This window comes from Triticum aestivum, chromosome 5B (assembly GCF_018294505.1).
Source record: "Triticum aestivum cultivar Chinese Spring chromosome 5B, IWGSC CS RefSeq v2.1, whole genome shotgun sequence".
Lineage (NCBI taxonomy): Eukaryota > Viridiplantae > Streptophyta > Magnoliopsida > Poales > Poaceae > Triticum > Triticum aestivum.
In genome coordinates, this window is record NC_057807.1 from 462,508,867 (window position 1) to 462,580,955 (window position 72,089).

The 72,089-nt window shown below is 45.2% G+C and overlaps 2 protein-coding genes and 1 long non-coding RNA gene across 5 annotated transcripts; 2 read left to right on the forward strand and 1 right to left on the reverse strand.

Moving 5' to 3' along the window:
• The first annotated feature begins 409 nt into the window (after nt 1-409).
• Nucleotides 410-3,357, forward strand: LOC123116444 (uncharacterized). The gene is made up of 3 exons (XM_044537400.1): nt 410-1,244; nt 1,476-1,539; nt 3,017-3,357. The coding sequence occupies exons 1-3, from the start codon at nt 431-433 to the stop codon at nt 3,231-3,233; spliced, it is 1,095 nt and encodes a 364-aa protein (XP_044393335.1). The 5' UTR covers nt 410-430; the 3' UTR covers nt 3,234-3,357.
• Nucleotides 3,358-4,550: 1,193 nt separating this feature from the next.
• LOC123112481 (uncharacterized) lies at nt 4,551-8,305 on the forward strand. The gene is made up of 2 exons (XR_006455505.1): nt 4,551-5,245; nt 7,850-8,305. It is a non-coding gene; the product is annotated as an uncharacterized lncRNA (long non-coding RNA).
• A 2,723-nt stretch (nt 8,306-11,028) lies between these two features.
• Nucleotides 11,029-27,671, reverse strand: LOC123112482 (uncharacterized). 3 transcript variants are annotated; one of them, XM_044533470.1, is made up of 22 exons: nt 27,283-27,671; nt 25,739-26,120; nt 25,126-25,242; nt 24,890-24,972; nt 23,683-23,829; nt 23,456-23,604; nt 23,242-23,372; nt 23,027-23,149; nt 20,985-21,058; nt 19,570-20,154; nt 19,299-19,410; nt 19,072-19,209; nt 17,480-17,776; nt 17,124-17,394; nt 15,880-17,039; nt 15,399-15,798; nt 14,395-15,314; nt 14,217-14,282; nt 13,985-14,110; nt 13,188-13,432; nt 11,583-13,092; nt 11,029-11,381 (listed from the first exon to the last, which is right to left on the reverse strand). In XM_044533470.1, exons 1-21 carry the CDS (start codon nt 27,417-27,419, stop codon nt 11,598-11,600), a joined length of 7,158 nt encoding a protein of 2,385 aa, XP_044389405.1. In that variant the 5' UTR covers nt 27,420-27,671; the 3' UTR covers nt 11,029-11,381; nt 11,583-11,597. The 3 variants fall into 3 exon arrangements, with proteins under 3 accessions (XP_044389405.1, XP_044389406.1, XP_044389408.1); XM_044533471.1 differs by having other exon boundaries at nt 11,029-11,429; XM_044533473.1 differs by lacking the exon at nt 27,283-27,671 and having other exon boundaries at nt 23,679-23,829; nt 25,739-25,972.
• Nucleotides 27,672-72,089: the final 44,418 nt, after the last annotated feature.

Sequence of the window (72,089 nt, forward strand, 5' to 3'; positions counted from 1 at the left end):
CCGGCGAGGACGGTGATCAGGGACGAGGAGGGCAGGCGAGGGAGGGGCGGCGATGAGGGGGAACGCGGGGGCAGCCGGCGAAATGGGGTTCGCGAGAGGAAGACGACGCTCGTTACGCGCTCGCGAAAGGAAGACGAGGACCTGGTTGGATAAGGATCCAACGGCGCGGGACGGGCTGATCTGACGGCTAGGGCTGGACCGGCCGAAACATTCGGCCGGCGCACCGGCGCCTAGCATCACCCATTAGACAAATTGTTACTCTAATTAGAATCAGAGACCGAACATACATGGTACTCAGATTGGAAAAGTCGAATTCTCAAAAAAAAGAAAAGATAGGAAAAGTCGACGAGGGCATCACCACCAATTATAAGCCAGGTAAAAAAAATAAGATCGAGCCGGTCGACACGTACGCGATGGCGTCTCTGGCTGCATGCGCGTACTCGTCTCTTGGACCGGCCGCGAGGGTTTGCACGGCACCGCGGCAGCGGCCGGCCTCCCCCTTCCTCCTGCTAGCCGCCCCTGCGCGCGTACATCTCCGCCGGCCGACCGAACGGCGCCACGTTCCCTGTCGACGTCGCTGTCCGTAGTGCGCCCGCGCGTGCACCGCTGCGATTCTGATCCCGAGCGCGCCAGCGACGATGCCGGCGTCGGCTTGCCTTCGCGCGATCCGACCGTCGATGTCGAGTGCCACTACCATGTGGCGGCCATGGACCTCAGCGACGACACCGACGCCGGCTTGGTCCTGGGCGGCCCGGCCGTCGTGGAGCCCCACGAGCTCGCGGCCAACCAAGACCAGGACGAGCCCCGCTATGTGACGGAGACGGACCTCTTGGATGACCTCGAGGACGACGAAGTCGTGTATCCCTTGGGGCTGAACGGCAGGGAGCTCCGCGAGTTAAGAGACACGGACTTCAGCCGGGACGCGATCGACGAGCGGTTCCGGCGCGAGTCCAAGGAGGCCAAGGCCGCCGTGATTGGCGCCGTCACCGGCGTGGTCCGTCCACTCCGGGAACTCCTCGACGACGTGCGGCGCTTCAAGAGCGTCGTCGACACCCAAGAGTTCCACATCGGCATGCCCTTCGGCGCCATCATGACGTGCATGGGGTTGTACCAACTGTGGAAGCTTAGCCCCTCCACGTGCATCGAGGTCGCCATGTACTACGCCTTCTACAAGCTCAGCGCCATCGCGGCCGACGTCCGGCGGCGTGGCTTCTCTCCCGACTGGATAATCAGGATCAAACTCGGTGAGTCCATCTCCCCCGTCTTGTTTTTTCTTTCAGTTGATAGGCCGTGCTTTCTTTTTATTGAGAACCGGAGACTGAATTAAGGTCTTCAGAGGTCTTCAGAGAATCAATCTCCATAACTAATACTAGCATAATTTAGCTTACAGTTAAAGTACTTCACTGCACGATTCCATGGTTTGGAGTTTCACTTTTACTAACCTTTCCAATTATACATGTTATGTATGTGCACAGGTATAATTATTGCGGTGCTTGTCAAAGATCTTGGCAAAGCCATTGTCCCCCTTGATTATGTCAGGTCCGTAAGAGATAACTTTACAATTCCTTGCTGCCCATGGTGTCTCTCAAAACTATTAGTTACTCAACTACTCAATCTTGATCATTCTTTCCTTTTCAAGGAGATCACATACTTTCTTAATTTAAACATCTTCGGTTTGTTGCTTCTTAAATTGTACCTTATTGAGCTACTTCACCTAACCTCCCCCGCTGTCTTAAATAGACTTTGCTGGCATTTATCACGTGCTTCTGGGACTGATTCTCTTGAGGAATCTTTTTCATTCTTTGGTTATGTCTGAAAAGATAGAAATAGATGGCTACAATTTTGATTATTCACTTAATTTTGTTAGGTCTAGCCGTCTAGGATTCACATATAGCCTGGTAAAAACGTAGCCGGGGTATAGATGAGTAGAAGCCATTCTTTTCCTTACAGCTCAAGCAAATAAAGAAAACGAATTAACTCTCACACATGTTTGAATATAATTTTTACCAATTTTCAAGGTGTGGGGCGAATAAGTCATGTCCCTTTCATAAATAAAACAAGTAAAAGAAGGAGGCCCTAGGAAGGATTGTATCTTACCCCCTGCATACTGCAATGCAAAGAGGCCACATCAAACCCGTACCTCTTGCCACAAGTGGAGAGTACTTCATCACTATGCAGTTTGTCAAACAAAGTTCAAAATTCAAGGAAAAATTGGAGTAATATGAAGATTTGTTTTAGCTATTATGTTATTGGAGATCATGACAGGTGTCTAAATATTACTTCCTTTGACTCCAAAAGGAAGGCCTATAACTTTTGGCTCAAGTCAAACCGTGTAAAATTTGACCAATGTTGTAGAAAAACTAGCAATTACAATATCAAATTAGTATCGTTATAAGTACACCATAAAATACATGTTTATATTGCGAAAATCCTTTTCTAAGCTAGGGCTCATCTGCACCCGTGCTGAATAAAAAAATCAAAATAAATATTAGAAAAAATCAAAAAAAATCCAATTTTTTCCCATGGTAGACAATTTGATGCGTGAGGCCCGCTCCAATTTTCAAATCATTTGGAAAAATGAGCAACTCTCGATAAAAAAGACAAATTCAGGGTTTGTAAAATAGTTTACTATTCATGTACTGTTTTGACCCGATTTGTCTTCTTTGCTGAGAGCTACTCAGATGTCCAAATGAGCTAGAATTTGGAGCGAACCTCGCGGATATCTACTCCGTATTTAGTATTGTGGTTATGGGTAGTTTCTCATATAATTTTTTTCAAACTTTACACCGTTGACTTGAGCCCAAAGTTACAATTCTTCTTTTAGGAGTCAGAGGGAATAACTTATTTAGTAACTATAAGATTCTTAAAGAAATTTTCTGCCCAAAATAAATATTTTGATGAATAGTCACACACAAAGCCTAGTCTGCGTTACATTGCAGCATGCATCCCTGGATCAATGCTTATTCAATTAAAGGTTAATGGCTAACATGCTTGCATCCTATCAACTGTGACGCAGGTGTGTGATCTTCTTCATCTACAGTCTTTCGGTGGCATTTGACGTGCAGGGTGTGAAGAAATTTTACGCAAAAATGTTACTTCCTGTGATCTTCCACATGGCAAAACATCCGATGGAAACGGAACCACAGTGGAAACGAGTCAAACCGACAGGACAGGTCAAGGTTTCTAAATATTCACAAAACAATGTACTATGTTGGGAAGATGATGTTTCATAAGGATGCAAAGTCCAAATTTAAACTCGTATTCAGTTTTTATTTACATATATACCTCATGTGCAGCTCGCTCCTGATGGTGCTACTTAACTTTGTTGGGCCCTGAATTTATGTATAACATGTCTTATGTAAGAACAAGCTTTATGTTCTCGTATTCTCACTTTGTTCGTCATCATTCTTCAATATTTGGTTGTGATTATCCAAGATCTCCAGCCACAAAACCACCACAATCATGTCATCATGAGCGGAAAACCACTACAAAATGTTGCAAAATGCACCGCACTGAAAAATGGCAAAAAACACTGACAGAGGGAGATAAGTGGTTTGATGACATCAGGCTGAGTTGGAAGAAAAAAATGCCTACGTGGCACTTGACTTGGTCTTCTTCTTCCTCATCACCCTCACTCGTTGGCATTTCATCGAACACCACATGAGCAGCCCCTCCACCTCGGATACCAGCCCCTTGGCGCAGCCCGGGACCGGCCCAGCGCGTGGTGTACGCCGGCGCACGCACGGACGCCCACCCAACCGCGTCGAGCCGGGCGAGAAAGTGGTGGAGGACGCTTGGCGGAGAGATCTCATGCGCATGTACGGATGTACCGGTGTGTGGCGTACATCCTCGCGTCGCGTCGAGCAGCCGCTCCGGCGCTGGTGGGTGAGGCCGGCCAGCCCCACCTGCATGCACCTGCCTCTGCGTGGCAAGGGCGAAAGCATGCAGGCGCCTTAGCCAGCGCAGACTGGCTGGGTCATGCAGAGTACTGACTTGATCCTGCACTTCCGAACGGTTGCAAACAAGTCGGATCAATCTACTGGTCCCTGACATCCATGCATGCAACTTACCTGGAATCAATCTGAAGCTTCAAAAGCTTACTTGGTGGTGCCGTTGTCGGAGTTGTGGCTGATGACAATGACGTAGTCGCCCGAGGCGCGGCGTGCTGCTCGACGTGACGTCCAAGACGATGGGCGCCCTCGGGCAGCGAGGCAAGCAGGAGCACGTTGCCGATGCCGACAATGGCACGGTGATGGTGGGGAAAGCCGGGCGCCCACAATGTGTTTGAGAGGGGGAGGAAGAAGAAGACAAGTCAACATGCCCGCATGGCATTTTTTTCTCTTCCAACTCAGCGTGACGGACGGGGCCCGGACAACTGTGTTTGATAGCAAAGTATTGAAAAACTAAAGTAATTTAGCACGTGGGTACCAAATACCACGGTTTTCACATATCAAAGAATTTTGAAGTATTGAGAATAAAGTGGACCTGTTTGGTTTGGGGACGCGGCTTGCCTGCGGCCTTGGCGTGCGACCATCAGTGCGACGCAGCCATCGCGCGGCTGTGCGTGAGCCCCCTCCCGCTGTGGATTTTCTCTTGAAAAAAAAACTGAATACAGATCGTGATACTGATTGCCGTCTGTATGGATACTGATTGCCGTCTGAGCCCCCTCCCTTATCCACATCCCTCTCCTTTCCTTGGTCGGAACTCAAGCTCAGCTGAAGCTTTCCATGTCCTATGCTGCTCCTGCTCCTCGAGCCTTCAAGCACTTCCTGCCCATCGACCGGATGTCGTCGCGCTGCCGTGCAGCTTCTACTCAGGCGTGCGCACTCACGCATCTCACCCCATTCCGGCTCCCGGCTGGCCGCCGCCCGCGTGCGCCTACTGAATCAGCATCCCCGGCTCGGCTGGCCGCCGCCGTGGTCTGCCTGCTGAATCAGCATCCCCGGCTCGGCTGACCGCCGCCGTAGTCCGCCTGCTCGACCTAGTCGCACAGCAGTTCGGTGGGGACGGGATCCTCCGCGGCGCCGTGCCCGCTGATCTGAGATGCGGAGCCTAGCAGGAGCATGTGGGACGGCCACGCAAGAGGTTGGCGTGTCCTTGGCGGGTGCTCGGGCTTATGGAGGAGGGGCCGAGTATAGAGGGGAAGGACGTCGAGAATCAGCATCAGCGCCATCAATTTGGTACTCAGAGTCAGAGAGGAAGAAGAAAGGGACTGCAGCTCATACATGCAGTACGCATAACACAGGTAATTTCCTCCTCTTCTTGTGCCATTCCTGTCTCATGCGTGTTAAATTCAGAGAAGGAGAGCTATTAGCAATTCCATTACTCTCCTTTCATTCAGTTAAGATGTGTGTTAAATTCAGAGAAGGGAGAGCTAATAGCAATTCCGGTACTCTGCTTTCATTCAGTTAAATAAGATTCCTTGCATGCTAAATTTGGGCTGCTTGTCAATCTGTTCTCTGCTCGCTCTATGCCTCTAAGCATGACATTTAGATAGATGGTTCAGTGTACATATATTATGCATAATTGAAATGGATCATTGGGATCCCGGTCATCGTAACTTAAAATGAGAAGGACAGCTTAGAGGCTCATATGAGCACGATGCTTGTGGAAAATTATTCATAGCTAATTCTTTGAATTAGTACGCAATTAAAAAATATATGTGAACTAGTATATTTGATTGGGGACATTTAGTAGCATTCAGTTGATGGTACGTACAAGTTCTAATAAAAATTATTTGCAACTTTGAAGTCAAAACACACATGAGATAAAACTCGCGACGACAAAATAGATCATGTTGGCTTCGGTTGATTGAGGAAGGCTTGGTTTTGTCCTGTCATCATACTAGTGGTAGAGGTTCCAATGGTCCTTTGCACTGAGGGATTCTGCGCCGAGTGTTGCTGCTATAAATAGGTAGGCATGTGATTTGTCGGATGACCCTGGGCAGAAAGGTAGCAATTTCAGTTTCATTGAAGTTGAGAAATTGGAAAACTTGGAAGTATGGAATGTTGTACCCCTGGAATATAGTGTGGGTCTTGGGTCTGTGGTGGCATCAGGATGGTGTGACCAACTGATGGCTGCATTGTAGCATTTACAATAGATGTCGCCTTCAGTAAGGAAGCCTTGATTTTCTCCTGTCATCGAACTATAGTTAGAGGCTCCAATGGCCTCTATCAGGCAGGGATTCAAAGCAGAGTTCTGCTATTGTAAAAAGGTGTACTTGTGGTTTGTCGGATGACCCTGTGCACAAAGTAGCAACTATCAGTTTCAGTGAAGTTTAAAAACTGGAAAACTCGAAAGAGTGGAATCAATTGTCCATCTTTTCAAGATATATTCTCCGGGGATATGCTTGATATTATTAATATCAAGTACTTTTAAGCAATGAGAGCAAAGGATTCCAGAAAACTCAAACCTTTTGCAGCTGCAACTAACCTTTTCTTCTTTTGGAATGAATCTAACAACATGCTCCCGTTGTGTGCCATGAAATTTTACCATATAAATCTTCAACTATGTGTCACTTTCATCACAAAGCAATGTGTCGTAGTTTAGAGTTCGAAGCACTTGATGTTGAAACATCTTGAATATTGCTGGAGTATATGTAGTTGCAGCTTGTGTTAGCATATGGCTTGATTCAGCCTTCAACTTTGGAGTAGTTTGTGTTTCTTTAAAGTCATACTTCACCTCTTCACATCTTTTATCTGAAACTAGCCATTCAAAATGCTCATCTTCATCATTTTCGAGTCAGTCCAAAAAATATTAGTTATCTACTCATCTTCATCAACTTGAATTGAATAGAAGAAGTTGACATCTTCTGAGACCTTCTTCTCCATGTACTCCAATACTCCCCCTGTGTCGCCATGCTTTTGCTTTTATTGTTCTCCTTGAGTACAAATGATTTTTCAAATCTTCACGTATAAAGCCAAGGTTTTCACTTCCACATGCTTCCTTGGCCATCAAATCGAATGTTGCTTTATTTGAAATGCCTACTGACTTTGCAACCTCGACATTTGCTATATGTGCTTCTGTTACTTTTCTCTGGGATCTCAAGTACTGGGCCATGATTCCTTGAGCAAGAGTGCGGATATGTGATGCCTCGAATTCATACACATAATAAAAACCATTTTTAAGGCTTATCTTCATATGAGCATTACAACCACATCGTGTTTCAGGCCTACTGTAACTGAATGTGTCCTCTCTTTTATCTTCGTGCCGGTGGCCTGTGAGTTGTAGTAATTGTCTTAGAGCATAAATAAGTGGTTAGAATCAAAAAAAATAGAAGTAACATGTACCTTGACGAGAGCATGTAAATGTGCGTTGCTGAAATACAGAAGAGTTCTTCACTTTATGGCCACTACTTCTTCTGATGCTGAAACCGATAGTTTCGGCATACTTGTTATAAAATAAATAAGCTTCCTCTTCAGACCAAAATGTCATGCCAAGCTTTGGTACCCTTTCATCACTATGATCTGCCGTGGTTTGTTGTGAATCCTGTATCAATTAGGATTCAATTTAGTTAATCCACAGACATGGCAAATGGCAATCATATTTTCCTACCACAAGTTTTGATCAACCGATTCATGAATCATATTTATCTGTCTTGCAATCATATTCGTCTTGGGAAACATGCAGTGCATTGAGGGATCAATACTGTAGTAGTCTTAAGGTTTAGAGGAGAAATCAAGATGGACTTTGCAATCCTTGTTCTATTTTTATTTCATATCATTATACGGTTTGTGCAAGAACGACTTCTCATCCAATTAAATGTGAAAATCGGGGTACCGTACATGCTCATACTTTGTTTTTCGAAATTCAACAGAACTAACTTCTTGTCGTTGTTTCGCATCTGCAGATTGTGGTCGCTAGTCATGGTTTCCTGTACAAGTTCTAAAACGGTACAATAGGAGAATTTGCCGGTGATTCATCGTGAAGAACAGAGTGTGATTTCTTACTTTTGGTGACTGAGAATCATCAGGAGCATCCTGGTTCCCTGGACCACTTCTTGGAGAAGCCACCGGGGACGTGAGACTCGAAGAAGCCATCAGGGACGGGATTCCTTGGCTGCCCAATTCAAGAGGAGAATTTACCTGTGCTTGCCCTGGTCAAGCCGCCATTGATTGTTCTGCCGAGGTTGTAGGTCTCGCTCGCCTTCAGGAGTATATTTTGGCGCGCTTTTCTGCATATGCGGATCTGTTTCGCGGGCATTTTTTGGATATGTTACACAGGCGATTTGATTTTTGTTTAGTCTTAATGGTGCGAGAGTATTACGGAACGGAATAGGTATAACGGGACGTCCGGTATCACGATCTATATTCTGTTTTTTTTTTAAGAGAAAATCCGCAGCGGGAGGGGGCTCACGCACAGCCGTGCGATGGCTACATCGCACCGATGGTCTCACGCCAAGGCCGCAGGCAAGCAGCGTCGGTTTGGTAGAAACTTGTATGCGCCGTTTGAAGCACTTGTAAACACGCTCATTGCTAGCTAGCTACATGTTGCAAGCTGATGAATGACCGGGCACAAACTAGTATCACCATGCACTAGCAAAACGTCCAATCTGAACGCACCATACAGAAGCTCGATGTTACACTGGTAAAGAGAGTCTGGTAATCTAGGAGATGACTTCAGGAGGGAAAAATGGAAGCAACGGCACGAGGGAAAGCAAGAGGATTCCATGAAGGACAGTGTACTACTAGCCGTTTTCCTCTCCTTTGTCGTTCTTTGATTTGTCCATGGTCACAGACCAAGACGACATGCAGCAGTGAGTCAGTGACCGGTTGGTTGGGAGATAACACTCGTTCTTTTCGTGTTCTCAGTTTTAAAAAAGAGGTCGGGGGTTCTTTTTTATAAGCAGAGAAAATACCATAATTTTGGAAAAACTGCAGTATTAATGCTACAGTTCTTTAGGGTTGTCAAGAAGGTCACAGTAATTAAAACCATGGTATTCCTAAAAACTGTAGTATATTTAAAATACATAAAAAATACTGAGCTACCAAACATGGCCTTAGTGTTTTTTGCAAGTGGTGTTTTTCACTAATGATGATACGATTGTGGTGGTTATATGCACTTTACTTTTAGTGTTACCCCATGGTTCAGGATTCTTTATGTTTTGTTGCACATATCCCAAGAACAAAAACCTAGCTTCTGTGTTCCTGCAACCCGCTCCTAATGGTGCTACTTTTAGAACATTTAACTTTGTTGGGCCCTGAATTTATGTAACACGTTTTATTTTATTTTTAAAACAGAGGCAAAAGATTTGTCTCATCCATTAATTAAGCAGAAGAGAGTTGTCTAGTTAATTAACGAAAAAACAGACTAAAACCGTCACAAACCGCCGAGCGGCACACAAAAGATACTCCACACACACCTCAACAAGGAGGGCCCCATCAAGATACACTCGGACGTCATCGTCATCACTTCTCCCCAAGAGGTGACATCGCCCTCCCTAAACTCTGAGCAAGCGACTTCGACTTCGCCAAAGACGAACCTCGACCCTGCCCTCACCGTAGAGATTGTGTGGAAACACAAGCAGACCCGTGCCAGACCCAGCCACCCGCACCGAAGGCAGCGCAGCTCCTACTCAAATGGATAGCTCCGAAAGAGAACTATGCACGGCTGGCGCCATGGGAGACCACCGAACAGATCATCTGTTGCCTGTCATCGTTGCCGCAGGGGCCCCGCTGCCGCAGCTCCGACTTCACCACAACAAACAACCCGAAGTAATCGCACGGACACGCTGAAGAAGAGCCGGCTACCGCAACCGTTGCCACACCTCTGACTTCGCTCGCCATCGAACACATTTTATGTATGAACAAGGTTTATGTTGGTATTTTCATTTTGTTCGTCATCATTCTTCGATCTTTGGTTGTGGTTATTCTAGATGTCCAGCTTCTTATCCCTTTGGACATCACAACGATATGTTTTCGTTCGCAAAGTGCGGGCACATTATTAGTGGGGCGTTAATTCCTGAAGGAAGTTTTGAGAGGTTAAATTTTCCTTCCGTGTCCTTCAAAAAGGAAAGCACTACGGCAGTACCCCCTTCCGGCTCCGGCGAACAGTCACATAGGTAACCCTCTGTCTCGCCTCACCTGGTCGGCAGGTTTTGATTCCCGTCGACTGGAGGACAACCTTCTGTAAAATTAGCAAATCCAAAAACAAACAAAAAAGGCCAGGGATTCTGGGCGATCAAGGAAGCAAACTTCCAGCTGATTTTAAAGTGTCAAACCGCATGATTCTGCTTCGGTGTCAGATTAACGTTCGTTCTCGAAGAGAAAACATGGTTCATGCGCATGAGGTGTACATGACCAAAATTCAAGTTTTTTTTTTTGAGCAAAACCAAAGTCCAAGTGTACATGAAAAATGGAGATCATTAGTTCATAAGGTAGTGTTACAAAACCATGGCACTCTAGATGGCATTTACGCACAGCACATGGCAGAGATGAATAGGCCGAGCTAGGGAGGTGAGAGTCGGGCGGCTTACTACGGCCTTGAGTTGGCCGGCGACGCCGAGCGCGCTGCATAGACATGAGCCGACTGATGAGTGCCAGCAGCCCCATGGTGGCGCGACGACGCCAGGCTCCAGCGCACAGATCAGGCGGAGTGATTACCTTTCTCGGCTGCTGCATGTAATCTTAGTTAACATATATAAACCTCTATCTGTTTATTTGTTTTTGTTTTTTCGCATCGGCACCGCCCGGAGAGGCAGCCTAGCCAAACATGGGACGGGAGCAAACCGGAGACTCCATCGCACACGCGGAGTAAACGTTACGCCGTTAATCGCACGTGCTGCCGTCATGAACGAACGACGCCAGCGTACTCTGATTTCTTCATTGTTCGCAGATGTGTCGTTACCCAAGCATTGTGGCGAGGTGTGAGTCATCTCGGCACCTATACAGACGGTACGTACGTGCCAATCAGATTACAGCGTTTTAACCGAAGCTGCTAACGTTGCTTCTTCGTGCGCACTGCTTCAGAGCGAAGGCGCGAGGAGCGACAGTGTCCCAGCCAGAAAATGATGCGGTTCAAATGTGAATATGAATACCACCCCAAGCTCCCACGTGATATCCATTCCATCTTTTAATCCCGTCTATGTACAAATATTTACAGCGCCAGAATCAACTTGCACTTCTAAAGCAAGTATCTTCATCACCTCTTCCACCAAATGGGCGGTCCTACCTTGTATTCCAAATGGCTGGTCAGGGGAAATCTCCAAAATACCTACCTACGTCACAAGAACTTGTCTCACAAAATCAGTTGACATGTCAGCTTTAGTAACTAACAATTCAAGCACCGCTACGGGCCTTGGCTGCACACCTCAAGGCAGCCACAGTATTCCGCGGTCAGCGCATCATCATGTTAAAAGCTGCTAAAGGATCATCCACTACCACCTGCACGGATAACAATATTAGCTTCCGGTGAATGGCCAGCATAAACACCTGTAGTAAATGACGATGCCAGTATACACATTAACAGAAGTAAACATGATAGGAGTGCAAGTATGTTTATGGACAGATCTTCCAAGACTCGCAAGCAAAAAAAACAGCTCTGCATTTTGTTTCAGAAAACATAAGGTAGTATGATGAACTTGCCTTTGCTACATGGTCTCATTTTTGTTTCTTCTTAGGCTTCTTTGATGATATAAGAGCTGAGGAAAGTAAAGATTCAACGTCCTCCCTTTGACGCTTCCTCGCTGCAATTTGGTCCTTTTGACTAGTTATAGTTTGCTTAGCAGCTTGGCTTGTCGTGAGGTCCCGTATATGGCTGCTTGTTCCATCAAAATGTGATGAAACTGATGGATCCACCTGATTCGAGTTCCCAGATCTTGGTTGTTCAGTAAACTTCCTTGCCCCCTTGACCTTATTTTTCTTCATATCAGGGATTGTTGGTGGACCAGTACCACTGTTCCTATTTGCTAATTCCGAAACTGCGTCATGTTTAAGCAAGGAACCCTCTTTGTTTGAATTACTGAACCTTGGTGTTTCAGAAAACTTCCTTGCTCCTTTAGCCTTTTGTATCAAATTCTGCATTTCACGGTGTTGTGCTGATGAAGAACCATCATCCTGCTTGGCCGCTGATTTTACAACAGACTCATGTTTTGACGAACCCTTGATGGTTCCCATATCATTGTTTTGGTTGGCAGCCTTTTTGTCGTTATGATGTAACCTCACCTTGGGATTCTCAGATGGACCATGCTTAAATAAGGCCTTATCAGTTACCATATCAGCATTCCCATTAACAGGCTTATTCAATTCCCTTTGTCTTCGGACACGAGAGCCATCATGGGGATCCCCTGTTACCAACCTTTTAGCAAGCTCCAGCTGATTTACATCCTGCACGGACAACTTCTTTTCTGCCCCTTGCTTTCTTATCACCGAATCCTGATCAATATCTTGTTTCAATGAGCCCTTGGTAACTCTCATATCATCATTCTGCGTTCTCGCTTCATTTTCTTGACTCAATTTTCTCAAGGTGGAGGCTTCAGTTTTACGAGTCTTTTGATCCCAGCGTGATGCTTGTTTTGCCTGATCCTCACGTAAACTTTTACCTTTCTTTTCTGTAGCACTGTCAGCAAGTCTCACATGTTCTTTATGGAGTTGTGCATTGACTGTCCACGAATTTGTCATATCAGCCTTTTCATTTTCCTTCTGCTGCTTAAGGTGACTATGGGTAGTACCATGAACATTTTGAAAGATCAGACTATAGGGCTTCTGAACTGAGATGAGCATATTCCGTTCTTTAGCATTCTGTAATAAGGAAGCCCAGTGTGAATTTGTCTGCAATGTTCTTGCGTTACCAACTATCCATAGAGAAAACCTGGCACGTGTTAGCGCAACATTCATACGCCTAACATCTGCAACAAACCCAATGCTACGTGCTTCACCAGTGTGATGCCTGTCACCTGAGGAGTTGGAGGCTCTAACAGTTGACAACACCAAGATGTCAACTTCCCGACCTTGAAATCCATCCACAGTATTGATTTCCATCTCAGCAACAATTTCAGGCCCAAAAAAAGATGTGAACCTTGAACGCAGCAAGGAGAGTTGACTCCTGTACGGAGTTATGATCCCTATCTTTCTACAGGAGAAATCTGCTGGATATCTGTTCACAAAGCAAGTATAGAACCTCAGTTACCTGCAAAATAAGACCCCCTCCAGTAGGCAGTGAAACTGTGAAAGCAAAGACAATACTCTTACCTGTTCTTTAAAAATGACAGTATTTCAAGTGCTGCATCAGCTTCAAATTGATTAGAGAGTGATTGTGCAGCAGCACTTGTTCCAGAACGCTCACGACCATCGGCAATATCAAAGAACATGTATGGACCAAGACAACTGTGATCATGGAAAGGAGCTGATTTCTCAGCCTTCTGAGCACCATCCAGCAGTTTGTTTTCATAGAAATGCAACGACGGGAATCTGCTAATGTCAGGATGCATTCGGTACTGCAGACAATACAAAATAATAGAGGAGAAATTAGCATACGGCCTGCAGTTGATAGCTCTTCTCAGTTTTCACATACAAATTTAGTAATCCATTAAGAATTGCATACTCAAACAAGACACAGGAAATATGTATGGGCTATATTCATAACTTAAGAAAAACCTGCAGAGCTTGTTACTTGCAATCATGTTAATGAGGTTGCTATAGTTTTCACATAAAATTGTATAAGGTTGCTCATCATTGGAACCAGACCATTTTTAGGACATAAAACTAAAAAGATATGGCACATAGAAAACTAAAATCCAAGAATTACAACATAGTTTGGCATGCTCTTTAATAAGTAACATCCAGGAAAGTAGTAAATAGCCTACTTAGTGCCAATGAGGCAAAATGCTGAAGGTATGAATCTCAAGAACAGGACTCCTGAAAATCAACCATTTTAGTGATCCCAACATAGTAGATAAGATCTCTAAAAGGATTTTAACTGATTTTTAGTGGTCTTTCACTCCACTGAGAAGTTTACGGAGAAAGCATATGCAGGAGTTATGACTAACCTGTTTAGTGAGCATAATAACTGGATAACCAGCTCTTTGTAGGCGTTCAAACATGCTGCACTCATAGAGAAACTTGCTAGCCAATCCAGACATCACGGTAGCAGGTAGCTGCTTCGGATCACCAACCTTCAAAAGAGACATTACTAAGTAAGAGATAGCACTGTAATGTTGCTTCAAGGTGTAGCTAAAAAATATTGTATAATCAGAAATATCTTAAAAGAGAGCATGCTACCATTATGCACTTAGTTCCTTTCGACTTGAGTAGCTGAAGTGGAATCAAAGTTGCAGGCTCAAGAGCCTAAATATGAGTAAACCAAAAGAAGCTTAGTGTTTAGCATATAATAAATATTAAATATAAAGCTAGCTTGATTTGAAAGAGGACAGTTAGTATTGAGAGTCTGAGACCCCACCTGTGCAGCTTCATCGATAACAACAACATCAAACAAAGTTTGCTCAGAGAAATTCCCATATTTCTTAGCTGAAGCAGTTTCCGAGCAAACTCCGTAAATATCACCTCCACACCCACTGAGCGTTGTCACAACAATCTCTGCTTCTCCGAGAATTGACTTCCTTACCTTGTGCTTAAGAGACTTGTTTTCATCAGCTATTTTCTTTTCACGTGCATGAGCAGTGGCAAGTTCTGAAGAAACTGCCCTTTTCTGTGTATATAAAATATTGAGCTTTGCACCAATTGCTTCATCAGAAACTTCATCCATCTCATCTTCATCGGGCACAGAAGATCCAGTTTCTGTCTTATCACCCTCCACTAGTTTTCGCCGTGACTCATAATATCTAATTCTGTCTACAACCTTCTCCAACCTAGCCCTGAGTGAACCAGACGATTCGCCATCGGATGAAATTTTGGATTCATCATTAATCTTTAACTCGTCTGACAACCTTTGTTCAACAAGTGTGTCAATAAAGAAAGGAATTGAATTAGGATGAACTGTCTTTGCATTACCAACCCTCACTATATAAGGTCTATACAGCTTTCCTTCAGTATCATACAATCCATTACTGAGTCTTGACACAAGTTCATCAACTGCAGCATTTGACTGCGCACATATTAGAGCCCTTCCTCTTGAAAGGATGCCTTTTGAAAGCCGTTCTGTCCTCGGGTTTTCTCTCTGGGAATCCTTTATCTGTTGTTTAGCCAGGGCTGCATCCTGCCAAGCTCTAGCTACTGCAGCAGTTTGACTAATCTTTGTTCTTGGCTTGGTAAATTCAGCACTAGCCAGCGATTCATTTCTTGGTAAATTGTAAGAGTTGTCGGCATGTAAAGAAAGCAATGCACTCACGATCGCAACAATAGTTTTTGTTTTACCTGTACCTGCAGGAAACGCAAGCATAAAAGATTACCTTTTCTGGTGGCTAAACTTACTAAAAATTGTGAATAGGGATCAAAACGACAAACCTGGAGGGCCCTGAATAAGAGACAGATCACATTTTGTTTTCGAGCTTGCTGACCCAATGGCAATACTTACAGCTTGGAGCTGGCTGTCATTGTAAGAAGACTTCAATACTTTCCGCAGAGGGCGTGCAAGTTTATCAAGATACACTTTTACAGATTCATGGTTGGTTGCAGTACATGAAACAGGATTCAGGATTACTGGAAGCACTGGGATGTCATTTAATGATGAGAGAGCACTGAATTCTCGGAGTTGAGGAGTCATGCTCAAAACCCGATTCAAGAACCATTTACTTCTTTCAACAAGAAGCCGTTTCACTTTATTTAAACGTGGAATCTCATTCGAGAGGTAGAACTTTATTACAATAATTAAAGCCTTATTTTTGTCACTCTCACGCCGATCCACCTAGAGAACAGTAAATACATTAGGAAAGACCTACAAAATTAGGTTATTAGAACATTGAACTTTTGTGCGCAACAGTAATACCTTTCCAAGCACATGGACTTGCTGACCAGAGCTTTTCAGTGGATCCTTGGTAAGCAGTATTAGATCATTCTCTATACACCCTTTAGATTTGACACACACTGTGTTCTCAGCACGCCCACGAACAACAAGAAACTCATCAACTCTTTCAACTGAGAGTATAGAAATAGAGCCGCACATCATATCTTCAGGAGGGGTTTCAACATAAGCATTCTGCAACTGAGCTTTGAACTCTTCTATAACAAGTGGCTGGAAAATCTCAACATATTGAACTTGTGAATCAAAGCAGACAGGAATTTGTTTTAAAGCAGGTTTCTTTACTGTCTCTGAAGAAGATAGCCCGACAATAGCAAAGTAATCCATTTCCAATATATTCTTAAACCAACTGTCCAGCTTAGGAGGACTAAAACGTCGGAAACTGGTATCCGATCTACCAGAAGACTGTCTCCTTTCAGCAGGCAACTGAAGTTGAACTATTTGCCTTTTAGGAATTAATATGGCAGACTTTGTTACACGAATTTGTGGTCTTCTGTAATTATCAAGTGCATGCTCTAAGGGATCATCTTCATCATCAGATATATCTCTGAAAATTGACTTAAATTTGCATACATCCGATGACAAATTTGGACGGGATGGTTGAGTAGTGGCGCTAACAGATGATTTAACCTTGTTTGGTAAAAGGGAAGTACTATTTTTATTGGCTGGAACACTTGGCATCTTTGTTCCACCTAATCCTTTTGAGGCAGCACGTGTGCCTCTATTCTCCGTCGATACAGGTCTTGAAGAGGCACTAACATCACTACGTGTCTGCTGTTTTAAGAACACATGTTTATCTTCAACTGGCATTGTTTGTACAGAGGGATTTTTTAACAGATCGGAAGCAGTAAATCCGTCATTCTCCTTCACTGAAGACAAAACCTCCTCACCAATGACATCATCTGTAGGCAAATTTTCTTCACTGTCCGAAAGAAGAATTATGTGTTCGGTGTCTGACGCGTGAGAGGGCTTCATGGTCTCAAGATTGTCCCGACCAGTATGTCTCTCCTGATCTGCGTGCCTAATCAGAGAAGGAATGGTTTCAACTGATTTTGTGGGCACCTTCTTGAACACCGCAAGATTAAGATTAGAAATTCTCCCTTTAAGTTCATCCATATCAATTACATCTGAAAGGAAGATAAAAGTAATTACCAAACATTTGGTGAAACTAGTAAAGTCCAGAATGCAATTTAAAAACATAAAGTTCTAACCGTGTGAAATGGTATCACCAAGATCTTCAATGTAGCGTTGAATGGTGTCACCATGTGAACCCTTTAATATTTTAAATAAAGATAGCATGCACTGTTTCCAGTGTCTGCTGATCACAAGCAGAGATGATTTCCCCCAGTTAATCAAGTGAAAAAGCCATGTCATATCACTAGGGTCCGGAACCATTGTCATCATACTGAATGGCTCAGCACAATATGAGTTGACTCTGCTGTAGACTAGGGGAAGCAACTCAAGCACTCGAACACATGATATCTGAAACAAAACTGCAGATATGAAGAGGCAAAAAAAAAAGGATACACCTACTGATGTTAAAGATATTACTGCCGTACATATGTACCTGACATTGTTTGGTATTTATTAGCTCCTCTCCCTTTATCAGGCACGTGGAAATTAAAGGCCAGAGAGTTGCTGAAAGCAAAGTGCTGAACTTCTCCCAGGAAATAATATCTACAGCATGTTCTGGTGGGGTAATTGGTACATTTGAAAATGGTTGACGCAAGAAACCACCTTCAGAAGGTTTTGCTGGCTGTGGAATTGAAGGCTGTTGAGCAATGTCCTCCTTGACTAATTTGCATATGACAAAAAACAAGTGATGAAGACTATGAAAATCTGCCAAAAGTGACTGCCTTTCCACCTGGAATTCCAAAGAAGGAATTATCATGATTATTTTCAGCTTCAACAGAAAACATTGACAGAATGGGGTAAAAAGCAAGGGATAAGTTAGCATGTTCCCTCAATCCCCAAAACTGAACAACGCTATATTCCTTCATAACTTGGAAACAATCAAGACACTTCGAAACATTAAGTAAATCTTAGCATGTGGTTCAAGTCAAGGTTCGGTTTCCTGCCGCAGCATTAACCGGTGCCCTACACTTCTCAAACACGCACACAAATTGTGTCATTTTGTATTAGAAGAAAATGTCAAGATGATGCCAGATTTCTTATATTGACTTCAAATGTTTTATACCAGTCTTAAAGTTTATTTAAAATTCAAATATGAACCTTTATATTTCAAAACTCAAATAGTCTGGAAGTGTCCACAACTCCACATCCCCTCCCTCTTCCTCTTTTTAGAACATATATGTGATAACCTCATTTTTTTTTTGTCAGCAAGAAATGCTCACCGTGTTCTGCAAACAAGTATAAGAGATACTAGAATACAGGTTTAGGAATGTATTGCTGCGCGGCATTTAGTTCCACAACCACACCATGTCATCTATTTGTTGTGTCGCAAGACTTTGTTCTTGTTGATGGTTGCGACTTGGATGTGTGCATCCGAAGTTGGCTGTTGTTTTGACTTCTCACAACCATGACAAGTTGGAACACAAAAGCTAGTTGCCGGTTTGAGTTTTCAGAGAGATCTGTATTAGCATCTAATGACATCTGTTCCTGAATGATTTAATCATTCTATTCAAGTTAGCAATGTTATGTTGGCCAGCCCATCAAAATGGAATATTGTGCCTTAATTAGGGTCCTAGTTGATTAAGCAAGTTTGTTAGCAAAGAGTTGAATCAGTTTAGAGATGGTATTAAAGCTTGAAGACTTACCAGCTTGACGATCAAGTCTGGTCTACTATATAAAGGGAACGACCCCTCTCAATAAAGCAGAGAAGAATATTGTCGTTTACTTCTATCTACTTTACAGTAATTAGGGCTACTCAGCAGTAGATCCTACCAGCAAGATCTGTGTACAAATATTCCGAGTTGTTTACAAGGTTTTTTAGATCATATGCAGTTATGCGCTGGCTTATAGTCGATAATCAGATAACTACCGCCTGGTAACTCATACTATTCAATTCAAATTTGGAATTTTGATCCATCGCTAAGCCAGAACCAGCTTGGAAGCAACCAGGTGAAATATGAAACCTCAGTTTATGCTCCAATTCCAAACTAGTTCCAATGACTAAAAAATAATATAGTCAAACATTACCAGCTGCACTGCATATCTTAGACCCACGAAAACAGCAGACAGTGAAGATGCACTCGAGCACAGAAATTGAAGCCCAGGAGTCAAACCCCGTGCTTGGGATACATGTTCCATGACAGCCCTCCCTGCTTGCCGCACATTCTGCATCAAGTACAATACTGAGTAATGCACTACTGCTAAATACTTATATGTACCAGGGATAGTATGGAAGACAATGGTAATGCTCTTACATCATTGGGATCAACTAGTGCCAAAATCAAGCTTTCCGCCATCATTGGTTCCCATGTCCATTGCTTTTGAAGCCCACATTGCTCAATTTGCATGATGACACGGATTGCAAATCTAAAAGATATTAATATCATGTAAGCATGATATACCAGGGAAATTTAGGGCTTAAGGTTTACAATCAGTAAAAGATATAACATGGCAATCTTGATATAATTCAGGAACACAAACTCAGATCACAAGGGATGAAACAGCGATCAACAAAATGGAGCCAACCTTTTAAATATTCTCAATAACAGGGTACCAAATTTTGACACCTTGAGAGTATTGATGCAATCCTTCCCACCTCCACCATCATCAGCACCATTTGGAACTTGCCATGAAAATGTTGACGAGACTTCTCCAGCATGTGACGATAACCAATCATTTACAGGCACTGACAAGTCCATAGCTAACCCAGGCTCCAAAATAGAAATATGAGATAGAGCCCAAAACACTGCTTTCGAAAAAGCCATAGGCAGTTTAGAGGGTTCCAACTGAACCATTACCAGATACCATAACAAAGGGACACATGTCCAATCCTTGCATCCCCTAAATGTCAACTTGTTCAGAGCTCTGAAATCACTCCAACAGCTGTACTCCTTTTCCGCGGTATCATCGGCAAAAGGCAATTCATCCTCGTCCTCGACAAACATGACAGAGTTGCTTGAATCACCCTTTGTGGCAGACTCATACTTCAGTTTAAAGGAAATCAAGGCAGAAGCATCAGAAACTATGAGAATATTGATGAGATCAAACGCAGGTTGACGCAGAGAACTATGCAAGGATGTATCATTTAACGAGCATATCAAAGATGGTCCCCTGTTTCACAAAATCAAGGTCAGTGGATGCCAGGCGACAAACAGAAAAACTAAGCTGGCCTCAAAATAGGTATAAAGAGTGGAATGCCAGAAGCAGTCTGCTAGAAATAAGTTAGTGATCTTCTCAAATTTAATCAGGGAGCAATGACATTGGGGAAATGCATGTACTTTCAAACAACAATTTTTAAACAGTAAGTAAAAAACTAAGGCTCTGCATTCTGCTAATATATTAAAATGTCATCTCCAACAGTTTGTTATGTCTAAGGCTAATTAGAGAAGACATTTAACATACTTGAATTACATTTTTCAGATTGGTAGGAATTGCCAGTATGATTGCTGTCTACAACTATTAGTTAATAATCCCTCGATGCGTATTGTTGGCGGCAGTACGCTCACCATCAGGCAACATGGCTTGTTGGGTCTGGCAGGAACATTTTAGATAAGTTTTGGGTATGGATGGTTTGACAATTGAGACAAATAGTAGTATGATCTTTTAGAACATGTAGTAAAACTGCTTTTAGTCCGTAACAAGTACCAATGTGTGGGCATCATGCTATTTATTTGAGATTTCACAGACCACAGATGGAGATTTTAGAAGCCTGATTGTCATCAGTACGTGATATGTTGGAAACCAGGGCTAGCTATAATACAACAATATAATACTCGCACAGCAGAAACATAATTAACAGCACAAGAATTCTACGAACCACCGGTGTATGGCATAAAAAGGCTTCAACGAACTATTAGATTGTGTCACACCCTCTACACTCATAGTAAGTGACCTAATAGATTGTGTCAAAGTCTCAAAGATAAGTACTGTTTGGTCATTACCACATATGGGCACATTCCGAGGCTGGGCAAGGAGGGTTCATTGTGTAGCCTCTTTGCACAATAAGAAGAGCAATCTGGAAGGAAATAGGTAAAAGGTATCAATAGCGTCAGGTAATAATCGTATATAATATATGCACTACCAGTAACCAAAATTACGTCCAATCAATAAAGTTTGAACTGTTAAGAAATGTATTTGCTGGCTAGATCTAGATCATTTCGTGCGGCTATTGATCATACTGTTCATACTATAAGGATAATATTACATCAAACAATGTAGCAGCATGGCATCACCATTTCTTAGAATCCCACAAGTATGTGAGCAGCTGTAAATGCATAGCATAAAAGCTTTGTGCCTATTCTGACATGAATCTACATTGTTTCTATTATGATTTCATCAGACATGCCACTTTCAAAATTAATGATCTAGGCACTGAAAAGAGGACTTTCTTGCATATTGGAATGTATAGCTGGTATATAAAACATTTCAAATTTGGTGCATAAATTTGTATGAATATATCATGCAAAAGAAGGTTAATTTTATTATGAAATTTTTAGAAACAGACAGAGTTCATGTACACAATATCTATACAATGTAATCTCAACAATGCACAACTAAGAAGCACTACATCAATACAATAAACAGTTAGCTTGCCAACATAGGTGGCATAGCCTGCACATATTTGAGAAGGACTTGAATGACGCACAAGAAATTGTAGAACTACTCTTTTTGAGGAAAAACTGTAGAGAAGGCCCCTATAGTGTAATGTAAAGCGCTCACACATCCTAAGGTTTAAGTTTGACCGAGAACTGGACCAACATAATGTTATGCAACACAAAGGTGATATCATCAGAAAATGCTTCGGAATACAAGTCTAATAATATGATTTGTGTCACATAAGACATAACCCACATTTCATCGGTGTGATTCTCCGTGAAACTTGAATCCTAGACGTGTGTGCCTCATATTTTTGAAATAGAGGGGGTAATATTATAAAAAGAAAAGACTATATGTACAAGGCAAAGGGGATGTGGAGGAAGTGAAGAGCAAGGCTGGGACTGAACTATGAAACAGCAGAAGAATCAGTCAAGCCCTTGAGGAGGGTTGTAGACCCCCATGACTCTAAGAGATTGAATACGAAACTCTTTTCTGGCAGGTGCGACAAAGATATAACACTAGGGGGAATATTGTCGGAGATGCACTCCTTTGCTTCCAAATACGCAAGAGGCTCATCAAGAGTTTCCATGTCTACTAAGCACATTTAGTAGATCATTACTCGATCCCCACTAAATGCCACTCTGATTCCAGCAATTGTAGAACTACTCGAAATGGTTCATAGCTAGTCCTAACTGGTTCATGTGGATTAGACGAATAGTTATTTCTATGGTGGATGGATAGTGGTTACTGATCCCATAAAATAAAATAAAGGTTCCAAAGACACTTCTATTGATCCTTTTGACCACCCACTTCATCACCAGATGCAGTGAATTCCATACCACACTCGGCAGAGTTACAAATATGATCGACTGTAAAAGTATTGAGGTAGATCATACTTCATTTGTTCCAAAATCACTCACTCGTTTAGGTCTTTCAAAAGAGAACGATGAATTAATACAACAGTCCACCACACGACGTTGGTGTGAAATATATGCTCAGCCATCAATCAAACACAGTTCATTTAATGTGCTAATGTTGTTGCTCCTTTATTGCCTCCCCATTATCTAGCCGTTAATTATATTATTTGCAGATTAGAACTACTCCCTCCGACCGGAAATACTTGTCATCAAAATGAATAAAAGGGGATGTATCTAGATGTATATTAGTTCTAGATACATCCCTTTTTATCCATTTTGGATGACAAGTATTTTCGGACGGAGGGAGTATAACTTCAAAACCCAGAGCGATATTCAAATAGTCCAAAGTCTCAAACAAGCTATTGATAGCCAGAAAAATAATGAGGCAATACAAGAACATAAGTTTCTGCGAGCATTTGCATTGAATTTTTAAGAATTAAAGAAGTAAAGAGCCATCAAAAGAAGTTAACCTTAGTAGCATTTTTTCTCATCAGTGCACTGAAATTACTACTCCGAGTTACTTGATGAAGAAGAAAATACAGAATATTCCTCCGTTGCTTCTCATGTTCGCCATCTTGTAGAGCTTCAAGGGACTGCATAATGCACAAAGGAATTAACTTATCATAATTCATCAAGATGTGGAAGATAAGAGGGTCACTTCATAACGAAAGAGCAACAGACATGCCTGAAGAAACGGGATGAAAAGATCAAAAATTTCTTTGTGACTTTTCTCATCTCGAGTGTGAAAACACTGGCCCAATAATGTGTTCCGAATAACACTAGGTGATAGCGTTGTTCTCAACCAAAGTTTGCAGCCTAAAACAAAGGTGCGTAGTTATGCAAAGGTGCAGGCTTATAGCATACTCATAGGCCATCAGGAACTCAATAACTACACTTACCAAGCATTTCAAATGATGCTTTGAGGCAACTAACAGCACATGATAAATCGAATCCGTCATCACTGACATGGTTAAGTACAATATTCAGGAAGATAGGGTATTTCTCCAAGATTCCATCTTCAAAAGCAGGTGCCTCGAGAAATCCAAGGCTGCAGACATACCCAATATATTAACAGATGCAATATCTATTATACTAGTCATGCAATTCATGTGTTAAACTTACATACAGTGATTTAAATCCAAGCCAAACATCAGCCCTTTGGAGCTGCACCCTGGGCCTTGAAGATTCTGGAGTAGATGGAAGAACTTCAGCATCCAAGAAATTGATATACTTTTGCAGTAAGGGTTGCAGTGGTTCCAGGTCAACCGCTTTCCTGCAAATGATTGATAAAGCAATTACAGACAGTATATAGTTATTATTTATTAAAATCAGACAGTGTTATGCCAAACCCAAAATGCTTATCCTGAAAGGATAGTTTTAGCACTTGATCAAAGTCAACTACTCATGTTGAGTTAAACAGGTGAGATTTCACCAAATTTAAGACTCTTTATTAGATTAATAGAATTAATGTTCTAGGCTGTCGAAGGTTGTGTAAAAGACAAGAAAGTCATACAGAAAAGTATGCTTTTGAAGGGCATATAACCAGATAGGAAAGAAGCATTTGGATATTGGAGAATATATCATATAATATTTCCTCCGTTCCCAATATAGTGTGTATATCAGCATTAATAATATCGAATAAATACAATATAAAAATATGTTTCATGGTCTATCTAATGATACATCTATACGCACTATATTTTGGAACGGAGGGAGTACATTATATTTGTGAATTTGGTCTTGGCAACATGTCCTGAAAGAAAAATTGGTAGCACTACCACCTATCTTAATTATTGTGAGGCACTAAAAATAACCAATACATGAAAGGAGATTAGTTTCCTTAAGCTTAGTTTTTGTTGTTAGCCCGTTACCTACCCAGCACTGTCTAATATAGAAATTCAATTTTAGACAATATAGAGAAGATATGTATGAACAAAATGCACTTTCCACAAGATACTCACCTTAATAAGAACAATACATTGATTTGGCATGTTGTCATATTTCATTTAGGGCTGGTACCTCTTAAGGGCTTGAGAAGTACAGACTAACATGGATTTCAAGACTGCAAGTGTAAGGTTTATTAACAACTATGACCAAACCAAAAACAGGATCATCAACCACATGCTTGATAGCTCTGGGCACAGTTTATTACTTTTGCCTAGTTAAAGCCTACTCCCTCCGTTCGGAATTACTTGTCACAAAAATGAATGTATCTACAACTAAAATACATCTAGATACATTCATTTTTTGGATGAGTAATTCCGAACGGAGGGAGTACATTCCACAACAACTTCTGTGAATCAAAACGATTATGAAAATGACAGGTACGTCACCTTAATTTCCCCATGGATCGGGATAAGCGAAGACCAATAGCCCGAGCTTTACCACTTTTGAAGAAAAGTAATGCGTAAACACCCTGCAATGTAAGTTTAACCATGGTGTGAGAAACTATATTTCAAGCAATGAGCAAAAAATAATTGGTGAACACCCTACTTGATTGTTTGAAACGACTGAGTGAGACATTACTTGTAGTGTTATGAGCATACATCAATGGAAAGAAGCAACTTACAGGATATTGCTGATTAGTTGAAAGGCTCACTTCATATGATTCATCAATTGTTTCAATGAACTTCTGGAACTGATTAGCCAGTGATTGGTCATCTAATAGAACAGGATACATCAAAACCTGTAAATAGATTAAAACAACAGTTTACCATGATAGCCGTGAAACTTAAGCCTGAAAACTATGTGACTGTTTACACAAAGAGATATGATTCATCGTATACTGATTTTGACCACTTTGCATATCAAAAATCAGCTAATTTCGTAAGTACAGAACTTTCAAAAAAAAACTACACATCGGTGCATAAAAACAGCCCTCTGTATGGCATGCGCTGAGCATTTCATGTGGGGCTCTTTAGATGCTCGTCTTACATATCTTAAAAGCAATTAGGGAGAAAAACAATGCTGAATAAATACTAGTGTGGGTAGATATTCTCCAATAGCGCTGTCACTGGTGTATGGTTACAAAGGCATACTTCATGCTGATATTTGTCAGAAAAATAAGCCTGGCAATAAAATTTATAGATATGTTTCACAGGGCAATCGGTACTGTTAATGTTGCATAAGAGGAGGGGGGGGGGGGGGGGGGGGGGGGGGAGTATAACATAAATGGAACATACTTCGAACATTATGCAAACAACTTCTGCACCATGACAGGAAGGGTCATATTCCTTGAGCTGAATCATTGCATTTATCTTTTCTAGGTGCTTCGTAACCCTCTCTTCATCAAGATGCCGTAATACTTTCTGGAGGGGGTCAATACTACCTGACCGACATTCAATATCAAAAGATTCCTGTGCCTGGTGGTGTTCACACACACACTGTGTACAAATGCCCAGTTCTTGAGAAATCCGTGACCATATTGTTCTAACGAGTGAGTTTTCCTGCTCATCAAAGTAACCATGGAACATTTCTAAAAAAAGTCCCATAATATCAGCATATCCACACCAAATATGCTCTTCTTTTGGCAAACTTTCTAGAAAATCAAAACAATGTGAAAACCTGCAGGTGATTCAAGAAATCAAGTTAGGTTTTGTTAGGATCATCAGAGAAATTATCAATTTTATAAAGAGTACCATCAACTAGCTACTCCCTCCATTCCACATACGAATTCAGTGATATAATTTTTGCTCCCGCCGCAGTCGGTCTCGTTGGTTAAATTTACAGTCAAACTTGGATCTTGGGAAGCGCGGGCGCACTACATTGTGGAATGGAGGGAGTACTGAAATAGATGAGAAACTCTTGACTCCAAAAATAAGGCACGTTGCAGGGAAAAGAACAAATTCACCCATTTCCACTATTTTTGGTGTACCAATGCAAGTCAGTTCCCAGTATAGACCACCAAGACTTCAACCAAAGTAACACGACACAATTTCTTCACAACTGCACAAACTCAAGCCTCTATCAAGATATAGTTCAAGCTGCTTTCTTAATTTAGAAAAAATTAGCAACGTTAGTTTTGCTTTCCTGAAAACACCATTAACAGAAGTACATAAACAAGAACTCATGATACGTGGGATGGAGTTGACAAGTTGAATCTAGATCCTTGAATTTGGTATCCAAAGTGGTATATTTTTGGAGTATTCTATTAGTTGATGGCCAGCTATGACATTTCGAATTTCAAATTAATCTCCCTACTACAAGAAATTCTATAGTCAAACCCAACAAGTCTACATTGTAATCATTCAGTTTTGCATATCAGAAGCTCATGTACAATATATCATTTGGACTCCAAACTTGGTGCCCACAGGACTACTTTTGTGCGCATTGTAAATCTGCTAAACAATGTGATCTCCAAACTCCAAAGTTCACAATTCCTATCAACACAAAATAGTACCAGTAGACTTCCAAAAGTACGAATTCCACAGTATCAATGCTCCTACTCGCATTGTCAACAAACTCTGAAGTCTGCAGGAGTTCTCATCGCACAGCATAGGCGCATAGCTAGCTCTATCTGTGTTACCTAATCCAACCGAGAACCGACCAAATAAATTCAGAGACTCGCCCCTATGCAGCTTAAGCTGCCTAATCCCCATCAGCGCAAGCATTACTACTGCATTGCATTGCTCATCCCAACCGGCGGTACCCTAAACCTGGGCCGCGACCACTAAACCCGCGCGATTCATTCGTGAAGCGGGGAGCGACTAGGGGCGGAGGGCCGTACCACTGCTCCTTGGCCTGGTTGAGGCGGCGGCGGCGATGGTTGGCCGCGGACGGGTCGCCGCGGTCGTCGTACGCCTCCTCGTCCTCCTGGATTCCGCGCCACTGGTCGAGCAGCAGGCCCCGCCGCGCCGCCCCCATCGCCGCGTGCGGCGGCGGGTGATCGGCGGCGGGACGGCCGGGGGTCTCTTCGTAGGGTTCCGGTGGTGGTGGTGGCGGCGATGCCGCGCGCGCGAGACACGAGACGGAAACGGCGGAGCGGGGCTTCGGAGCCGAAATGCGATTAAAGGAAAAGAAAATCGATTGTGACTAGAAAAGTTTATAGAGAGTCGGCGGTGCGCCTCGCAGATTTCCTGGTGTTTTCGGTGCTCCGAATTGTTGGGGAAATTTTACGTCAGGAGGCGCTGCCGCCCAGGGTCACCTCGTGGGGAAAATCCCTTGTTGCACTATTACGGCAAACGGCAGCCCCATCCCGCATGATTGCCCAGCATTTACAACCTCGACACGTCATAATGGATTAGTACCACTAGTCACATTTGTTGCAAGTTAGTATCAACTCTCGGACTAAGGGGGTGTTTGTTTTCAGGGACTTTTTGATGCAGGGATTAGAAAAAGTCCCTAACAAACCAAACAGGGTGGGACTTTTTTGAGACTTTTTGCTAAAAGTCCTTAGAAGCACCTCCTTGAGAGTCTTTTTCAAAAAATCCCGAGGACTAGAAAAAGTCCTAGGACTAGAGAAACAAACACCACCTAAGTGTTGCAAAACGGTTTGACAGCCGTATAAGCACGTATCGTCGTGTATCTGATTGAGCGGCCCCACCTGTCAGGTGACACGCTGGCCAACCCACGCGCGTCGCTCCGCTGAGTACGACGAAGCCGGCTCGGACGTTGTAACTGGCTGGGCCGGGTCGAACCGAGCCACCCACCGCACCCTCTTCCTCGGTTCGCCGCCTCGCCCTCGTCTCTCCCATTCGTCACCGCTCGTCCCGCAGTCCACTGCCACCACTGTCGCGCCATGGTGTTCGAGGATGAGAGCAGCAACGACTCCAGCCTGCAGTACATCAACTCCTCCAACAACGGCATGCAGTACCAGGTCAGTGGTAGAGGTAGGGTTAGGGTTAGGGTTAGGGTTTCTGATTTGGGGATTTGGGGATTTGGTTGATTGATTTGGCGTTTTTGGTTTATTTTGCTCCTAGGGACGGATTCAAGAGGGGGCGAGACCCCCCCCCCCCGACGATTGCATCGCCCCCTTGATAGCGATCAATTTGCTCGCTAAATTTTCTCCCTGTAACTGCATGTTGCTTGCTTCGCGCCCCCCCCCCCTATGGGTTCCCTTAGCCAGGGCCCGCGTATTTTTTTCCAAGAAATTGCATGCAAAAGGCCCAAATTCCAGAAAATGAATAAAAGGAAGCAGCCCAAAGCAATACACCCATACGCACAGTTTAGATCTCCTCCAATCACCCCTTCAAAAAAGATCTCATCTAATCGCTTCTTTTCCAATCTGCTTCTACGTTCGAGGCTGCCGCCGGCAGCCAACCGCCTGCTAGATCGTCTATCGAATCTCTCCGTCGAGAAAGGAAGAGGATATGCAAGTGCCTCTTGTTGATCTACAGTACATTCTGGCCGGCCGGCCGTCTTTCAAATAAACCAAAACTTTGGTTTGACCAAAATTCTGGTCGGCCGGCTACATTTCTTCTCCAAAATTTTGGTTTGGTTTGACCAATTAGATTAATTTTTTCTTGCAACGGGAAGAGGTGCTTTGTGATGGGTTCGATCTTGCGGTGCTCAACCTCAGTGACAGAAGGAGACATGACACGCATGTATCATTGCCATTAAGGATAAAAAGATGGGTTATATTCCTACATGAATAGATCTTGTCTACAACATGTCATCGTTCTTATTGCATTACTCCGCTTTTTCATGAACTTAATACAGTAGATGCAAGCTGGATAACGGTTGATGTGTGGAGTAATAGTAGTAGATGAAGGTAGGAGTCGGTCTACTAGTCTTGAACATGATGCCTATACATGATCATTACCTTGGATATTGTCATAATTATTTGATCTTCTATCAATTACCCAACAGTAATTTGTTTACCCACCATATGTTATTTTTTTGAGAGAAGTCTCTAGTGAAATCTACGGCCCCCGGGTCTATTTCCTATCATATCAAAACCCAAAAATACCTTGTTGCAATTTTTTAATTTTCATTTTGTGTTTTTGCCAGATCTATTTATCAAATCCCATACAATTTAATCTATCTCAATATCGAGGAGGGATTGACAACTCCTCTTACGTGTTAGGTTGCAAGTATTTGGTATTTGTGTGCAGGTGTTGTTTGCATGGTGTTGTTTGGTTCTCCTACTGGATTGATAACCTTGGTTTGTAACTGAGGGAAGTACTTACGTTTGTTGTGTTGCATCCTCCTCTCCTCTTCGGGGAATTACCAACGCAGATACAAGCAATCATTTGGCAAGGAGCATAGTTAGCAGTGGAGATGCTCATTGTCTAGTCATTTAGTAGTATTGATGCTCACTGGAACATGTTGTGTAGGCATGTGCTCATGCATTTTTCTGTGTAGTTAAATTGGCCACTAGATGTTAGTGTTAGATTTGGCCAGGAGCTTAGTTAGTAGTGGAGATGTTGATTGTTTAATTGAGGCAATTAGGTGATTCACTAGAGTATGTGCTCAAAGTTGAGTGTTTTATAGCTGTTGTTCTTTATTGTTTATTGTAGCAGAATTTGTCTTGGAGCTTAGCTTGCAGTAGAATTATCATTCTTTAGTTGGCCACATGCCTAGGTTATAGTTGTTGTGATGTTTCTTGATGTTTAAAGTTTGCCATTTGGAAATTGGAATTTTGTAGAGAGTAACAATATAAGTATTTGCTATATTGCAGGAAGGTCAAAATTATGGTTTTCTTGGGTGGGTTAACCTAGAGCGGCCTCCCACAATGCAAAATGCATTGTTGAAGCTTTGTGAAATGTATGAATACAACATGAGTGGTAGGAGGAAGGATAACCTGGAGAGTTCACTTACTATTCACCCCTTACAGAAGAGAAAAAGAATCTGGATGCCAACTATGACAGACTAGTTGAAGATGTTCATCAACTTCTCAATGCCCAGGAGGATAGGGTACCAGGTTTTAGCTATGTGCAGGCTAAGATGCAGGGTGCTGAGGAGAAGAGAGTTGAGGTTACCAGTGTGTTGGTGCAATATTTTGCCTCCTTATGTTTTGGAGTTTGTGGACATAAACAGTAAGGGACTTATTGTTTGCTAGTGCACACAGAGTAACAGGTCCCTGAGTCAAGAGGAGTTTGATTCAAACACCGAAGATAATCCTCTGCATGGAAGTGAAGGTTATCACCGAAGATTATGATAACAAGAGTGACCCCTCAAAAATTGCTGACACGAAGCAATTGGTTCAGTGCTCGTCCGAAGGAAGTGACTGCGACTGAGAAGATTGAAGGCAAAGTGAAGACGTAGCATTTATTTTGTTGTTTCCCTTCTCTTTATTGAGTCATAGGACCACCATACTACTAAGACGGTGTAGCGTTTGAAACTTTGATTCTCTTATGCTAAACCCAAATCCTATGAAAGTTGCAAGAGAAATCTCTTTGTGTTCCGAGCAAATACTTGCCAGCAAGAGACTGTGATGTTCTTAGCTGCGAGAGATTTGTCTCTGACCAAGGAGTTAGCATTACTTGGTCCTCAAGTAATGTTACCGTTGCTCTTGAAATCCGACCGTTGTGAACCAGTCGGTTGGCCATTGGCTAGACCACATGTCCAAAATGGTCATTTCCCACCAGGGAAGGCTACGGCTATAAATAGCCACCCCGCACTAGTGTTGTCCGGTGGCTGCTCCGTTTGATTGTGAGAAGATTATTGAGCAACCCCCTCTCCTGAGTGATTTGAGTTTAAAATCCACCGAGAGAAAACCTCAGAGCCGAAAATTTTGATAGTGGTTCAGCATTACTCGAATCTAAGTCCAGTACGCTCCGCCTATTACTCTTGAGAGCTACGAACTCTCTAGACGGTTAGGTGTCAATTTCTTCAAAAACTAAGAGTAATTATGGTTCTCGAAGAAGAAGTCTATAAAGGTTCGAAGATCGCCTCAAGTATCTACCATGAGTGATCGGCATTGGTTGACGAACCAATTGTCGAGGAGAATAGGGCGAAGAGAGTTTATCCTCTATGTTAAATCACAACCCTTCCAATCAGATGTAGTCCTTTTGCAGAAGGGCGAACTGGTCTACCAAATTCCTTGTTGCCATCGAGCATCACTAGTTATCTCTGCTTCTCCTCTTTACATTCAAACTGTCTCAATCATGTGATTTGTCTCGATGCATGCTTTTAGTTTCCATTCTGTAGTTTATATTCGCTCACTATACACTATTTTCATTCACTCTGCTGTTGGGTTCCGAGAGTTTTGATATTTCCAAATAAAATTTAAAACTCCCATTCACCACCCTCTGGTAGACCTACTTCATTCCTATAATTGGTATCAGATCAAGGTACTCCTTAACTCTGCTCATTTTGGTCTAACCACCTCGGAGTTTAAGTATGTCTTCAGCGAGCTACAAGTCGCATCTCAAGATTCCCATCTTCGATGGGACGGACTATCCCTTCTGGAAAGAGGAGATGAAGATCTGTCTCTAAGCTATTGATGATGATATGTGGGATGTGGTGCATACTAGATTCACGGTTGAAGTACCCCAGGTCCCCACTGACCGCAAGAAGAAACTCATTCAGATGGACGCTTATGCTAAATATGAAATTGGTGGCCATCTCTCTCATGCTCAATTTCTTCGACATCGTCAGTGTGAAACTGCAAAGGAATTGTGGAACATTCTTGAAAAAGATAAATGAGGGTGTTTCAACTCAGAAAGAAGCTCACATTGATACACTCTTTGGGCGAAGTTCAATCGGTTCAAGCGAATCAGAAATGAAAGCTGTCAGCAAACTTTTGATCGTCTGAGTGACATTGCAAACGAGCTACAAGGTCTCGGCGCCAAAGACATCACTGATCACGAAGTTGTTAAGGAACTGCTCCTATCTCTTGACAACTCATTTGACACACTAGTTTTTATGATTAGGGAATGAGTTGCCTTCAAAATTCTCGACTCTGCTGATATCATGGAAAGGCTAAACACCCACGAGGAACAAGAAGAAGAAAGAGAGATCTCTATGGCTCAAGTCACCACAAAAGGCATGCTCTCAAGGTTGTGGCTGATTCTTCCTCAGAAGGAAATGCCAAAGAAGATTCAGATGACCCAAAAAGGATTAGCAAAGATCTCGCATTAATCATGAAAAGATTCCAGCGCCTTCATAGGAATAACCAGTTTCATAAGAAAGGATCCAGCAACTCTGGGGGTTCAAAATCTTCATCAAAACCTACTGGAGATCACACCTGCTTCAAGTGCAAAAAGCCAGGACATTTCATTTCGGACTGCCCTCTCTGGGAAGCTAAAATCCATGGCAGTGGAAGATATGATTCAGGAAACAACCATGGCAAAGGCAAGAGCAAGAACTACGACTTCGATGATGAGAAGAAAACGAAGAAGTTCTTCAAGAAGAAGGATGGCTCTGCTTCCAAGTCTTCGTCAAGATCTTACTCAAGGAATCCATCCAAGTCCTCCTCCAACTACAAGAATACCTCTCGCAAGGCCAAGGCATACATCGGCAAGGAGATGGACTCTGATGAAGAAGAGTCACCTGACTCCGAAGAAGCTGATGAATCCGATGGGATTCTGATTCCGGCATGGCTAGTATAGCATGTGCCTCCACCCCTACATCAAACTTCTTCGAGAATCATTCAAGCAACGACGAATCTCCTGCTTACTGCTTCAAAAGAAAAGGTATCCTCCAAACATCACAAGGTTCACTCCAGTGATCAATATTCTTCGGATGAGGATGACCATGCTAAACTGATCAAAATTGCTAATATACAACAAAAAACTCTTGAGAAAATTGGAAAAACCCTTAGGAAATCTGAAGGGTTGTTGGTTGAGGAGATGTAGAAAAATCAGTCATTGATAGAAGAGCATTCCGCCCTCAAGTCACGAATGGAAGAACTATCAAATCGTCATGATTTTCTCTCGGCTGACCACGAGAGATTGACTTATGATTACATGAAAAGGAAACAGGAACTCGAGTCACTGAGAGAGGCTCATGATGACTTGATCAGAGAAAATTCTCTTCTCACTCAACAACTCAAAGAGAAACCTGAAGTGTTTATACCACCTTGCTTAAAATGCCTTGAACACAGCAATGCTGAATCTTTTGTGAATGCTAACCCCTCTGTCGAGGAAAATGGTTATGTGTTTGATGAGAATGCTAGGTTGAAGGATCTTATTCAGACAGGAATGTTCAAGTCTCTCAAAGGGCATCAAACACTTTGTGATGTTTTGAAGAAATCCATTCTTCACAAAAATCCCAGGAAAGAAGGTATCAGCTTCGAGAGGAAACTGAATGAAAATGGCTCTTACTGGGAACCTGATCAATATCCTCACACTATGTGGGTGCCTACCAAGAGCAAATGCTCGATCCAGCTTTAATTTTGGGATATGACTCTCCTATCCTTGAATACTCTTATGATGATTCTCTGGACAACTATAAGTTGTTCAAAAACCAACATGGTGAGGCTGTTACTCACTATGTTGGACCAAACAGCAGAAACGACCCCTCAAAGGTAGTTTTCTGGGTGCCTAGGAAAACTATCGAAGCATTGCCTATTACTATGTTACTAACCATGCAGGCAGAAAATGCTCGTTACTTTCGTGGAAAAGTTCGACAGAATGAGTACATGCATACCTCATTCAATCACTATGCTCATTCGTCTGGAAAGAATTTTAATGCCTATTCCTTCGATTATGCTCGCACTTCTTCGAGTACCAATTATGGTTATCGAAAGAAATCATATACTGCTTGCTCTCTTGTTTTGAAGCCACCTACAAAGATGTGGGTGGTTAAGAAAGCCTAATTCCTCTGCAGGACTATGTCTCCGGGTGTAGCGAATGGATAATGGATAGTGGATGCACTAGTCATATGACCGGAGACAAATCATTGTTTGTCGACCCCATGCTTCATCTCAAAAGTATACTGATTTTGGTGACAACAACAAAGGAAAGGTAATTGGGTTAGGTAAAATTGCTATATCCAAAGACAAGACCATTGATGATATTTTACTTGTTCAGTCTCTTGGATTCATTCTCATGTCATTTGGCAAGCTTTGTGATCTAGGCATGCTAGTTCTATTTTCTATATCCAAATGCATCATCTTTATGGCCTCTAATAATTCCTTCATCTTCGAGGGAAATAGAAAAGGTGATTTATATATTGTGGATTTCTCTAAGGGTCCCTCAGCCCAAACTTGTTTGTTTGCAAAAGAAAACGAAGGATGGTTGTGGCACCGAACACTTGGTCATGCAGGTATGAGAAATTTGCAGACTCTCATGAAGAAAAATCATCTCCGTGGCATTCTGATACGTCTCCAACGTATTTATAATTTTTGATTGTTCCATGATGTTATATTATCATTCTTCGATGTTTTACATTCATTTTGTAGCAACTTTATATCATTTTTTGGGACTAACCTATTGACATAGTGCCCGGTGCCAGTTGCTTTTTTTTGCTTTTTTTACTTCATAGAATATCCATATCAAACAGAGTCCAAATGCCACAAAACTTTTTGGGGATTTTTTTGGACCAGAAGACAACTTGGGAGCCAAGGAAGCACCAAGGAGGAGGCCCATGGGTCCCACCACCCACCTGGGTGCGCCAGAGGCCCCTGGCGCCCTGATGGGTGGTGGGGCCCATGGAGGTCTCCTCCACCGCCTCTCAGCTCTATAAATACTCAGATATTCCAGAAACCCTAGGGGAGCAATCGAAACACAATTCCAGCCACCGCAAGTTCCAGAACCACGAGATCCAATCTAGAGCCCTATTCCGGCACTCTACCAGAGGGGAACACGATCACGGAGGGGTTCATCATCCTCATTGGTGCTCCTCCAATGATGCGTGAGTAGTTCACCATAGACCTACGGGTCCGTAGGCAGTAGCTAGATGGATTTTTCTCTCTTTTTGATTCTCAATACAATGTTCTCTTCGATGTTCTTGGAGATCTATTTGATGTAATGACTTTTTGCGCTGTGTTTGTTGGGATCCGATGAATTGAGTTTATGACCAGATCTATTCCTATCCATACATGATTATTATATCCTCGTATTTCTTCTTTGATATTTCAGTTTTGTTTGGCCAACTTGATTGATTTATCTTGCTATGGGAAGAGGTGTTTTGTGATGGGTTCGATCTTGCGATGTCCTCACCTAGTGACAGAAGGGGTAGCGAGGCACGCGTGTATCATTGCTATTAAGGATAAAAAGATGGGGTCTATTCCTACATGAATATATCTTATCTACATCATGTCATCGTTCTTATTGCATTACTCCGTTTCTCCATGAACTTAATACACTAGATGCATGCTGGATAGAGGTCGATGTGTGGAGTAATGGTAGTAGATGCAGAATCATTTTGGTCTACTAATCTTGGACATGATGCCTATATACATGATCATTGTCTTAGATATCATCATAATTATTTGCTCTTCTATCAGTTGCCCAATAGTATTTTGTTTACCCATGATACGTCTCCGTCATATCTACTTTTCCAAACACTTTTGCCCTTGTTTTGGACTCTAACTTGCATGATTTGAATGGAACTAACCCGGACTGACACTGTTTTCAGCAGAACTGCCATGGTGTTATTTTTGTGCAGAAATAAAAGTTCTCGGAATGACCTGAAAATCCACGGAGCAACTTTTTGGAATTAATAAAAAATATTAGCGAAAGAATCAACGTCAGGGGGCCCACACCCTGTCCACGAGGGTGGGGGCGCGCCCCCTGCCTCGTGGGCCCCCTGAAGCTCCACCGACCTTAACTCCAACTCCATATATTCACGTTCAGGGAGAAAAAAACCCAGAGAGAAGGATTTCATCGCGTTTTACGATACAGAGCCGCCGCCAAGCTCTAAACTCTCTCGGGAGGGCTGATCTGGAGTCCGTTCGGGGCTCCGGAGAGAGGAATCCATCGCCGTCGTCATCATCAACCATCCTCCATCACCAATTTCATGATGCTCACCGCCGTGCGTGAGTAATTCCATCGTAGGCTTGCTGGACGGTGATCGGTTGGATGAGATTTACCATGTAATTAAGTTAGTTTTGTTAGGGTTTGATCCCTAGTATCCACTATGTTCTGAGATTGATGTTGCTATGACTTTGCCATGCTTAATGCTTGTCACTAGGGCCTGAGTGCCATGATTTTAGATCTGAACCTATTATGTTTTCATGAATATATGTGAGTTCTTGATCCTATCTTACAAGTCTATAGTCACCTATTATGTGTTATAATTCGTTAACCCCGAAGACAATAATCAGGATACTTACCGGTGATGACCGTAGTTTGAGGAGTTCATGTATTCACTAAGTGTTAATGCTTTGGCCCGATACTCTATTAAAAGAAGGCCTTAATATCCCTTAGTTTCCAATAGGACCCCGCTGCCATGGGAGGGTAGGACAAAAGATGTCATGCAAGTTCTTTTCCATAAGCACATATGACTATATTCGGAATACATGCCTACATTACATTGATGAACTGGAGCTAGTTCCGTGTCACCCTATGTTCACTACAAAAAAAATACACTTCCGTGATGATACGTGTTTGTCACAGTAGGTCGCGTTTTTTGTCATGCATGTACATCCATGACAAATTTATGACAGAATCAAGATAGTCATACATGTGTTGTCGTAGAAGTGTTCCATGACATTACCAAAATTATCATCACGGAAGTGTCCACTTCCATGACGATAAATCGCGTGTCACAAAAGTGCTTTCGTCAAGGGTGACCGACATGTAGCATCCACCGTAACGGAATGTCGTTAAGCTATCGGGTCGGGTTTTGGATCGGATAACCCGTTAACAGCCCCGACCAATGGGAAATTTCCACGTGTAAAATTCTTATTGGCCGGACGAAACACGTGTCAGCTCGTCAGTGGGTCAGATAGGCGCCTATGATATGTCGACACGTGCCACGGCCCACCACTGGCCCATTTAGCTTACAAAGCCGGCCCGTTTGACTTGGTCAAAAGTTAACGGGCTGGCCCATGAAAAGCCTGTTAACGGTCTCTTCGCAAATAGCCCATTAGGCCCTAAAGGAAATCGGCCCAACAACGTCATGTGGCCCGTCGAATATAACACCAGCCCATTTCACTTTCGGCCCATGTATGGCCCACGACGTCTTTCGGCCCATATGAGGCCTTCGTATCTTTCGGCCCTTTACAGGCCCACGGTGACTCTAGCCCATAATGAACAGTAATTTTCTTTGTACCCGTTAACGGCCCGTGATTTACATGGGCCGTTTCCAGCCCGTGTTAGCTTTCGGCCTATTGACGGCCCATACGTTCTTGGGCTCCTTTTCGGCCCTCGATTACTTCCGGCCCGTTACTGGCCTGTTCCCCTAATGGGCCAAATTCGGCCCATGGCAAGAGTCGGCCCGTTACTGGCATGTTCCCCAAATGGGCCAAATTCGGCCCATGGCAAGAGTCGGCCCGTTACTGGCCTGTTACCCTAATGGGCCAAATTCGGCCCATGGCAAGAGTCGGCCCGTTTCTGGCCAGCCCGTCCTATATTCTGGCCCATTAACGACCCGTTATGCCTGTGACAGAATTAAGCTTTTGCAGTCCTACGGCCTGTTAACGGCCCGTTACCGTGCTGGGCCGATACCAATTACGCCCGATTACGGCCCATGTAGACCCATTTATCCGACGGCCCGAGGCCCACCGATTACAGGCCCATTTATCGACGGCCCGAGGCCCACCGATTACAGGCCCATTTATCGACGGCCCGTAGGAGACCCATGGATCCTACGGCCCGTATATGGCCCATGGGTAGTTGCGGCCACTAGCAAACCAGGGAAAAAGAAGACTAGGAAATAAATAAGGCCCAAACTAACGCTAGGCTATTAAGGCGATTGCACAGATTACATCCACTCGGCATCAAAGATCGCCACCAGTGCAAATATAGGGAACACCCTACACTATACAAAAATGGCTTGCTGTTTTCTTCAGCCGGTGGCTGCACGTTAAGAATAAATTTTGTATCGCACCAAAACAAATTACAACTATATAACAAAAGGAAGGTTGGCATAAAACTTAACAGTCTAGCAGATAAATGCACCACCAGAAGTTCAGAAGCTCGGTTCATTTGACCTGACTGTTACGTTTTCATGTTGTATTGTCCGATGGAACACCATAACCCTCGCCTTCATTTCCCCTAGGCTCCTGAACAACATAGCAAATGTCTGATAGTCTGGTTTCAAAACCATGCATATCTTGACGACATTGAGCAATGTTTCTCCTTGTTTCACAAAGGGCCTCTGTTAGGGAATGGACTTGTGTCTGGAGCGCAGATACAACATTGCTTTGAGCTTGCATATCTTGATCATGAGGCAGTTTGGACGATATTGCCTTAACAACCAACCCAGTATTACGCAGGAACGTGCTTTTGGCACTGTTAGTGGACAGGTACTGACCCACTGCAGCAAGAGCTGACATTGCGGTTATAGTTGCCTCGCCACCTTCAGAAGGTGGCGGTTCCACCATTTTTTCCATAGCTCGCTGAAAAGTTGAGGTTTTACATTAGTAGTACCAGAACAGAAGATATTAAGGAGGCAGCAAAACCAAACAAAATAGCTTTGGTCTATATACAGAACTTATTCTGGTGAACCCATGTAAAATATTAGTTGTATTTTATTGCAAAGTACATAATAAAACCAGGTTCCAAACATATGACCATGTACCATCGCTAATGTATTGTCTATTTCTTCACATTGTATTGAGGGCTAAGGATAAAGAGACGAAGTTTATAATACGGTAAGCATAGTATGACATCATTCATATCACAAAACAACTGAGAACAGACAAACAGGCAATTGTAACGTTGTGTGGGCAAGTCCAGCACGGAACTAGATTACGGGTCAAGATCAAAGGAACATCACTCCTCCCTTTTAAACCTTGTAAGGTGCAATGATACGCTAAGACAATTGTGTATAAAATTGAAAAGAGTAATAGACATTGGCTGCAAACCATGCAGTTCAAGGCACAAGTCAGAGTAAGTAGTAGTTAAAAGGCATGAGGATTAAGGACTTACAACAGCGGCTTTGACTGGTGTAGTCATGCCCTTCTTCTTGCTGGTGTGACAGTCCTTGAAGATTTCCACAGCATTTGGTTCAGGTACTTTTTGGTCCTTGCGGGCTTTCCTCTGCATTTCGAACAAGTCAATATAGATCTGATAATATGGTACAGCGAAAAGAGTGAAACAGCAGCTAATTACAAGAGCCTCGCAGTGTGCAATATAGCTACGAGATCCTGTCGTCTGTTGGAATTTCACTTTCGTACGGTTGGCCTTGTTCTTTGAACAGTTCACCTACAAGAAGATAGATTTGTGTGGCACATGCGTCAATAGGACTTCAACATGTGATCTGATCACATATATATAATGTACCTGATACTTCGGATCAGACCAGTGTTTAACAAGGCCCCTCCAGTCTTCATCCGATATATTTTCCACTGGAGATGTTTGGGAAAGTTCACTGTTAGCCTTGCCTTCAAAGTGAGTTTTCCTCAAGTTATACCGATACTGTCGCAGAGCAGACTTGAAAACATGGGTGCAAGCTTGTCTGGTTGCATCATCTTGGCTATCCAACTTGAACCTCATCTGTTGAAAATTATGGGAGTCTCATTATCAGCAACCTAGAAAGTATGGGACAGAGCAAGACGATATTACTAGTTTCCATACATAACCATACTTACAGATAAATGGTCGAGGAAGGTGTTGAACTGGGTTTCGTCTTTGTCATTCCTGTACTGAATCCATGTTGGGAGGATACGTACATGACACCTAACGGCAACCGCTGCCTCTGATACTAACTTGGCTGACTCTGTAGCATCACGTGGCCTTTTTAAACCTGCCTCAAAACGGATCTCCATTCTTCCTCCTCTAGATTTAGTTAACCTATCGAGCATTATCCCTGATGTTTGTTTCCTCTTGCGCCTAGGTGCTAGTCCAACAACAAACATAGGAAGTGTTAGTGTACATCAAACTGTGAGACTACATATAAAGAAGCATGCAACTGTAACTTGACTCCAGCAACTACCTTCTTGCTGTTGAAGCTCACAAGGTTCATCTGATATTGCCAACTCGTCTTGTGTCAAGAGTGCTTGGGAAGTAGTGTCAGGTGGCAAGGGAGCTTGGGAACGTGCTGCTAGCTCAGTTGACGCACGAGTATGTCGTGCAGCTGGTAGTACTGTGGTAGGTGTTGCAAGAACTAGGGCTGTCTCTGCTTGTTTGGTGGCAGCTATTTGTTTCTGTTTGGCTTTTTTTGCAGCTCGTGTAGCATGGGATGCCGTGTTTGTAGAATTTTCCGCTGGACTTTCACCTTCTATTGCACCATCAGTACCAGCAGAATCTGCAGGATTCATCCGCTTCTCATTCCCTGCCATTCTGTGTTTCTTCCTCTTTCTCTGTGCCATGTTAAGTCAAGCCGACAAGAAAAACGAATAACAATTTAGTTCTTCAGAACAAATTGATGCGTGATGCAGACGAACTGAAACTTTGATGTTAGACAACCACATGATAGGAGGATGTAATATGTATGAAAAACAGGACGGAAGAGATAACCAGAACTATGATGTGTAAACTAAGAAGAAGACATTTCACCAAATTAGAAGCAATGCAATGGAAGGTAGACACCATATGAAAGATGCTACAAATATCGCTCTGCCAAGTTAACAGTGTCTCAGCATAAATGGCGTTTAAACAAATGTGAAGCAGTACAAGAAATAAATCATATGCAAGATGCAAACAACATCACACTACCATGTTAGAGGTCTCTCGTCATTAGTGCCATTGCATATTCACAGCATTGCATATTCACAGCTTATGATGTGTAAACTAAGGAGAAGGCATTTCAACAAATTAGAAGCAATGAAAGCTAGACACCATATGAAAGATGCAATAATATCACTCTACCAAGTTAAAACTGTCTCGTCATAAGTGCCATTTCAACAAATTAGTAGTACAAGCTAGAAAAGAATGTGAGATGTAACCTATATCACACTCCGAAGTCAAACGTGTCTTATGATAAGTGATTGTTGCAGGTTACACAACAGTAGTAATTTGATGTAAGAACATGGTGTGATAGACAGATATTGTATGTTCTAGAAACAGGAACACGTGTCTTATTCAAGTATAATGTGTAAAGTAAGCAGATGGAATTCAACAAAATTAGAAGCAATACAAGCTAGACATCACACATAACATGCAACCACATATAACAGTGCCAAGTTAGAGGGAGCACCAGTGATGCTGCACTAGGGGAGACGTGCTCATCATAAACACAGCTTTGTTGAGTGTCTATGCATGTGTTGTCTTGGAAATCATCTTGGGGGTGTGGAGGAGTAGAAACTGTAGAGGCCCTCCGTTTGGAAGGAGCACCTTTATCCGCTGCCTTGCTAACTTCCTTCCGCTTTATTGATTTTGAATTGTCAAGTAAAACCGACAAGAAAAAGCAATAAAATTCTCTCTTCAGAACTCATTCATGCATGATACTGACAATCACTACTTTGATGTAAGGCAAACACATGATACCAGGATGGAATATGTACGAAAAACAGGACGGCATGGCATGTTCACAACTGTTTGTGTAAACTAAGCAGAAACCATTCCAGCAAATAAGAAGCAATGCAAGCTAGACACCACATGAAAGATGCAACCAATATGACTCTGCCAAGTTAAAAGCGTCCCATCATAAATGGAATTTCAACAAATTAGAAGCAGCGCATGCTATAAATCATATGAAAGATGCAACTAATATCGCACTGCATATACTAAAGGTGTCTCGTCATATTGATTGATGCGGGATACAAAAAAACAATAGTTTTATGTAAGGACATGCTTAATAGACAGATGTACTATGTACTAAATACAGGAAGGCATGTCACATTAACAGGTATAATGTCACATTTACAGGAGTATAAGCTAAGCAGACTAGCACATGCAGTTTAACCAGATTGGAAGAATTACAATCTAGACACCATATGCAACATGCAACCACATATCACGCTGCCAAGTTAGAGCAAGCACCTGCAATGCTAGTGTAGGGGAAATGCTGTAATCAACTACAGAGCTACGTTCACTATCTTCATCTAGCATTTCTGTTTCTTGAGAATCATGTCGGGAGGCTGACGCTGCATTCTTTAAATGAGGAGTAGTCCCCTTGCCTGCCTGCCTCGTCATAAGTGATTGATGAGGGATACACAAGAACATTAGTTTGATGTAAGAACATGGTTAATACACAGATGTACTAGTATGTACCAAAAACAGAAAGGCATGTCATATTCAAAGGTATAATGTGTAAGCTAAGCAGATGCAATTTAACCAAATTGGAAGCAATACAAGCTAGACATCCGGCTGGAGTGGTGAACATGATCATCTAGGACCTGAGAGCCTGGTGGGAGGCGGGCTGCTTCGCCACCATCGCGGCTTTTTAGTTGGCTTCCAGGTGATGCCTGTCTTTGCTGGGCTTGTCACTGGCTCGGCCAGTGCCCTGACTAGCTATTTGTCTTCTGGTGCTCACGGGATGGTGGTTCATGTAAAAAATATCTTTCCTTATCTTAATAAAGACCGACTTCGGCCTTTCGAATACAAGCTAGACACCATATGGAACATGCAACCACATATGACACCGCGAAGTTAAAGCAAGCACCTGGGATGGTGGTTCATTGCGAGCGAGGTCATCAACTCCAGAGCAACGTTTACCGTCTCCATCTGCTGACACTGCACCCTTTAAAGCGCTGTAACGTGTCTGCCTAGCCGCGTAGAAAGCTGGAGCGACTTGTCTCTTTTCTTTTTGCTTCGCTTTCGGCAGCAGACTCTGAAATACCCTTGCATAAAAACACAATAGTGAGAGTATGGGTGAAGTGTGTGCAGAACTAGTGCACTGTAAAAGTAGCAGATAGCAGGTGGCTGAAAAATAAATGACAGGAGACATATGATAGCTCTACAACATTGCATGGCAAACAAAATTAGATTCTACTCCGTATGATTTTGTAATATATGAGCACAGGAAATGCAGGTACTCCTCCAGCACACCACCACATGTGGTCATATCTAAGATAACAGTCGACTGAAAATAAATAGGTCAGTCGATTTTTTTAATGAACCGTCCGATCTATAAGGAACGGGCAGATGGCCTTCGTCTACCTCCCGCCAGTCACTGTTGACGATCTTTCTCGAACCGCCAGCGACCACCGGCCCAGACCCGTGCCTCCGCCGCCCCGCCCTCCCATCGACCTCACACCACCGCCGTGCTTGGCAGCGCCCCCAAGCCATCCCTTTAATCCCGGCCGACCTCCAGATCGGGCGCCAGTAGCTCTAGGCCGCACACGCCCCTAAGATAAACACCAAGGCGCTGCTTCCCCGGCGTAATAGTCGTACTAGCGCCTGTTACGCCGGGGAATGCTTCCGTTAATTGGGAATCAACTGGCCAGAAATTGAAATTCAGGGGGGCGACGGACCTCTAGCTAAGGTGAAATAGTATATGAGGAGAAACCTTGTGCATCGCGAGTTACTAGGAACATCTAGTATCAAGAAGAAGCGGTCAACTAGTGTCTTCTGTGGGATGAATACCGTGCAAGCAGAGACGTAAGATTTGCACGAATAAGGGAAGAGGAGTACCTTCTTCGGTTGCCGGTGTGGTCACCTCCACATGTCGCGCCGATCTTCTTGTTTTTACCGGGGAAACCGATGTTCTGGAGGGTGCAGGCTTGGACGAACCCATGGCCAAATTGTTGACTGTGTTGCCGTGGCTGTATGTCGGCGGAGGGGAAGCAGATCCGAGGCGGCGAAGGACGGCGTAGCAGGAACAGCTCCGGTGCGGTGGAGGGTGGCGAAGTTGGAGCGGCAGCGGTGAGGCGCAGGACGGCGTGGTTGAACTGGCTCGGGTACGGACGGCTCGGCCTCGGCTTCAACTACTAGCCGTGGAGGGCGTTGCGGTTGAGGTTGCGGTGGACGACGACGTCGGGGTATCGGCTCCGGCGTGATGGAGGAGGGCGGCGGTTGATGGGTGGGATGGGGTGGCGGACGGAGGACGCCGGGGTTTCGCGGCTGGTGGAGAGGTAGTTTTGGCGCCCACGGAGTACGAATGGGGAATCAGACGGGTGGGGGGAACCATGTTTCGGTCTGGGACGCGCTTGTTTTTGGCTTTTTTGAACAGAAGATGGGACGCGCTTGTTTGAAATTTGGGGAAAGTACAAACTTTGCCCCCCTCTTAAATTTCGGACCTACTGCGGGTCGGGGGTAGGATGGTAATCCCAGGTGTCCCAAATAGTGGGCGGGAGCGATTTCGGCCGCGCGCATGTGTGCTTAGGCGGCCATTGTGTATGAATGTTTTTCGGAGGCGGTTGCGTGGCGTCTAGATGAAGCTACAAACCTACCCCGGTTTAGACCTTTGGACGTCGGGCCGGTAGGTTTCACAGGTCGGAGTTATTAGAAAAGTAATTTCCTTGTACTACCAAACATTGGTCTCACGCGGTTTCGGGCGAGTAGAGGCTCTTTTGGCGCTTCGTTCGAAATTTTGAAACACAAGCATTCACGTTTAGAGTACTCTTGAACTATGAGGATTGACCTAAATAGACAACGTTATATTTGACCTTGTATGTTTGAAAACCTCATTAAATTATCCGCTTCCTTTTGAAATTTTGACACTTGAAAATCCTATAACTACGATTATTTTGGAATGGAGGAGCTAAATTTGAATCTATTTTGTACACGACTACATATGCTATTATGTACAAAATCAGAGCAAAGATTGGTACCCCCATAGTTTAGGTATGGTTTACAAATGCCATGATATCAAATTCAAATAATTGAATGGACTTCATGTTGAATTCGATTTTTTTAAACCACCTTAGGTTGAATTCAAATGTATGCTAGTTCATAGGTAGCTATTTATAAATGTCCATTGTGTAACTTTCGTATGTATAATGTGCTTTACACACACAACATGAACTATACTCACGTTTATATTCGATTGCTAAAGCGATGCATTGTCTGGAGTTCAAAATACTAACTATGTGGATCAATTGTGTCGAATAATAACATAGACATGCTCAAATTCGATAGAATCTAGATGTCTGATGGATCAATGACCGCTCCTTACGCGAATTGCAAATATCATGATCCCATCCTAATATTTGGATACAATTTATATCTTTAATCAATGTGTAGAGCAGTCTTTTACGTGTAGTTTCACTCTCCATCGGTGGTCTCTCACACATGCTCACACACTCTCTCCCGAGGTGTCTTTCTCGCACACATTCTCTAGATATAACCCTCCCTCCCTCTCGTAACCATTTACAACTGTTTTCACTAACCTTTATCACAAGCACTCTTCCTCTCGCAAACATACACACGCACAATCCTCATCGACCCTTTCTATATACATGGACCTGCCTACGTGTCTCATGTACGCACATTATCTTTACGCCTGTCTCTCACGCATTATCTCACACCTCTCTTCCTAATCGACGAGTATGATTCTAGCAGAGCATTCTGTAGGATGCCCCTTAAAGTTAGGTTGGATGAATAGTAATATCAGAGATAAAGGGGTTACCTTAGTCCGAGAACCTAGGGTTACAAATCCTAGCCGGCTTTGTCAGTGGACACAGAGTCCTTCACAATTCTGCTATCTTTGTCTTGTACGACTAGTCATCCATGGGTCTTCCTAAATGTGTCATGGGCCGACCAATGTGGCGCAGGACGGAACCGAACGAAGGGCCTCACCTCGACCCACCGGACCTCACGCGGTGACACACCCTCTGCCCCCACGTCTCATTATCTTCTCACACCCACACATACCAACACAAACACCACACACACAGAAAATTTCTCCTGGTGCCTCTATTCCCTCCCCCCTTGCATATACACACTCAAGGGAATGGAATCTCTTGTCGTGACGTCATATTCGTCTCTCTCTCTAGACCACTCTCATTTCTCGTGCTATCTCTCCCACGCCCCCCCCGTCGGCCCCTCTATCCATGCCTCTCTCGAATACGTAATACACACACATACCTCTCTAGGCCCCGCCAAATGCATCAACTACACATTCACACATGTTACATCACGTACCCCATTGATCTAAAAAGCCCTCTCTTCACGTTTATTTCGCATACAACATTCCTTTTGAATAAAGTGTGGCCAAAAAATTATTTTAGAGTTTCTACATATATACAACATTACAAAGTTATATGGAGGAGTACGAACGCTAATTTGCATTGCATGGTGCCCACAATGATATTTATTCCGCACTGTGAATTTGTATATTTTTATACTATATACAAAGTTAGTCATAATAAAGAGAAACGAAGAGCATCTCTCTCTCCATCGCATACCCCCCCCTGTACGCCCCTTTCACGTATGCACACAAAACTATCTCCAGGTCCTCTAAAAGTAAGCCCCCAGAAAATTCACGCGTGTTTCATCTTTCTCTCGCGATATATGCAATGACGATCATTGTATTTGAAGCGAAAGCACGATACATACATTGGACTTCATAATCCACTCATTACGGTCACCGTTTACGTTTAGTGGTTATTATACAGTCACGGGCTCACCGTACAACTTTGTATTTGCTCATGACATGACTAGTTGACCAGTTAAACGCTCCACGTGGCACCTCTAGTGTTGCATCACATTATCTCACTAACATCGTGCCCACCTGTCGACTTGTATCTACTCTACATCTACACTATTATAAAATACATAAAATACACTCTTATAAAAAACAGAGTTGGTGATGATGGTGTGCCTGCCATCCTGCAATATAGGCCGTCCGATTTATATCTGACGGATAGGAAAGAAACTATGGCAATTTTGCAAAAAGGTACCCACACACCTCTCCACATTTGCAAATAAGGCCTTCCCTCGTTCATCCTTTTCTCTCACAAGATAAACAAGTCATACAAATGCATCTTGATGTTACGTGCAACGCACGGGCATCTTGCTAGTAAGAATGAAAACAAACGACAAAAAAATATTTTGACGGTGGTGCGAAGTCATGACCGCGGGCACAGCGGACAAGGTGGCCTTGTATTGGTATGCTGAGCCGTCTGTTTTAACACACAGGAGCTGGTGTGGTGATTATACACACACGCACGCATGCACACGAACTCCATCCACGCAACACTCACACAAACACATGCACCCACGCACGCACGCAACACTCACACGTACACACGCAGCCACGCACACACGCACGCATGCATGCACACACCAGTACACCACACGACCAACACACACTCTCACGCTCAAGTGCTCAACCTACACGTGCATGCGCACACATCAGGCCCTGACAGACACATACACAACCAGGTGATTCCCGCGCACGGGTTGGAGCCTTGTCGCGCCTGCGTAAATTTGTGTTTATCTGACCTTTTCCCTATGCGAACTGACAGGTGGGACCCACAAGGAACATGGTCAATTTAACTAGTCAACATGGCGCCACGCAGACTATTTGGCCGGTCAACAGAGTGCAATCCGATGCTGAACTGTGAGCAAGTGACCGGATAATCACCGCAAAACGTATATAGTGACCGTAATCAGCTTATTCTGAAGTTCGGTGACCGTATTACGCTTTTCTCTCTGTAGGCCCTCCAAAACTACATCTCTACACGTTCTCGCATGTTACATCTAACAACTATGCAATACAGCACTACTACTACACTCTAACACAATAAATCATATGTGTTTTTAGTTTTACTAGATATCATATTGTTACTTATAATTATTCAGTTTGCATACATTAAAATTGCCTTTGAAATGTATGGCCAGTATCATCTACCGCGCGGGAAAAATCCCGCCCTTTCCTGTTTAATCGGGTTTGTATCGATGGATCGTGCGAAACAGCAAAACTATAGTACTATACAGTACAAGTGACAGTTCACTGGGCCGTCGTGTCGTCTACTCCTCCGTCGTAAGAGTGGAGCGCTCGCTTTCATAAATCTTCTAGTCCCTTTCGCCGACATGTGGGACATCAAGCTACCGGGTCCACGTGCCATACCGGAATACAGTGCAGAGCAGCCGGGGTGAAGCACCCCAGTCATGGCGCCGGCGTAGTAATGAGCAATGAGGCGTCAAATCACAAAGCTGCACCTTTCCCGCAGTTAAGTTGGAGGGACGAAGTAATAATGCTAAAAAAAGAAGTTGGAGGGACGAAGCAACCATCATTTCACTCGTTGCTGAATCCGCTTCTCCCTCATCTTCTTCAACTTAACCACGTGTTGCTTCTGCCGTTGTTCTGCCTCATGTGGGACGCGGATCAGCTTGGTAAAGCACTGACACGTGGGACCGCATGTTAGCAAACCGCCAGGACAACGTCCTCCGAAAATAAGAAACCTCCCCCGCCATCCGCGCGGCAAAATCACCTCCTTTTTACTAATCTTTGATTCTATAATTTTTTAGATCAATATAATTGAGATTTGTATAGATAGCACACAGGAGCAAAACCAAGTGGTACGGTTAAGGGCATCCACAATGTGTAGCCAAATGTGAAAATAGCTTTTGGCATCGTGGGAACCATTGTGGACGGTGTTGCCAAAGCCAAAAAGATGGAACCGAAGCTCCCTGATTGATTGATTGAAGGAATAGAAAAATGCAACGTCTCTCCTCTTTCTCCCATGCTTGGACGCATGTAGGTAGTACAGTATAGAGCACAGAGTCTACTCCCCTGTCCCTTCTATCACAAATCACAAAGCAGTGAGGCGTCAAATCACAAAGCACGGACGAAGCAACTATCATTTCACTCTTCGCTGACTCCGCTTCTCCATCGTCTTCTTCGAGAAACCATCTCACCGCACTAGTACTCCTAGTAGTAGTACTAGTAAAGGACTTCCTGGATGCAAATAAGGCGGTTGTCTCGGCTTGCAGGCGGCACTTGCGAACGACTTACCGTGGTCTCCCTCAATGGTGTTCTCCGTCGAACGCACTTCGCCAAACCACAAAAAAAAAGTCGTCGACGTCACCGCAATGGGCAAGGAATTCAAATATAGTTACTACCTCCATTTTTTTGTACACAAGGCCAGTATATCAAAATTACAATTTGCAAAGGGCCACTAACACTAATCGAGGCAAAATTGATGGGGTTAGCAACCAAGGACATTAATATCCCCTGCATGCATGCGGAAGTGAGAAGGTTCGTTTGCATGGCGCTGCATTAATCAAGCGATGAGGAGTGAGATGGTTAGCTCTTTGGTCTTTCGAGAAAAAAATACGCATTAATTGACACGTGAAACGAGGATTTGTATCGAAGGAAAACCCCGCCTTTCTTTTTTAACACTAGTACTCCTAGTACGTACGTACTTATCCTGTTTGGGTCTAGGCCTTGCATTGCCAAACTTCGCCACACATTTTTGCCAAGCTTGCCTAAAGTTTTCAAAATGAGAAGGAGGTACACTTGCGCACGGCTGTCGCGGTCGCACCGCACCCTCACACGGTCGCTCCTGCACGCCGCGGTCGCACCGCACCCTCACACAGTCGCTCCTGCACGCCGCAAACCCAACCAAGGGAACGCACCCTCACTGACACGTGCTGTCGCATGTGAACAAACCAAACTCAGCCATCCTATCGCTGACACATAATTTTCGTTCATAGAGTATGTTTATCCAACCTGGAGTATCCGTACGGCCCGTGCGGTGGTCTGTTGGGGAAGAAGAAGAGGTGAGGAAGAAGGAAAGAAGGGTTAGGAGACGTAGGATATTCATCCAACCGCCTGAAATGGTAGACTGACCCAAGTCAGGCGACTTGCATAACAAATAGTATGTTTTTACACAGCAAAAGATCCAAAATAATAAAAACAACAACATAAAGAAAAACTATCACTGCTCGCGGAAAGAGACGGCCTCGTCGTCTTTGGCTGCCAGCGCGAACCAGCCGTCGCTGCCGACGTGTGTCTCCGCACCGTGGTTGTCCTCGGCCTCCAGCTACTCGTTCAAGCGAAGCGTGCAGGCGCTCTGCACGGATGAGAGCATAGCCTGGTTCAAGTCGAGGACGTCCGGTTCCGCCTGCAAGAGGGCCTCGATGGCAGTGGCATCCGCGCGCTCCGCATCGATTCGAGCCTCCGCCGCCCGGTTCAAGTCCAGGACTTCCGGTTCCGCCTGCAGGAGGGCGTCGATGAGAGCGGCATCCGCGCGCTCCGCGTCGAGTCGAGCCTCCGCCGCCCGGTTCAAGTCCAGGACTTCCGGTTCCGCCCACAGGAGGGCGTCGATGAGAGCGGCATCCGCGCGCTCTGCGTCGAGTCGAGCCTCTGCCGCCCGGTTCATGTCTAGGACGTCCGGTTTTGCCTGGAGAAGGGCCTCGATGGCAGCGGCATCCGCGCGCTCCGCCTCAAGTTGAGCCTCCGCCGCCCGGTTCACATCCACGACATCCGGTTCCGCCTGCAGGAGAGCCTCGATGGCAGCGGCATGCGCGCGCTCCGCGTCGAGTTGAGCCTCTGCCTCCCGGTCCTCCTTTAGTATCGCCATGTTGAACCGCTGGTCCGCCTGCACCATGGGGGACTCGGACGCCGGCACGAAGTCGACGTCCATCGTCTCATACCCATCGGGGGCCTTCTGTGCCGCGACCTCCGCAGTGAACATTGGATCGGCTTCCTCCTCCTCGTAGCTTGGCTCCAGAGAACTCGGGGATTGGCCCGCCGCAAAGCGAGCTTGGGAACGGAGGTCTGTGGCGCCGACCGCCGCCGCGATTTCTGCGTGGCGCTCCGGCGTCAGCATCTTGTAGTAAGTGATCTTGCGGCGCACCATGGCTTTCCGGCGAACTAGGGGACGCTTGATGCGGGCTAGGGGATCGAAAGGTGGGGGAATGGGCTGGAGATTTGGTGTGGTTTTAGGGCAGTGGCTGGCGTAGGCCGAGCAGCGAAGGTTCTGGTGTGAATAGTGGTTCCGGTGACGACCGGTCAATCGGTTTTGACTGTACATCGCTCTTGTCGCGTTCGCGTTGCAGCCCGGCACGCTGGACCCTCCACGTCGCTCACCGAATGGAACGCGCTTCGTCTTGCGTTTTCGCTCGCTTGTGGGACCGCAGTTGAGAGCAAACCGACGTCCCTCCCCCTCCCCCGCCCGCGTCATTTATTATACCACCACTCCCTCCGTTTTATGCGGAGTAAATAAAAACAGAGGGAGTATACTACGGATGAGGATCCCCTGACGTGGCCGAACCCATTGAGTAACTGACATGCGGGGCCTAGCAAGCATGGGGTCCGCCAGTAAGTGACCGAAAGGGAGGGTAAGGCAGGGATACCTACGTCAGAGGATCCACTTCCACTATACTACTTTGACCAAATGTTAGAGTAATAATATATGACATGCAACTTACACAAATGTTAGAGTAATAATATATGACATGCAACTTACACAAAGCATACAGGGTCTAATGCGTTTTTCGAGGCTAACTTTGACCAAATGTTAGAGTAATAATATATGACATGCAACTTACACAAAGCATATGGTCAATTTCGTATGTGAAAGGAGTTTCCAATGATATAATTTTCACATTATACATCTCATGTACTCCCTCCGTCTAGGTGTGTAAGTCATCTTACGAAAACCAAATAATCCCAAAACACGTAGGCGCGGTGCATTAACTTCTACCTCGTTTCTTGTTTCTTGACATATGAACCAATAAGAGATGAGGGTGTGCATGCTTTTAATGACCTGAGACTATCAAACATGACATGCAGTGGTTAGTTCATTGCATGCAATACTATTAATTAGCAAATAAACATTAATGTCTCTCGTTTTCCCCTCCTCCTTGGTCACGGTGCACAGCCTAAGATGACTTACTCACCTATGTGAAAGGAGTACTATTAATCTTGTCAATAGTCAAATTGGAAACCATCTCGAGTACAAATCTAGGAGTACGTACGAATCTAACAATATTGATTGGGCGTTGTTGAATGTTGATACCTTTTTTATCATAGTAGAGATACTTTGACTACACATAAAACTTATATGTAAAGTAGAAAGGATAGGAGGGAGTATATTGTACGTTCAAAAACGAAACGAACATTGAATACCCTTTATATATGATTTGCGGATGCTATGATCACCGGTTCAAAATTTTGAATCCGCCTTAGGTATCACGTGCCCCCACTCGTTCCCTCTCGATTTCATCTCGGGGTCCGGAGATCTATTGAAAGAGGACTAGGGTGGGTACATGCGAATGATACTCGGCGGAATGTTCAAATGAGGCATGCGGGAGGATGGACTCGACTGGAGGGCGACATGATCGATGGAGAAGAGGGTTGGAGAGGAATGAGAAATAAGCAAACGCCACATGATTACACTTGAACGGTTCAAATAAACAATAAGTTGTCTCGCTTGGCCTACATAGTGAAAGGCCTAATGCGCAACGCGGAGCACTGACGCTCGAATATGGCCGGGAAAACAGGGAAACCGACATGTGGGGCACACCCGTCGGGACGACGTAGCGCAGACTAGTCCAATGGAGGAGCTGGCCCACGACCTCCTCGCCACCGACAACCGTTCATGTGGGTCGTTGGGGCCAACAACGGGGCGCAGCTCCAGCACCGCCTCTGGACACGGTGACCGCGGTGAGCGACACGCTCATAGCGTTGATAGACATGGTTGGTTTCAGTGTGCCGAGGGTGTCGTTAGTGCTGTGGCACGACCAACGGTATGTTTGGTTTGTGCCCAAGGTTGCCCCATCAAAGCATTGGGTAGCCAAAATTTTGGTTGAGGTATTGGTTGCCCATGATTTGGCCGACATTGGCAAGAAAAATGAACTAGAGTTGGCTAGAGTTCATTGGCATGCCAAAGAAATGGCAACCATCCAAACAAAGACCAATCTTTGGGTCATGACCAAAATTTTGGTAAGGTGCACTTTGGCCACAATCCAAACACACCCCAACACCCGGCTCGTCGAGGATGCACGAGGCGCCATGACGCGTCCGCGGAGTGGTGTAGCGCGGCCAACTGCATCCTCTGGACCTGAGACCATGCCGGGTCGTCTTGCTTTTTCAATGACATGCGGGGATCGCATTTGAGCAAAGGGCATCTCCAACGTTGCCACGACCGCAGCTGACTACCCTGGCACACCAAAGCCCTCGTCCCTCGCGCCATCGCGCGGTGCGTTCCCAGCCGGCGCCAGCTGCCCTCATTCATGCCGTCCATTCATATGTCGTAGTTAAGAGGCTCGGTGCCCGAGGAACCAACTCCGGCGACTTAATGACGCACCCGGACGCTTGGCCTCACCGGAATGCGCTACTTAAAGCGGCAACGCCCAGCTAACCTCCACACCATAGCGCATCGTCCTCCTACCTGGCACCACATCCGCCATGACCGCAAGTGCGAACGCTCTGCGGGAGAGCTTGTCTTCGGGGATGAAGCTCGAGGTCGCCGCCCTCGCTCAAGTCGCCTCTCGCGACACAATAGCGGCGTAGCCGGACGCGGACGCGACATCACAAGCGGTGGCCATGTTGGCGGCCGATGACGGGAGCACCATCAGCCATGCGTCCTACTTGTCACCGTCCAACGTCCGACACCGAGGTCGGGGACTCCTCCGAGGATGAGTAGGGCATGGGAGGCGGCAGGGCATGGTGTGCCAACTGGCCGGTCCGTATCCCGTGTTCTACTCTTCCTCGCCGGAGACCGCACCTTCACTTCACGGGTCTTGAACCCTGCCCCCGTACATAGAGATCGCAGATGGAGGACGTCGGTCACCGCCGTAGAATCGGTTTAGGGTCGGGTTTCTTTTATTTTTCTGTCTTATAAAAGTTTGAAATGTAATGAAAATCTGCCATGTTTGCATTAATCTCGGCCGGTGTATATGAACTTTCACAATAATATACATATTGTAGGAGTACTAGCAAGATGCCCGTGCGTTGCACGGAAGATCAAGATCTTGTGGGAGAAAAGGATGAACGAGGGAAAGCCTTATCTGCAAATGTGGAGAGGAGTGCGGGTAAATTGTCATAGTTTCCTTCCTATCCGTTAGATATAGATCGGACGGCCTATATTGCAGGATGACAGGCACACCATCATCACCGACTCTGCTTTTTATTGAACCGAGACAAATCTAAAAAAACCAACTAAGCCAACCTCCCAGCATATCGCGCGGGAAAAGACCCGGCCGCGCCGTTTTAGTCGGGATTACCGGATTACTAGTAGTAGTATCGATGGATCGCGCGAAGCAACATTTTTTTTGAGGGGGCGAAGCACCTAGTTTAAAAGGAAAAAAGGCGGTACACTCACAGCACTCCTGTCGCGGTCGCATTGCACCCCACACACGTTCGGTCCTGCACACGGCTCACGCAAACGGAACGCGCTTCGGCTTGCCTCTTCACTGACACGTGGGACTGCACTTGGAGAAACCGACCATGCGCCAAACTCCCCCCCGCCCACCGCGCGAAAATCCTCCCCCCCACACAAAAATTCCCCCCAAATTCGATTCAACTGCCCTTCGGCCAAATATTCCCCAAACCCCCCTCCCCCCCGTCCCCCCTCCACTCCATTCGCTCCGCCAAAGCCGCCCTCCCCACCGCGCCGATACGTCGGCGCCACGGTTCATCGAGGGGACGCACGGCGATCCTCTCGCTCCCATAGTACGCTCTCGTAGACTGCCATCCTCTAGCCGTGCCGCCACCTCTGGCTACGTTCTCGTGGAGGCGCACAACGGTCAGCGCCGCCACCGCTGGCGACGTTCATGTGGAGACGCACGACGGTCAGCTTCTCCCACGATGCGCGCATTCTAGACTGAGGCCCCGTTCATGTCGGTGTAGCGTTGAATGTTAGCTGATAGACGCTGTTAATCTCACTGTTTGCCGAAGTAGTTTACCGTCAATATGCTCTGCTTAAGAAGCTTCCTTGCCCTGTTCTGCACTCAATCTGCTTAGTTGAGATGGCATGCCAAGGCCGATTAGTTGCTAAAATATCCTGCCATATATTTATTGTGACGTAGATTGCCATGGTCTAGTAGCCAATCTGTTAGGTGAAATAGCTCTACACCATTTTATACTCAATCTTTGTTGCTGCGATGGCCTTCGATAGTTCGATAGCTGTGTGCTCGGGCTCATTGACTGCTGAAACAGCCTGCCATAATTTAGCACTCAAATCTGTTTGCTGAATTAGCTTTACATATATTTCGTTACTTAGATCTGCTCGTCCAAATATCTTGCCATAGCTTTAGACATCGACCTAGGTATTTTTTTCTGGACTTCATAAAAAAGCATATATGTTTTTCCTGTAATATCTAGTAGAAGAACTAATTTGTATGTCTAACAGATGGACAGGACTTGGATAACTTCTGCTCGAAGATTCTCCGCTGCATATGTCGAGGGGGTTGAAAACTTCATGAACTTTATCAGAGCTGAGTACGGTGGTCCGAAATCAGATGTGCTCTGCCCGTGTAGCAGTTGTATGAATTCAGTTACAAGACCCCAGTCAACTGTGCAAAATCATCTACACTTGTATGGGATGTCGGTCACATATACTAGGTGGGTTCATCATGGTGAAGCTGTGAACGTCAATGTTATTGACTACGTGGAAGCAGCAGATCACCATCTTGATCTGCCTGATGCTCAGGTGGAAGAGGAGGAGGAGGTGGTGGTGGCGGAGCCAGTGAGTTTGACCAACATTGAAACAATGCTACGAAATGCTCGTGCATTCCGTGAACTTTCACCTGCAGAAGAAAAACGGTGGGCCCGCATGTTGGAACAATGCAACGTTGCTGTCACCCCAGGAAATAAGCTGTCAGTATTCTCAGCTATGGTCACCTTTCTTCAGGTGAAGACATCTGAGCGGATGACCAACAAATCATTCGATGCGATGTTGGCTGCTTTCCGCAAATCTTTCCCAGATGCGTCTGAGCTGCCACACACCTACAGTAAAATGAAGAATTTCCTTCGTGCAGTTGGAATTGGATATGATATGATCCATGTTTGTAAGAATAATTGTGTTCTGTTCCGGAAGGATTATGCCAACTTAAGTGAATGCCCGAAATGCAAATCATCAAGATGGAAAGATGGCGATGCTGTGAAGAGGGTTCCTCATAATGTTCTGAGACATTTTCCAATTACACCAAGATTGCAGAGGTTGTTTCATGATGCTGAAACAAGAGAGGATGTACTGTGGCATTCTAGGAACCAGGAGTACAGAGATCAGAATGTAATGAGCCATCCATCTCATGGTAGTGAGTGGAAAAGCTTCAATGATAAACACAAAGAGTTTGCTGCTGACCCGAGAAACATTAGACTTGGCTTAGCTTCAGATGGATTTAACCCATTTGGCCACCAGAGCGCCACATATAGCATGTGGCCAGTGCTTGTTATCCCTTACAACATGCCTCCAAATGTCTGCACCAAAGAATCAAACTACATGATGGCCTTGCTCATCCCAGGTCCAAAAAGTCCTGGAAAGGATTTTGATTTGTTCATGGAGCCTCTTGTGGAGGAACTTCAACAGCTATGGAAGGGTGTTCTCACTCAAGACCTATATAGCAGCCCACCAACTGATTTCTTTCTGCGTGCTGTTGTAATTTGGTGCATCCATGATTATCCGGCTTTGGGCACTATGTCAGGGCGAACGACACATGGTTACAATGCATGTGTTCACTGTGACAGGAATCCGCTGTCATACGCAATACTTAGCAAGATCTGTTACATTGGACACCGCCGTTTCCTTGCCAAGGACAAGCCGCATCCTAGAAAATACCGAAGACATGTGTTCAATGCAAAGCATGAAAACCGTGATGCGCCAAAGAGGCTCACCGCCGATGAGTTGCAAGTGGAATTAGAGAAGGTCAGGCATATTACACCAGGAAACCATCCTGGTAATGGTAGCGGGAAAAGGAAGCATGGCACGGTAGAAGAGAGATTATTGTTTACCCGCAGGTCCACTTTGTGGGACTTGGAGTATTGGAAAGATTTGGATCTGCGGCATAATCTTGATGTGATGCACATCGAGAAAAATATATGTGACAACATTATCGGCACACTTCTTAACATTGAAGGCAAGACGAAAGATACCTTAAAATCTAGGATTGATTTGACACACCTGGGTATCAGAAAGGATTTGCAGGTGCAAGATGAAGGTAAACCACGGGATATGGCACCAGCTGTGTACGTCTTGGACAAGGTAAAAAGAAAAGAATTCTGCGAGGTCCTGTCACGTGTGAGATTCCCACATGGATTTGCTTCCAACCCTGAAAGGAGAGTCAGTGCAGATGGAAACAAGGTACAAGGGTTGAAAACTCATGACTGCCACGTCCTACTTCAAAGGGTTTTACCTGTTATCCTTAGAGGATTGGGCCGCCCTGACTTATACAGAGCAGTTGCAGAGTTGGGACAATTCTTCAGGGAACTCTGCAGTAGAAATATCAGGATAGATGCTTTGGAGCGTCTTAGAGACAAGATACCAACTATCCTATGCGACCTTGAGAAGATATATCCTCCAGCCTTCTTTGATGTGATGGTGCATTTGGCTGTTCATCTACCTGATGAGGCACTACTTAGAGGTCCAGTACAGTATGGCTGGATGTACCCTATTGAAAGGCGGCTAGGCACTTTCAAGGGCTATGTTAGGAACAGAGCTAGACCCGAGGGTTCCATTGCAGAGGCCTACATTGCTACAGAAGCGTTGACATTCTGCTCAAAATACATTGAAACAGCTGATCAGCTTAGCAAAGAGGTGGGTGAAGACAATCCCGGGCTCAATGTTTTCGATTATTCTGTTCGAGTTACAGGGAAGAGTCGACAAGAGGACAAACCTAAAGATTTGGACAAAATGGTTTGGTATGTGTTGAATAACTGTCCTGAGATACTACCTTATATCAAGTAAGTGCAGTACTGCAGCTTATACATCGTAATCTACTAAACTTGCAGCACATTCTTATATATTTAGATGTTTGACGTGATCACTATGTTGTGCAGCATGTACAAAGAGGAGTTACTGCCGCAAAATCCAAGAAACATTGACAAACTGGTTATGGCAGGATTTGCAAAATGGTTCAAGAACCATATAAGCTTTTGAAGTGCACTATCAGTTTTTTTAATATATTGAGTACATAAGATGATCAGCTTGTCTATTTTCTAACCATAGGTTAAGAAGATGCGGGAGGATGTGCAGGCAGTTGATGATGCCCTTTACTCACTAGCAATGGGTCCTGATACTCGGGTAAGACATTATGAATCTTGCGTTGTTGGAGATGTGCGCTACAACACCCTTGCACGAGACGAAGGCAGGAAGACACAAAACAGTGCCATCATGAGCACAGATACGTATGACAAAGAGACAACTGAAATGTATGCTAACATAACAGACATTGTTCAGTTGCAGTATATCTCTAGTTTCAAGGATCATCGGTGTGTGGTTCTGTTGTGCTGTCGTTGGTATAACCTGTTTTCCAGGATCGCAAAACCCAGAGCTGATGATTATTTCAAATCCATCAATGTCAAGGCGGCGTACCAGACCAACGAGCCTTTTATTTTGGCAAATCAAGCAACACAGATATTTTTCTTGGAAGACACATTTGCACGTAGCGATGACTGGAGAGTATTGCAAAGGTTTGAGCAGAGGAATTCGTTTAATGAAGTTGCACAACAAGATGATGCTTACACTGCTCCTGATGTACAAGATAACACAGATGTTCCTAATATCTTTGAGAACCATCACGTCAATGACACCAGCGAAAAGATTGTCTGTCGTGCTGTGGACATACAAGAGTTGATCAAGAAGAAGCCAACGTTCGAGGACGTTGAGGACGAAGAAGAAGATGACACCATGGGGAATTACGATTCAGACTGATACACATGGCGAAGATGTTGACGCTGCTGCTACGGATGATGATTACATTGCTTTTGTCGTATTTGCCTGTCAGAAGACGTTTTTTTATCTACTATGTGAAATTGTGTTTGCTATGACAACTGAAACATGATGAACATGTTGTTTAGTATTTTACTGTGAGAACATCACTTATTATGTATGCTGATTTGTGTTTGGTGATTGTATGACAACTAAAACATGATGACATTGTTGTTTAGTTGTACTCATATTTGGCTGTGAAACTTGAATTTGATGACATAGTTTGCTGTTGGACTGCAATTTGCTCGACGTCTTCGAATGAGAACAAAGCTGACCCGACAGGGCCTCTACTATCTATTTATTTATATGAGCAAAAGGGGATACTCCCTGATTTCCGTTAATAGAAATCATTAGATGTTCACAACACTACGCCCAGCCTGCTACACAGGTTTCATTCATTACTAGTTTCAGCAAAGTGCTCATGTCGTAGCCACTGAATACATCACGAGTGCTACATACACTACAAATAAAGAGACAATCATCCTACAGAGCACATCGATTTTGCCCATTATCTTCACAAGCTCTTTCATCTCCTCATTGCTGTCAAGGCCGTTCAGCAGCTGTTGCTTGGCCATGATCAGAGGAACTGCATCTTTAACCTTCTGCTCTGCATCTTCCTCTTCTGCCGTTCCTTCAGTTACTTGTCCAACACCCCCCCCCACAGCACTCACTGTTCATCCAATCGATCGGCTTCAGTTAGCAGCAGTAGCGAAGGAATCGCTCGACCGGGTTCAGTTAACAGCCATTGATCGATCGCTCGGGTTCAGTAATGCGTAGCCTGCAGTGCAATCGCTCGGGTTTAGTTAGAGCCCAACGCCTTGCTCGGGTTCAGTTAGAGCCAACGCCTCGCACACACGCGCGTGCATGTATGAGAGAAACGCGCATCGCTCGGCCCCCGACCTCCCACCATAACCAGGAACTCCCCAAAATTTCCTCGCCCTCGCTTCTACCACGGTTTTTTCCGCCATGGACGGTCCAAAGAATGTCATGCAGCTGCGTCTCCGGCCCGCCCAGGACGAAAAGCCCATTTTCTGTCATGATTTTTTGTCATAGAAGTAGGAGCCCACCACATCTATGATGATACCGGGTTTTGTCACAATTGTCGTCATAGAAGTGTCATATGTATGACAGAAAAAAATTTCGTTCGGCCCAAAATGTCACGGATGTGTCTTTTTTTTGTAGTGTCTGGTACCGGCGCCTTGCCCCCTCTCGGTGTTCGCCATGGCCCCCAAGCCGAGGAAGAGGAGGGGCAGTCGTGCGCACAGGCCGGTCCTTCGCTGGCCTTGGAGCCGACCCTTGAGCAGTCAATGATGATCAACAAGGAGGGGCTGGACAAGGTTCGCCATGCGCTCGCCGCCGATTCCAATGAGGGGAAGGCAACAGTTGTTCGTCCTGCGTCCTGGTGTACCAGAGAGATGAGTGCCACTGATATTCCTGTCCATCTCCATGCTCTTCTTGCTGGGCTGATTCCTCCCTTCTCCCCTTTCTTCAACGCTGTGATGTCGCATTACCAGATCCATCTGCTGCATCTGGATCCCCGCTCCGTCAACCTCCTTGCCGTCTTCGCCTTCCTCTGCGAGGCCATGGTGGGCATCACTCCCTCTGTGCACTTGTTTCGCCATTTCTTCCTGCTCTGGTTGGTGGACGCCCGCCAACGCTCTGGGTGCATGACCTTCGTAGTCGTGGCCACGACCGCTGGCTCGGGGATCGACTTCGAGCTTTCGCCTGCCGCGAAGGGATTCCGGAAGCAGTGGCTCTTGATGGGCGCCCACGCATTCAGCCCCCTGCTCACGATTCCTGGGTCACCGGCTTCGCCGAGCTCTGGCTGGTGCCATGAGAGGCTCACCGACCGGCGTCTTGCTTTTGTCTGGAAGAGGTTTGCGAGGCTCCAGGAGCTGGGGGTGACGGCGCCAATGGTGGTGAAGGAATTCATGAAGCAGCGCATTGCTCCCCTCTAGCGCCATGCTCGCCCGATGTGGGACTTCACCGGCACCGAGGATCCGATGAGGCTGTAGAAGCCATCGCTTGCTGCTGACACCTTGAGCGTGGTGCTCAAGCTCCTGACTAGTGAGCTCGAGCCTGCTGACCTTCTGGTGGGTGGCTTTCTTCTTTATCTGTGCTCGAACAAGGAGGCCTTCATGGGGCAGATGCCTCTGTTCGATGAGTGGGGGTTGCTTCTCGAGGGCATTGAGGGGCCCCGCGAGAATCCCGTCTTCATGGATCCTCTCTTGATCGACCCTGCCGCGTGCGCCCCAAGTGTGGAGGCAGGGGGCGCGCGCCTCCATCAGCTGTCGAGAGCTCCTCCAAAGGCTCAGCCTCGTTAGAGGCTCAGGAGCCTCAGGCTTCTGGGGTTTCGGAGGGGGCTGCAGTAGAGCCTGCGTGACGCCTGGCTCCGGAGGCAGGAGCCTCTAACGCCCAGGACGGTGACTCCAGAACGGCAGCTGGCAATGAGGAGCCCACCAATGGCTCCGGAGTCATGAGCCAGGAAATCTCGCCGGGTGCCCCTGCCCTTGGGACCCCTACTCCAGGTATCACGCTAGGTGCTCCTCCTGAGGATCGCCCGTCGGGACTGGGTCGGTGCTGCCTCTGCCTCGAGTCACTCCTGAAGAGGAAGAGGTCCCCGTGCCGCGACGATGGCACCCGTCGGCCGCTGAAGCTGAGGAGATACATAGTCGTTGATGAGTACGTATCTTCGCTCTTGATCCCCAAACACGCTGCATTTTCTCATGGCTGAGGTTTTTGCAGGATCTCCATGAAGACGAAACCTCGGGAGGCGGGCATCCCCAAGGATTCCGGCTCAGCGCATGCGCGCAGCTCCCAGCGCCCCGAGCCTGCGCAGGGTGCGAGTCCAACTCCATCCAACACGACGCCGCGAGGGTGCCCCAGAGCCGGGCCCTATGTTTTCTCCCCCCGTGACTCTGCCCGCGAGGCGAAGGACGCGCCGGTGATCCTCCCTCTCATTATTGCCGGCAGGGGGGTGTCCTTTGGGCAGCCTTCGTCTTCAATCTGTGGGGCTACGCCAGCCAGCCCCCGGACGGCGACTGGCGGAGCGCCTAGCACCTCCCGAGCGACTTCTGGAGCCGGTGAAGATCTTGGCGATGAGCTTGCGTTTGCTCATGGGCGTAGTGCGATGCGCTTTGGGTTCTTTGGTGAAGCGATGCATGCGATGGTCCATCTTGGCGGGGAGCTTGCCAATGTCGACAGCAGGCTCGAGGCAGAGAACCGCCGCTTGGAGGATGAGTGGTGGCGGCTGAAGGTGACCATCAACCTTGGGAAGCTTCGGCATGACGAGGCTGAAGCGCGCGCGGCGGTCTCGCTCGCGGCTTATTGTGAAGCTTGCGCCCGAGCCATGGAAGAGGTCGAGGCAGCCAACCGCCACTGTGAGGCAGCTGAGGAGTGGGAGCGAGATCTCCTGTCTTCAAATGCGGCCCTGCTGCACGAAGTCGAGGAGCGCCATAGCCTGCTGGCCTCCTCTCCAGATGAGATGGCCCTTGATGAGGTGGAGCTCCTGAGGCGCATGAGGACTTGACGTTGGAGGCCGTGGAACATAGCTTGGCACTGGAGAGGCTGGAGGTGACGGAGCGTCAGGCCGCCGTTGCTTAGGACACCGTCGTAGCCTGAGAAGCTCAGGTCCAAGTAGAGGCGTTTGACACCCCGGCCCAGAGAAACTGGAACGCCCCGTATTCCATCCCAGAGATCGAGGAGAAGTCTTCTGGAATACGGCACTGCTTAGCATAGAACAAATTAGCTCTTTATTACAATCTATAAGGGTACAAGGGGGTTACATCGGCACGACGAAACCACGCGTGCCACGGTTGCTCCATGCAAGTAGTAGAACTACACGAAGCAGCGGGATGACTACTCGCAGCGAAACAGCGACGACGGTGATGAACTCCACTCCGCAGGGACTCTGGCTGGAACGCTTATCCTAGCTCGCAAACAAGGAATCCACGGCAAACAAGCAATCAAATCTGGCATGACCTGCAAACTGGCATGACACGCCAGGTCAGTACATTGAATGTACTTGCAAGCTCACAGCAACCAAAGCAATCAAGACAAACAATAGCATGGCAATTACAGATTATTAAGCACTGTTGAACCCAATACTATCAGAACAACATGGCATGAACAACATGATACAGCTAGAACAATACAATCATGGCATGAACATATGAACATGATGAGACTAGCATGCAACATGATGAAACTTTCATGCACCAACTTACTCTGCTCGGGTTACCTCATAACCATGACCTGCACAAACTTACCATCACGGACATCACACGATCATCTCAGGATCCAATCAAGCTTGGTATTAACAATACCATAGTAATCATTTATGACCACAAGGAGCTTGACTTTTACCCTTGAATCTCGCATAACACCACAAATATCCAACGAGTCGGTATTCATGATACCACAGTGATCCTCTCACGATCACATAAATATCAACCAACTTCTTTCATCATTGAACCGGGGTTGTTATTAAGCACATCATTATTATTATTGTTGACCCACAGTGTGCCAACTACGAACTGGGCCCATATCCGCGGGCGCGGCTATCGATAGATTTAACACACACACACTCTGCAGAGGTTAGCACACTGTACCCACACCACGGAACCCTGGCCTTGCACTCCCATTCGGGTGGACCAAATCGTTCCGACAAAACCGTCCTACAGCCATGACACTCTCCCGGCCACTCCGACCAACTCCCCTTTTGGCTAAGTCCTGGGTGACCCCGTGCCTACCATAGGCACCAACGGCCACCGTCGTGGCAAAACTGTCCCAAACGGGGACAAGGATCCATACTCAACTACGGGCACACAAGGCTTATGTCGTCCTACCTGATCAGGGTAGCGCCCGCGCATAACCTTCCCTCGCGGGAGGCATCGGTGAGAGGCATGACAATAGACCCAGTTAGGACACCCCCCCATAGGGTAAGCGTGGTTGCACTGGTCAGATCGATATGGTGGCACCATGACTCAGCCAACAGTTGTTCAAGTTCAATTTAATCTGGTTCAAATTGAATGCAATATGCTGAGCCATGATAAAATAACATGATATCAAAATAAGCATGGAGGTGCAACATAATCAATGAGCATAACAACATTTAATCATTTATCCAGATGAGCATGGCATACTGACGAGCATGAATATCACAACTAGAACACTACTCATAGCATAACATGACCACTAGCATCAACAATAAATATCATGCAATAACATAACGATACACTACCATGCAAGCATTTAACCAACTGGGTGCAAAGGAACATGCATAACAACGATACTCGGGATAGACGCTAGTCATGCACCAAAGACCATCACTAACATGTATTATTACCAAGCATTGTCAATATCAACGTAATACTAGCATCACGAACATAATAATAGAGTGCAAGAAAACATGACGGTAAACACTGATCCATAAGCATAACCGAAATAACGACAGCAGAAGCAAAACAATTAAACAAATATTAAAGATTCAAGTTGGAAACCAATGCTTTTGCATGGCTATCATGCAAATGGTGGTTGTGGCTTGCCTGGGGATGAAGAAGGCTCCGGGGAGAAGTGCGGAACGACCGCGGAAAGAATCACCGGAAAGGGTTTGCTCTCGGAGGGGGCTGATTAGGGGCAAGGGCAAAAATGGTCATTTCAGAATGTCAAAACATAGTGAAAATGACACCAAAAGTTCGGGCTCGAAGAGACGAAGACGTCGGCGTTGGATTCACCTAAATCGGAGTTACGGTTGCGGAGATATGAGGTGTAGAAGATCAGGGACTTTTTTGTAAAAAAAAATATTCACAGCCAGGTCCCTGAGTGGATAAGACAGAGGCGCAAAATTAGAAATACGCTTTCGGAAAGGGAAAACGCATTCGCACGAATGCACTTCCACTTATCCACGTCAGCATGGGCGGGGCCGGGCGCGTGCGGGTCCCACGGGGTGGGGCCCGTCACTTATCCACGTCAGCGTGGACGGGGTCAACCCCTCGGGTCACTGACTGGTGGGGCTGCGGGGTCCACGCGCTTGGTCAACTCCCTCCTCCCGCTCATCCTTCTTCTTTCCTCAACGCTGCACGCAGACCAGAGAGAGGTCGCCGGCGCCGGTGCTCGCCTGGGCTGCTCCGGCCATCTCCGACGATGCCCCGGCCACCGGAATGACCAGGAGAGCGAGACGCATCCATCCCCGCACCATACGGACACCGAGGAGCTCGAGGCGGAGACGAACGTGGTCCGCGGCGGAGGAGGGCTTCGGCCGGAGTCGAGGTCGTGGCAAACGGCCACCAGAGGAAGAGGAGGGGTGTTGGGGTGACTCCAGGAGACGTGGGGAGGCTACTGGTGGTGGTGGAAGAGAGGGGAGGGCTCGGCTCGAGCGGATTTAGCCGAGGCCGTGCGGTAGCCATGGCGGCAAAGGAGGGCGAGGAGAGCGGCTCCGGCTCGGGGAAGAAGTGGGGCGGGGTCCTATGAGTGAGGGGGAGGCGATGGAGTGGTCGAGCGAGCTCGGGCTGCTTAAATAGGTGAGGGGAAAGCTGGTTCGTCAAGATGCCTCCGAGCACATTCGGCCGAAGCTCTGACGTGCTCATCGAGCACGGGCGGGCACGGCAACACGATGAGGGAGGACGCGGACGAGCCGTAGAGATCACAGAGTCGAGGATAGCTCGAGGACAAGAGAGGAAGAAGCCACGGCGCCATTAATGCCTTGTCGGCGTTGTGCACCCATGGACGCTCACTGCTCGGCGATGAGGATGGCTCATCGAGGAAGAAGACAGAGGGGGAAAGCGCTCCAGAGGGACAGTGACAATGCGGGGAACACGTTGGACATGGCTAGGCTCCGAGGGGACGAGTGCATAGATGGGGAGAAGGAGACAGAGGCGCCAGAGCGCGATTACTGCAGCCAGAGCGCGTGCATGGGGAAAAATCCACGCGGTCACCACGCGACATGGCACAGGGAGGTCACGATGGGCTGGCAAAACTTGTCTAGTGGCTAGTCCTTGATCCCCAAGGCATCCAGAAAGTTAAATATAACGAGAAGGAGCCAAGGAGATGAATGAGGGATCGTCTGAAGTTTGTTGTATCAGTTTTGAATGAGCACTGGTGATCAACATGGACTTGATTGGGTCAAATGGTGTTGTCTGGGATGATTAGAATAGGCAGGACTACAGTCCTGGAAAGTTTGGAGGGATTTGGACCACTAATAAATATAGTTGCTTTACAACTAGGTAATCTGGTCCAGAATGAAGATCATGATGATGCTCTCACATGGAGTATCAACTTAAGCTAAACTTGGGCAGGGCACAGTTATTTGATCATATGAAGATGCTGAAAAAGGTTTCACACCATTTGGGTAAACCAAAATGGTATTTCTTTCACAAACATCCCCACTGACCAGAAACTTCCAGAAATTCTAGAGGGAAAATGGCTAAATGAAATATGGCCAAATTGGGTGGAGATAAGTTATATGGATAGGAGAAGGACTCGAAAAATTGGCAGCCATAATGGAGCAAGACAAAACACACTTGCTTCACAAACTAAAATTTTGGACAGAATCAAAGATTTGAAGTTGTGCTCACATGGAGGCATTACATGAGGTCAACTTAGGTGGAGGGCTATGATTTGATGATATGAAGGACCATGCAAAATTGCAACGCATTTGGATATGCCCAGCTGGTACCTCCTTCACAAAGCTTCTTGCTGGACAGAAACTTTGAAAAATCATAATTAAATGACTACTAGGAAAATGAGGTTGCATTTTGGCATGTGGCAATGATATGGACAAGAAAAGACGTCCAAGGAGTTTGAGGTCAATTTGGCAAAGGAAAATAACACTTGCTTCACAATGTGCCATTTAGGGCAGAATAGGAAATGAATTATTTGAGCATGATGCTAAACATGGAAAATGAAATGTTTTGCCATATTTGAGGAAGATATGACCCAAACAATTTATGAGAATTATTTGGGAATTTTAGGAGTGATGGAAATATTGGTTGCTTCACAACCTAGGGCAAAAATAGTTATTCCTTTAATAGAAAAGTAATATTCATAATAAAAAGAATATTGGAATTTGGGCTAGGATGAAAATGATATGGTCTACGGTTGGATAGGGGATGACAAGCCACTCTGGAAGCAAATAAGGGGGCATCTTCTTCAGTTTTCAGACCACAAAGCCACAGAAAACAAAAACTCAGGCAAAAACCTCAGAAAATCAAAAAAAAGAAAGGGCCAAAAATCAGGCTGTTACAAACCTTACCCCCTTAAAGAAATCTCGTCCTCGAGATTTGGTTGCTCAGGGAACAAGTGTGAATATATCTGACCTTAAGGAAACCGTTTCCAGCTCGGGTATCATTTTTCCTTTATGGTTGTTCCCACTAAATTTTATTTGACTGGCTGATTGTCTCTAAGGTTGTATCCACATTCTGATAGATCTTTCCACACATATTCACGTTTATACTGGATCCACTTCTTTTCATATCTGCTGACTTATCTGAGATTACCCTGACCGAAATATATGTGTGTCTCACAAATCCGAGGGTGATTTCTGATGGTTGTGTCTGTACTGACAATCTTCCATAAATTGGTGACCAGATTTTCCTGATGAACACTCAAGCTCTGACTCCTTGCATTAGGTTTCTCCACTAAAGGCAGGTTCTTCAGGTTCCAAACTGTGAATTGAGACATAACCATTTCCTGACTGATTCTGACTCACCGCAGAAGCTTCTGAATCATCTTAACTGGTTCCACTGTCTTGAGTGTCAGATTTGTACCAGATATTTCTCTTGGCCAGTATGAAGGGGTACGAACCTTTATGATATTATCCGCAGACTTGACTGATGCTGGTTTTGACAGACGAGATTTTATCCATGCCAAGCTATCCTTTGGTGATTCTCATAATTGAGGGCACATGCTTCGAGACTGTTATTCACATTCTGATTGCTCATTCTGTCGGTCAGTCCATGGGGATAGTAGGCTGTGTGATGCTTCACCATAGTTACTGGAGTCATACTGCTGAATTGACCTTTGACCTAAGTTCACAAACCCAGGTATTCGATACTAGCAAATCTGAGCACATGCGGTCAACTGAGCGGGTTGTCTAGATATGAGGTTCCTTACCAAAATTGAGTAGGGCCCTTAGGTGGATATCCATGGTGATCCATACTGACTCAGACTGTCTGGGTATATGCACCATGTGGGTCTTGCAACAATTTTCAGTCTTGCTCCTTCATTACTGCTTTCCTGCCTGGATCCTTGGGTGAAGGAGCGGGGTCATATTGTTTCTCTGTGTGACCATAGCTTCTGTCAGGGGCAATATTCTGACATGTGTACTCTTATCCTCATTTCCTAACATGGTCGCATTATTGGAATGGCAGGTTCATCATCTCTCAAGTTTTGACCATAGGGAAATGATCATCCGAACCCTTGCAAGAAATCGGCAAATAAATCAGTAGACACCAGAACGATCTTTACAACTCAGATCTGGGACATTACTGAGGTAACTCAACCACGGCTCAGGACGTCTGAGAAGCAGCTCAGCGCATGAGACCGGGTCGATAAGAAGAAAGTGGCAGCTCCCTAAAATAGCCAAAAGAAGCTATAGGGCTACTGTCACAAAAAGAAACTCAATAGATGAATGAGACTGCCAAAAAGCAGCTCAGAACTCATGACAGTCGTTGAAGAGAGAAATAAAATCGGCATCCACCCCGGATAGCTAAAAAACGGCTCAGATCACACGCGTGGTGCCGTTACTGGAGAGAAGGAGACAAGGGCTCATCAGGATCATTTTCCAGGTTCACCGGTACTTGTACTGAGCTCACTGTTGTCGTCAATCTTCATAATTCTTTGTCACACTGCGGTGTATAGCTGGCTTCCTTCTAATAATCCTCATGTGACTGTCAGATCTGCTTTCGAGTGACTTGCAACACCTTGGTGGTATGCTGACCGCTTATATATGAAAATCTGATTCCCGAGGCAGACTTGCTTTCTGACTGAACTGTTGCAGATCTGATTCTTGAGATGTAATGGCATATACTGTCAATCTTGCACATAGCTTATCTTCTTGATCATTTCTGCTATGAAGTGTGCACACTGAGGCAAACCTGATTATCCGTATCATGATGAGATATCCCCAGATCTCAATGCAGTCGACGGAGAATTCCATACTGATGCAAACTTGATACTGACAGTCCATCCAGGATTTCTTTTGCATTCAGACAAGATATTCCAATTTCATTGCAGTCTGCTGATAATTCCATTCTGTTTAGCTGAGTTTACAAATATATGCATCCCTTGCTGACTCTTCAGGTCCGGTGTCGGTTGACGAGCAACTTTAATAAGGGGAAAATTTGTAACACCGAAGGCCCAAAGAAAGAAACAAAAGAAACGACAAAAACAAAAGCACACAAGCATACTAATAATATAAAGCAATCAGCACATATTACTGCTACTCACACAATAATATGCATGCACACCTAAGCACACAATTGTTGCTGAAGCTCTGGTACTATGGTCTAATATGCTGTGGCGGTGTGCACGAAAGTGAGTTTCTATGTGGAAAGAGTTGGCGTAACCAAGGCTACACCAAGCGCTGGCTGAACACCAGCTGGATCTGGATGGATTCAGAGGCGAGGATGGACTTGGCGATCATGCAGCAAGACACGGAGGTCACGACCATATCATCATCAAGCGTACGAAAGGGAATTGTACACGTCCTAAGAACGAGATGACAGGGCAAACTAGGGGAGGAAAATCAAGGCTGCTGGCATTACCCTCTTCTAATAACAAAGATCAGTAAGGGTTGCCAAAGGGGCGAGATGGAGGGCACGATTCGGGATAGAGACACGTCTATCACCAAAATGATTTGGGTGGGTGGAGGAAAAGATATCGACGCAATATCCGAGCATAACTCCTGCAAATGGTGTCTGGAACACTCGGTACCAGGGAATCACTCTGCTGGGACAGAGATGACACCAAACACCGACGGGCGGGCATGCAAAGAAAGAGGATGCAGGTAGTGGATCGAAACCGATACCACCTACACACGCAAGATAAACCATTTGCGACAAGATAATAATCTATATGCATGCTATGCAACAAACAAATGCAGCAATCAAGTGCAACAAACCAACTAGGCTCTATACTGCCGTTTTCTAACATTCGTGTGGGCTAGGGCGTCCTACAGCCAGACCTGCTCTGATACCAAGCCTGTGGCACCCCGGCTCAGAGAAACCGGAACGCCCCGTATTCCAGCCTAGAGATCGAGGAGAAGTCTTCTGGAATACGGTACTGCTTAGCATAGAACAAATCAGCTCTTTCTTACAATCTATATGTGTACAAGGGGGTTACATCGGCACGGCTAAACCACGCGTGCCACGATTGCTCCATGCAAGCAGTAGAACTACACTAAGCAGCGGGATGACTACTGGCAGCAGAACAGCGACGACGGTGATGAACTCCACTCTGCAGGGACTCTGGCTGGAACGCTTATCCTAGCTCGCAAACAAGGAATCCACGGCAAACAAGCAATCAAATCTGGCATGACCTGCAAACTGGCATGATACGCCAGGTCAGTACATTGAATGTAATCGCAATCTCACAATAACCAAAGCACTCAAGACAAATAATAGCATGGCAATTACAGATTATTAAGCAATGTTGAACATGATACTATCAGAACAACATGGCATGAATAACATGATACAACTAGAACAATATGATCATGGCATGAACATATGAACATGATGAGACTAGCATGCAACATGATGAAACTTTCATGCACCAACTTACTCTGCTCGGGTTACCTCGTAACCATCACCTGCACAAACTTACCATCACAGACATCACATGATCATCTCAGGATCCAATCAAGCTTGGTATTAACAATACCGTAGTAATCATTTATGACCACAAGGAGCTTGACTTTTACCCTTGAATCTCGCATAACACCACAAATATCCAATGAGTCGATATATATTCACGATACCATAGAGATCCTCTCACGATCACATAAATATCAACCGACTTCTTTCATCATCGAACTGGGGTTGTTATTAAGCACATCATTATTATTATTGTTGACCCACAGTGTGACCAACTACGAACTGGGCCCATATCTGTGGGCGCGGCTATCGATAGATTTAACACACACACTCTGCAGAGGTTATCACATTGTACCCACAACACGGAACCCTGGCCTCGCACTCCCATTCGGGTGGACCAAAGCGTTCCGATCAAACCGTCCTACTGCCATGACACTCTCCCGGCCACTCGACCAACTCCCCTTTGGGCTAAGTCCTGGGTGTCCCTATGCCTACCAAAGGCACCAACGGCCACCGTTGTGGCAAAACGGTCCCAAACGGAGACAAGGATCCATACTCAACAATGGGCACACAAGGCTTATGCCGTCCTACGTCATCAGGGTAGTGCCCGCGCATAACCTTCCCTCGCGGGAGGCACCGGTGAGAGGCATGACAATAGACCCAGTTAGGACCCCCCCATAGGGTAAGCGTGGTTACACTGGTCAGATCGATATGGTGGCACCATGACTCAGCCAACAGTTGTTCAAGTTCAATTTAATCTGGTTAAAATTGAATGCAATATGCTGAGCCATGATAAAATAACATGATATCAAAATAAGCATGGAGGTGCAACATAATCAATGAGCATAACAACAACATTTAATCATTTATCCAGATGAGCATGGCATACTGACGAGCATGAATATCAAAACTAGAACACTCCTCATAGCATAACATGACCACTAGCATCAATAAAAAAAATCATGCAATAACATAATGATAAACTACCATGCAAGCATTTAACCAACTGGGTGCAAAGGA

Bases quoted from the DNA above. Each gene is read 5' to 3' on its own strand.
- LOC123112482 (XM_044533470.1), bottom strand. From the start codon at position 27,419: ATGGGGGCGGCGCGGCGGGGCCTGCTGCTCGACCAGTGGCGCGGAATC. The intron at 25,243-25,738 runs GTATGTTCCATT...ATCTATTTACAG, and splicing joins TTGTTTGCATAATGTTCGAA to GTTTTGATGTATCCTGTTCT. The intron at 23,150-23,241 runs GCATGTCTGTTG...TGCATTATGCAG, and splicing joins TTTTCATCCCGTTTCTTCAG to TCCCTTGAAGCTCTACAAGA.
- LOC123116444 (XM_044537400.1), top strand. From the start codon at position 431: ATGCGCGTACTCGTCTCTTGGACCGGCCGCGAGGGTTTGCACGGCACC. The intron at 1,245-1,475 runs GTGAGTCCATCT...GTATGTGCACAG, and splicing joins GATAATCAGGATCAAACTCG to GTATAATTATTGCGGTGCTT. The intron at 1,540-3,016 runs GTCCGTAAGAGA...ACTGTGACGCAG, and splicing joins GTCCCCCTTGATTATGTCAG to GTGTGTGATCTTCTTCATCT.